Raw genomic sequence first — 72,089 nt, 5'->3', positions numbered from 1 at the left:
ATAACTTCATCTTTAGAAAGCAACACTCAACCTTTCCAGGATAAATCCCTCTGCAACCATTGGTTCAACTTCTTTTCATTTGTTTTCTTCAATAATAAGTACACACATTGAATGAGCATATTTTCTGTTGATCCTTAGACATGGTAATCCCAAGGTATGTTACATTTTCCTTAAGTGGAATATTGCAGATAGAGGGATTCACACAGTCTGTAACATATGTCTATCACACAGTCTGTAACATATGTCTATCACACAGTCTGTAACATATGTCTATCACACAGTCTGTAACATATGTCTATCACACAGTCTGTAACATATGTCTATCACACAGTCTGTAACATATGTCTATCACACAGTCTGTAACATATGTCTATCACACAGTCTGTAACATATGTCTATCACACAGTCTGTAACATCTGTCTATCACACAGTCTGTAACATATGTCTATCACACAGTCTGTAACATATGTCTATCTCACAGTCTGTAACATATGTCTGTTCCTCATGAAGACAGATTGGGTCTCCTCTATAATCTATCACACAGTCTGTAACATATGTCTATCACACAGTCTGTAACATATGTCTGTCACACAGTCTGTAACATATGTCTATCTCACAGTCTGTAACATATGTCTATTCCTCATGAAGACAGATTGGGTCTCCTCTGTAATTACGTCCAATATTGCTTTCATTCTTTTTGCAAATATAGAGGCTGATATTTGTAGTCGTTGAGCAGACAGACTGGACGCCAATTATCGAGGAGAAGCAAGTCTTTCTTAGGCTTATGGATGAATGTAATCAGAGCTTGAGTCAGACTGGTAGGGAGAGCATTATTTACAATGTAATCAGACCTGGAGTCAGACTGAGAGGGAGAGCATTATTTACAATGTAATCAGACCTGGAGTCAGACTGGGAGGGAGAGCATTATTTACAATGTAATCAGACCTGGAGTCAGACTGGGAGGGAGAGCATTATTTACAATGTAATCAGACCTGGAGTCAGACTGGGAGGGAGAGCATTATTTACAATGTAATCAGACCTGGAGTCAGACTGGGAGGGAGAGCATTATTTACAATGTAATCAGACCTGGAGTCAGACTGGGAGGGAGAGCATTATTTACAATGTAATCAGACCTGGAGTCAGACTGGGAGGGAGAGCATTATTTACAATGCTTCCAGAAAAGACCTCCAACAGAAAAGGGACTAACTGTTCTGTAAACAGTTGTGTAAAACTCAGCAGATATACCATCAGTCCCAGGAGACTTATTATTTTTAAGTTGTTCAATAGAATAAATGATGTGTTCAACTATAACAGGGTCATGACACTGTTCCCTGTCAGCCTCACCAACTGATTTCACATCCCCCAGACAATCAAAACAAAGAGTTGAGGACACCTCACAATACTGTAGAAGATGAGGACACCTCACAATACTGTAGAAGATGAGGACACCTCACAATACTGTAGAAGATGAGGACACCTCACAATACTGTAGAAGATGAGGACACCTCACAATACTGTAGAAGATGAGGACACCTCACAATACTGTAGAAGATGAGGACACCTCACAATACTGTAGAAGATGAGGACACCTCACAATACTGTAGAAGATGAGGACACCTCAAAATACTGTAGAAGATGAGGACACCTCACAATACTGTAGAAGATGAGGACACCTCACAATACTGTAGAAGATGAGGACACCTCACAATACTGTAGAAGATGAGGACACCTCACAATACTGTAGAAGATGAGGACACCTCACAATACTGTAGAAGATGAGGACACCTCACAATACAGTAGAATATGAGGACACCTCACAATACTGTAGAAGATGAGGACACCTCACAATACTGTAGAAGATGAGGACACCTCACGACACTGTAGAAGATGCAACTAAAGATGGAGATTAATGTGGGGTCATTTAATTGCTGAATTGTATTATTTTTAGAGTGGTATTTTTCTAACCTGAAATAAATCTGATATATTTTGTCCATCCTCCTCCATTTCTACCTACATCTGACTAAGGTTCTGTCTGCTTTCAGTTTATACATATCATCCAACTGGTGTTGTAGATCAAACAGAACAGATTTATCCTCCTCTGAAAGACTTTCAACAGGCTTTTGAACAAGACAGGTGATATTTGTAATTACACTTTCTTCTTCAGCTCTCCTGGTCTTGGCAACAATACTCTCATGTTTTCTTGCATATTTTCCAACCTTAAAAAGCTCCCAGTTATTACTGTATGAATTGTTATTCATAGCGTTGTTCCAGAAGTGTGTAATTACATTGTTTATCTCCATCTTTTTCTATTAAGCTTCCAATAGGATGCTCTGCCAGGGCCATTATCAGAGATAAACAGTGTAATGTCAGTATAAACAGCTCTATGATCAGTAAGGGCCATTATCAGAGATAAACAGTGTAATGTCAATATAAACAGCTATATGATCAGTAAGGGCCATTATCAGAGATAAACAGTGTAATGTCAGTATAAACAGCTCTATGGTCAGTAAGGGCCATTATGAGAGATAAACAGTGTAATGTCAATATAAACAGCTCTATGATCAGTAAGGGCCATTATCAGAGATAAACAGTGTAATGTCAATATAAACAGCTCTATGGTCAGTAAGGGCCATTATCAGAGATAAACAGTGTAATGTCAATATAAACAGCTCTATGATCAGTAAGGGCCATTATCAGAGATAAACAGTGTAATGTCAATATAAACAGCTCTATGATCAGTAAGGGCCATTATCAGAGATAAACAGTGTAATGTCAATATAAACAGCTCTATGATCAGTAAGGGCCATTATCAGAGATAAACAGTGTAATGTCAATATTAACAGCTCTATGATCAATAAGGGCCATTATCAGAGATAAACAGTGTAATGTCAATATAAACAGCTCTATGGTCAGTAAGGGCCATTATCAGAGATAAACAGTGTAATGTCAGTATAAACAGCTCTATGATCAGTAAGGGCCATTATCAGAGATAAACAGTGTAATGTCAGTATAAACAGCTCTATGGTCAGTAAGGGCCATTATCAGAGATAAACAGTGTAATGTCAATATAAACAGCTCTATGATCAGTAAGGGCCACTATCAGAGATAAACAGTGTAATGTCAATATAAACAGCTCTATGGTCAGTAAGGGCCATTATCAGAGATAAACAGTGTAATGTCAGTATAAAAAGCTCTATGGTCAGTAAGGGCCATTATCAGAGATAAACAGTGTAATGTCAATATAAACAGCTCTATGATCAGTAAGGGCCACTATCAGAGATAAACAGTGTAATGTCAATATAAACAGCTCTATGGTCAGTAAGGGCCATTATCAGAGATAAACAGTGTAATGTCAGTATAAACAGCTCTATGATCAGTAAGGGCCATTATCAGAGATAAACAGTGTAATGTCAATATAAACAGCTATATGATCAGTAAGGGCCATTATCAGAGATAAACAGTGTAATGTCAGTATAAACAGCTCTATGGTCAGTAAGGGCCATTATGAGAGATAAACAGTGTAATGTCAATATAAACAGCTCTATGATCAGTAAGGGCCATTATCAGAGATAAACAGTGTAATGTCAATATAAACAGCTCTATGGTCAGTAAGGGCCATTATCAGAGATAAACAGTGTAATGTCAATATAAACAGCTCTATGATCAGTAAGGGCCATTATCAGAGATAAACAGTGTAATGTCAATATAAACAGCTCTATGATCAGTAAGGGCCATTATCAGAGATAAACAGTGTAATGTCAATATAAACAGCTCTATGATCAGTAAGGGCCATTATCAGAGATAAACAGTGTAATGTCAATATTAACAGCTCTATGATCAATAAGGGCCATTATCAGAGATAAACAGTGTAATGTCAATATAAACAGCTCTATGGTCAGTAAGGGCCATTATCAGAGATAAACAGTGTAATGTCAGTATAAACAGCTCTATGATCAGTAAGGGCCATTATCAGAGATAAACAGTGTAATGTCAGTATAAACAGCTCTATGGTCAGTAAGGGCCATTATCAGAGATAAACAGTGTAATGTCAATATAAACAGCTCTATGATCAGTAAGGGCCACTATCAGAGATAAACAGTGTAATGTCAATATAAACAGCTCTATGGTCAGTAAGGGCCATTATCAGAGATAAACAGTGTAATGTCAGTATAAACAGCTCTATGGTCAGTAAGGGCCATTATCAGAGATAAACAGTGTAATGTCAATATAAACAGCTCTATGATCAGTAAGGGCCACTATCAGAGATAAACAGTGTAATGTCAATATAAACAGCTCTATGGTCAGTAAGGGCCATTATCAGAGATAAACAGTGTAATGTCAATATAAACAGCTCTATGGTCAGTAAGGGCCATTATCAGAGATAAACAGTGTAATGTCAATATAAACAGCTCTATGATCAGTAAGGGCCATTATCAGAGATAAACAGTGTAATGTCAATATAAACAGCTCTATGATCAGTAAGGGCCATTATCAGAGATAAACAGTGTAATGTCAATATAAACATCTCTATGATCAGTAAGGGCCATTATCAGAGATAAACAGTGTAATGTCAATATAAACAGCTCTATGATCAGTAAGGGCCATTATCAGAGATAAACAGTGTAATGTCAATATAAACAGCTCTATGGTCAGTAAGGGCCATTATCAGAGATAAACAGTGTAATGTCAGTATAAACAGCTCTATGGTCAGTAAGGGCCATTATCAGAGATAAACAGTGTAATGTCATGTCGTGGAAATTTCCTCTATTTACCAAATCATGAGAGCAAACCACACACAAGTCGGAGTTAGTTATCACAAAGTCCTTTTATAATATATGAGCTCTATCACAACCCTGTGACTCTCAGATCAATTCAGTGTCTATCAATGAATTCTCTGAGAGTCCCTTCCACATTGCAGCTGAGATCCTTTAATAGCAAAAAACACATAGCCAGACAGCCTAGACATAATAAATCATTCAGCTTTGTCTCCTAAACTATGTTATTTTCTCAAACTCAGAACCATAAACCAATCCTCCATATCAACAGGCATATATCAAATCCATCCTATCTTGACAAGATCACAGAGACACACTGACTGGCACACAGACATTGTGGAGCCAAGAGATACACCTTGACCTCTCCCCTCTCTCCGACCCAAACAACTTAGTCTTGACATAGAACAGATGCTGCAACCCCGCCACAGTATTATACAAAAATAACATTCTGATGAGAAGTAACTAACAAACATATGATGAATATAAAACATCTTACCTATGTTACCAACCAATTCTGATTATTCCCCAACATTCCCCTCTCAAGGGACATTGTCCCTTCTAAAGAATCAGAATATTAATTACTCAATATTTAATATTTAAAGGGAGATAAAAATTCAAATCCCCTCAATGTCAAATACCTTAGCTTATATGTAAGCTTTCTCCCTTCTGAAACTAAGTTTACAACCTTTATTCTACAAGACAACCTTGCACATGTTTAATAACACAGAATGATTCATTTGAGGAAAATAAAAACATAACATATTTATGCTCTTTAAATTACATGAGAACCAGTGTCTAAACACAGGCCTCCTCACAACATATAGGACAGACATCCCTCTAAGTACTCATGCTCAGAAATATACTCAGGAATAGAGAATAGGGCAGTGAAATCATTAATATTACAAATCATAAGTAACAACCCAACTATTTATCCAACCAATATTTAGAATAGCACTCCTCAGTGAATCAAATTTGTCTTATCACTCAAAGTAAAAACCTCAATTTAACACACATCAATATTAGCAGATTAACATACAGTATAACTTTTTTAATCATGATTTTAATACAGATCAGTATCTCAATGCATTCTTAATCTAAATTACTACAATTTACATGGTGTAGACCTCTTCAATCAATCTGATACCACAAAAGTATAAACAATTTTAATGGCACAGTTTGATTAAACCCCCCTTACACAGGCACGGCATCTTCTGGCATCTTCGTTTTTCTTCAGATAGCTTTACAGTTCAAAGTGGACAGCCCATGATAATGTCCCGATTTCAATGTCTCATCTTTACCACTCATGTCTTGTCCATTCGTCAACCAATATACCAGCATCATAAGACAATGTTAGGACAGATCTTTCTCCATGATCACTCCAAGTGGACTCATCACAGTATGAGAGAACCATGAAAGAAAAGCAGTTGATAGCTTAGATCTGAGACTGTACACCAATTCCTGGCTTGGTTCTTTTCTCTCGGTAGAAGTGGTTTGGAAAGCCTTCAACGCCTTTGTCACTCTTCTTCAGCCAGTTAGAGGGGGTTTTGAGGTACAAACACCATTCGGTCCAAATATCTCTTCCATGCATTAACCTCTTGAACCTCTGGGTGCAGTATTTCATTTTTGGATGAAAAACGTTCCCATTTTAAGCGCAATATTTTGTTACGAAAAGATGCTCGACTGCATATAATTTACAGCTTTGGAAAGAAAACACTCGTTTCCAAATCTGCTAAGATATTGTCTGTGAGCGCCCCAGAACTGATGCTACAGGCGAAACCAAGATGAAACTTCAAACAGGAAGTGAGCAAAATTTTTGAGGCGCTGTTTTCCATTGTCTCCTTATATGGCTGTGAATGCGCAAGGAATGAGCCTACACTTTCTGTCGTTTCCCCAAGGTGTTTGCAGCATTGTGATGTATTTGTAGGCATATCATTGGAAGATTGACCATAAGAGACTACATTTACCAGGTGTCCGCCTGGTGTCCTGCGTCGTAATTGGTGCGCAATCTCCAGCTGCAAGCATTCTTCCATGTGATTCAGAGGTGAAACCAGACTTCCACAAACGATATATTATCGAAGAGATATGTGAAAAACACCTTGAGGATTGATTCTAAACAACGTTTGCCATGTTTCTGTCGATATTATGGAGTTCATTTGGAAAAAAGTTCGGCGTTTTGATGACTGAATTTTCATTTCTTTTTGGTAGCCAAAATGTGATGAACAAAACGGAGCGATTTCTCCTACACAAAGAATCTTTTTGGAAAAACTGAACATTTGCTATCTAACTGAGAGTCTCCTCATTGAAAACATCCGAAGTTCTTCAAAGGTAAATGATTTTATTTGTTTTTGTGAAAATGTTGCCGACTGAATGCTACGCTAAATGCTACGCTAGCTATCAATACTGTTACACAAATGCTTGTTTTGTTATGGTTGAAAAGCATATTTTGAAAATCTGAGATGACAGTGTTGTTAACAAAAGGCTAAGCTTGAGAGCTAGCATATTTATTTCATTTCATTTGCGATTTTCATGAATAGTTAACGTTGCGTTATGGTAATGAGCTTGAGGCTGTATTCACGATCCCGGATCCGGGATGGCTAGTATCAAGAGGTATTAAGATACCGTCTGATGTCACTTTTCATGATAACCTCGAAAGAACAGATCAGAACAACAGTTTAGTTCAGTTCATTAACTACATGATAAATTATTACTTTTACCAATTATTCTTAATACACATACCTAAACATATTTCACAGAGAATATCAACACATTCTTTTGAAACTATTCTTTCAAATTGGTTTATACTCCCATCTCACTGTCAACTCCATCGTAGAGCCAAGGATCAAGAAATTAGACCTATACCTCGTGAATAGAACAAAACAAACACAACAAATACAATACACTCAACAATACAATACACTCCTTCACATATCACTTAAGTTGTATAACTTCAATTCAAACCCTCAAAAAACTGAATCCTCCCCCATGTTTTACACACATCTCTCCGTATGAGAGTAATGTAAAACAAAACAACAACAAAAAAATATATATGTAAAACAAAATTTCAGCTAACCTAATCAAATTAAAATCACCTAACTGAAAAAAACTCCACAAAGAAAAATGATTTAACCCCTCTGGTCATAGGAAAATAGACTTAAAGCAGCATACCCTTAGTTAAAAGCAATGCCATCTCCTTCTTCACAGTGGTCCAAATTACACATATGGCTAAGAAACATATTTACCAATTACACAAATTATTTTGAAAGCAGTATTACAAATGACCAAGCCACAACGGAAAGTCATCAGAAGGTCATAGGTCATACAAACCCTCCAAAGCAGTGTTTTATATGAAACAATTTGCAAACAATAATCAACTAGTTCCAAACATTTTCGTATTTCCATGTTCCCAGAACATTCCTTTATCAAAAGAATTTGCGTGTGTAATGAAAAGTCAGAAAGTAAAATAAAAGTGCCCCTATTATACCTTTGCACTACAACAAAAAACTTCCCGGCCCCCTCCAATGTGGTAGTTTATGGCCTCCCTTCACTCACTCTCCCCAAGAGTATCGTCCCTAGACACATTCCAGAGAGAGACAGTGAAATATCAATTTTCCCGGAGAAAACACAAAAACACGTATTATTCATTTACACTACATGACTCAGAAACTCAAACGTGAAACTATAAACCAAACCTAATGATAATTCCACTGTACCTCAAATCATTAATCATAAGTTTTAATCAAATCAAGGTATATGTATGATACAATGTTTAATTAAGTTAAATCAACTCCTAAAAGAAACTCTTAATCAGCAACCTAATAATTTCAATCTGTTGATATAAATTTAGTAAAAACCAATCCTGATTTTTTTTAACAAATCTAAAATCCTTCAAAAGTCGGTGCTGTCTCATCATCTAAAAATAAAAATAAACTTATTTTTTTCCCCCACTGATATCCACCAAGGTCAATACTGTTCAGCACATCCATTAATGATCTTCCTTTAGTATGTACAGGGTCTGAAGTTCCAATGTACGCAGATGATACAGTGATACATTCATGCAAATAACAAACTACACAAGAACTCACTACTATAATGGTTCAGATGACAAAATTGCTCAAAGACTCATGTTTACATCTCAATAAAATAAAACACAGTCTGCATATTCCTCAAAAAACAACTACTGAGGTAAAAAGCTCCTGGTGGTATCTGATTTGAAGTGCCAAGGCATCAGCTCCTGGTGGTATCTGATTTGAAGTGCCAAGGCATCAGCTCCTGGTGCTATCTGATTTGAAGTGCCAAGGCATCAGCTCCTGGTGGTATCTGATTTTAAGTGCCAAGGCATCAGCTCCTGGTGGTATCTGATTTTAAGTGCCAAGGCATCAGTTCCTGGTGGTATCTGATTTTAAGTGCCAAGGCATCAGCTCCTGGTGGTATCTGATTTTAAGTGCCAAGGCATCAGCTCCTGGTGGTATCTGATTTTAAGTGCCAAGGCATCAGCTCCTGGTGGTATCTGATTTTAAGTGCCAAGGCATCAGCTCCTGGTGGTATCTGATTTGAAGTGCCAAGGCATCAGCTCCTGGTGGTATCTGATTTGAAGTGCCAAGGCATCAGCTCCTGGTGGTATCTGATTTTAAGTGCCAAGGCATCAGCTCCTGGTGGTATCTGATTTTAAGTGCCAAGGCATCAGCTCCTGGTGGTATCTGATTTTAAGTGCCAAGGCATCAGCTCCTGGTGGTATCTGATTTTAAGTGCCAAGGCATCAGCTCCTGGTGGTATCTGATTTTAAGTGCCAAGGCATCAGCTCCTGGTGGTATCTGATTTGAAGTGCCAAGGCATCAGCTCCTGGTGGTATCTGATTTGAAGTGCCAAGGCATCAGTTCCTGGTGGTATCTGATTTTAAGTGCCAAGGCATCAGCTCCTGGTGGTATCTGATTTTAAGTGCCAAGGCATCAGCTCCTGGTGGTATCTGATTTTAAGTGCCAAGGCATCAGCTCCTGGTGGTATCTGATTTTAAGTGCCAAGGCATCAGCTCCTGGTGGTATCTGATTCATACTTGATTCCAACCTCTCTTTTAAAAAGCTAATTATAAAGGAACTCAAACACCAAACTCAACCAATTTCCCAAAACATATGAAATCGTTTTGACTACTGCGGTAACAACACTATAATTAAAATCTATGATACTCCCCCACTTAACATACTAGTTTAGTCTTTGGCCCAATCTTGCTTTTCAACATTCATATCCATTCAGTCTTCTGTCAACAGGTTCTCATACCATTCAATCCAGCAATCACCTTTTAATGACCTGACATTGTTCCACATAATGGAAACATACCATAACGTTAGACTACATGAACTTTCCTGCTCAAATTAACTGGTGTTACTTAAACAATCAAACCAAAAATCAATAACCATCAGAATCTATTCTCACAATGTTTCATGATTCAGACATCCAGTCTCCCACAAATCTATGATGCCCACCTAGCGAATCAGCTGCTAGAAATACAGAAAAAGATGTACCTGAACAACGGTCAAAACAATTAGAGTAAGGTTATTGTATATTCAAACTAATAACGCAAATGTACGTTATTCTACAACAATCTACCTGCCTCCAGCAACTTTCCCTGACAATTAGTAGCCAACATAACAACTAACTCTCTTCCATACTTTCAACTAAACTTTCCTACCTCTTTTTCCCCCAGTGGGCAAAAATATTACCCCTCTCATTTCAACGTTTTTCCCTTACCTCTATCGTAAGATTAAAACCCAACTTTATAACTTCCTCTTTGCTCTCCACACTTATGAAATGTATCCTATCTCTTTAAAAATAACACACGCAGCGCTAGAATTATAACATGCGTCAGTCAATCTATAAGAATGAAAATCATTTCGGTAATCACTTCCTATCGCCATTCTCTCCCCGCTATCATTCAGAGTGTCTTTAACTTAGGTAACTGTCTTCTCTATTGATACAGTAATTTAAATACGACCCAATTCTCAATACATTATTCCAGCAGATCATTTAGTGACCAGACATCGTCTTGCATCAGAATTCGCTTCGTTATTATTTTAAGTTGAATTAGTCATTTTAACCTAAACAATCTATTGAAAACGTTCAGTTTATCTCTTATACAAACACTAGCGACCAGAACTTTCTAGGCAAAACATACAAATAGATTATTTACAATCAAGAACTCAGAATTCAGTTAGCACATGGACTGGGAAAGGAACCCCGGCCTCCCGCGTTGCAGGCGAGAATTCTACCACTGAACCACTAATGCTATGTTGAAAAACTAAAATTCTCCGGATATAAACCCAATTTACAAAGTAAAATCAAAACACGTCACTATCGGTAATTCCCAGAAGAATAATAGCCCAATTTTAATAGTACAAACGTTACTCCAGCTATGATTCTCAAATTCCAAATGAATAAATTAGCAATCAAAGAATAAAATCGACACTAATGACTAGGAAACAGATCTTGCGCCTTTTAATAAAAGTAGATTATGTTTACTTATGTAACGTATTTCAATGACTTTACTACATCACATTAATCACACAATGATAATTAGTTTGATGGAAAACCTTAGGCTTTGTACAACATTATAAATTACATCGAGAATCCCTCGAATTCTCTTTAACTTTATGGAAAACAGTTTATTCAATAAACCCGCAACTTCTCTCATACTGGGAAGAAAAATATAACATGTTCAGACCTTAAGGGCAGTTTAATTTAACATGTTTCACCCAGACGGAGATAATCCAATATGCGTTTTATAGTTACATCGTTAGGGTAAGATAACCAAAAGTGGACACACTCTAATCAGCTTCTAGAGCTCAATTTCCCAGATTTTGTAGATTATTTTAATAGTGCTTAAAAACTTCATCTTTATCAAATTCTCCATTTAAGATATCAACTCAAAACCTACGTACGTCTACGAATGGGTGGTTTAAATTGTATCTAATCATTCTCCGCATTACTTTATACACACATACCATTTATCATCATTTCAAATCATTCACAGAATCCATATAAAACTTTAGAAATCTCAGGTCACACAGAGTCAACCCTACCCCGCTCACACAGAGTCAACCCTACCCCGCTCACACAGAGTCAACCCTACCCCGCTCACACAGAGTCAACCCTACCCCGCTCACACAGAGTCAACCCTACCCCGCTCACACAGAGTCAACCCTACCCCGCTCACACAGAGTCAACCCTACCCCGCTCACACAGAGTCAACCCTACCCCGCTCACACAGAGTCAACCCTACCCCGCTCACACAGAGTCAACCCTACCCCGCTCACACAGAGTCAACCCTACCCCGCTCACACAGAGTCAACCCTACCCCGCTCACACAGAGTCAACCCTACCCCGCTCACACAGAGTCAACCCTACCCCGCTCACACAGAGTCAACCCTACCCCGCTCACACAGAGTCAACCCTACCCCGCTCACACAGAGTCAACCCTACCCCGCTCACACAGAGTCAACCCTACCCCGCTCACACAGAGTCAACCCTACCCCGCTCACACAGAGTCAACCCTACCCCGCTCACACAGAGTCAACCCTACCCCGCTCACACAGAGTCAACCCTACCCCGCTCACACAGAGTCAACCCTACCCCGCTCACACAGAGTCAACCCTACCCCGCTCACACAGAGTCAACCCTACCCCGCTCACACAGAGTCAACCCTACCCCGCTCACACAGAGTCAACCCTACCCCGCTCACACAGAGTCAACCCTACCCCGCTCACACAGAGTCAACCCTACCCCGCTCACACAGAGTCAACCTACCCCGCTCACCAGGTCACCCTACCCGCTCACACAGAGTCAACCCTACCCCGCTCACACAGAGTCAACCCTACCCCGCTCACACAGAGTCAACCCTACCCCGCTCACACAGAGTCAACCCTACCCCGCTCACACAGAGTCAACCCTACCCCGCTCACACAGAGTCAACCCTACCCCGCTCACACAGAGTCAACCCTACCCCGCTCACACAGAGTCAACCCTACCCCGCTCACACAGAGTCAACCCTACCCCGCTCACACAGAGTCAACCCTACCCCGCTCACACAGAGTCAACCCTACCCCGCTCACACAGAGTCAACCCTACCCCGCTCACACAGAGTCAACCCTACCCCGCTCACACAGAGTCAACCCTACCCCGCTCACACAGAACTTTCAGGATCCTCCACACAGAGTCAACCCTACCCCGCTCACACAGAACTTTCAGGATCCTCCACAGAGTCAACCCTACCCCGCTCACACAGAACTTTCAGGATCCTCCACACAGAGTCAACCCTACCCCGCTCACACAGAACTGTCAGGATCCTCCACACAGAGTCAACCCTACCCCGCTCACACAGAACTTTCAGGATCCTCCACAGAGTCAACCCTACCCCGCTCACACAGAACTTTCAGGATCCTCCACACAGAGTCAACCCTACCCCGCTCACACAGAACTTTCAGGATCCTCCACACAGAGTCAACCCTACCCCGCTCACACAGAACTTTCAGGATCCTCCACACAGGATTGGTTCAGATTTTCACACAGAACTTTCAGGATCCTCCACACAGGATTGGTTCAGATTTTCACACAGAACTTTCAGGATCCTCCACACAGGATTGGTTCAGATTTTCACACAGAACTTTCAGGATCCTCCACACAGGATTGGTTCAGATTTTCACACAGAACTTTCAGGATCCTCCACACAGGATTGGTTCAGATTTTCACACAGAACTTTCAGGATCCTCCACACAGGATTGGTTCAGATTTTCACACAGAACTTTCAGGATCCTCCACACAGGATTGGTTCAGATGTTCACACAGAACTTTCAGGATCCTCCACACAGGATTGGTTCAGATGTTCACACAGAACTTTCAGGATCCTCCACACAGGATTGGTTCAGATTTTCACACAGAACTTTCAGGATCCTCCACACAGGATTGGTTCAGATTTTCACACAGAACTTTCAGGATCCTCCACACAGGATTGGTTCAGATTTTCACACAGAACTTTCAGGATCCTCCACACAGGATTGGTTCAGATTTTCACACAGAACTTTCAGGATCCTCCACACAGGATTGGTTCAGATTTTCACACAGACCTTTCAGGATCCTCCACACAGGATTGGTTCAGATTTTCACACAGAACTTTCAGGATCCTCCACACAGGATTGGTTCAGATTTTCACACAGAACTTTCAGGATCCTCCACACAGGATTGGTTCAGATTTTCACACAGAACTTTCAGGATCCTCCACACAGGATTGGTTCAGATTTTCACACAGAACTTTCAGGATCCTCCACACAGGATTGGTTCAGATTTTCACACAGAACTTTCAGGATCCTCCACACAGGATTGGTTCAGATTTTCACACAGAACTTTCAGGATCCTCCACACAGGATTGGTTCAGATTTTCACACAGAACTTTCAGGATCCTCCACACAGGATTGGTTCAGATTTTCACACAGAACTTTCAGGATCCTCCACACAGGATTGGTTCAGATTTTCACACAGAACTTTCAGGATCCTCCACACAGGATTGGTTCAGATTTTCACACAGAACTTTCAGGATCCTCCACACAGGATTGGTTCAGATTTTCACACAGAACTTTCAGGATCCTCCACACAGGATTGGTTCAGATTTTCACACAGAACTTTCAGGATCCTCCACACAGGATTGGTTCAGATTTTCACACAGAACTTTCAGGATCCTCCACACAGGATTGGTTCAGATTTTCACACAGAACTTTCAGGATCCTCCACACAGGATTGGTTCAGATTTTCACACAGAACTTTCAGGATCCTCCACACAGGATTGGTTCAGATTTTCACACAGAACTTTCAGGATCCTCCACACAGGATTGGTTCAGATTTTCACACAGAACTTTCAGGATCCTCCACACAGGATTGGTTCAGATTTTCACACAGAACTTTCAGGATCCTCCACACAGGATTGGTTCAGATTTTCACACAGAACTTTCAGGATCCTCCACACAGGATTGGTTCAGATTTTCACACAGAACTTTCAGGATCCTCCACACAGGATTGGTTCAGATTTTCACACAGAACTTTCAGGATCCTCCACACAGGATTGGTTCAGATTTTCACACAGAACTTTCAGGATCCTCCACACAGGATTGGTTCAGATTTTCACACAGAACTTTCAGGATCCTCCACACAGGATTGGTTCAGATTTTCACACAGAACTTTCAGGATCCTCCACACAGGATTGGTTCAGATTTTCACACAGAACTTTCAGGATCCTCCACACAGGATTGGTTCAGATTTTCACACAGAACTTTCAGGATCCTCCACACAGGATTGGTTCAGATTTTCACACAGAACTTTCAGGATCCTCCACACAGGATTGGTTCAGATTTTCACACGGAACTTTCAGGATCCTCCACACAGGATTGGTTCAGATGTTCACACAGAACTTTCAGGATCCTCCACACAGGATTGGTTCAGATGTTCACACAGAACTTTCAGGATCCTCCACACAGGATTGGTTCAGATGTTCACACAGAACTTTCAGGATCCTCCACACAGGATTGGTTCAGATGTTCACACAGAACTTTCAGGATCCTCCACACAGGATTGGTTCAGATTTTCACACAGAACTTTCAGGATCCTCCACACAGGATTGGTTCAGATTTTCACACAGAACTTTCAGGATCCTCCACACAGGATTGGTTCAGATTTTCACACAGAACTTTCAGGATCCTCCACACAGGATTGGTTCAGATTTTCACACAGAACTTTCAGGATCCTCCACACAGGATTGGTTCAGATTTTCACACAGACCTTTCAGGATCCTCCACACAGGATTGGTTCAGATTTTCACACAGAACTTTCAGGATCCTCCACACAGGATTGGTTCAGATTTTCACACAGAACTTTCAGGATCCTCCACACAGGATTGGTTCAGATTTTCACACAGAACTTTCAGGATCCTCCACACAGGATTGGTTCAGATTTTCACACAGAACTTTCAGGATCCTCCACACAGGATTGGTTCAGATTTTCACACAGAACTTTCAGGATCCTCCACACAGGATTGGTTCAGATTTTCACACAGAACTTTCAGGATCCTCCACACAGGATTGGTTCAGATTTTCACACAGAACTTTCAGGATCCTCCACACAGGATTGGTTCAGATTTTCACACAGAACTTTCAGGATCCTCCACACAGGATTGGTTCAGATTTTCACACAGAACTTTCAGGATCCTCCACACAGGATTGGTTCAGATTTTCACATAGAACTGGTCAGGCGTCCACACAGAACATCAAAATGTTTTCCCACACAGAGTCAACCCTACCCCGCTCACACAGAACGGTCCGACAACTATTACATACTCACACAGAGTAATCCCAGGGCATACCTGGCTAGCACATTTAAAATAATTGGAATTCACCACATCTGAGGGTCACTTAGACAAATCACACAGACACACAGAATGAGGTCCTTCTTCCAATAGGGCTTCACCAAGTACCGTGTTTCACCTAGAACACACAGTCACCCACAACAGGAGACCGAACAGGAACCTGAGACTGCCATGGATATCATCACAGCCATGTCTGGGTGTAATACATCAGAGGAACCTGAGACTGCCATGGATATCATCACAGCCATGTCTGGGTGTAATACATCAGAGGAACCTGAGACTGCCGTGGATATCATCACAGCCATGTCTGGGTGTAATACATCAGAGGAACCTGAGACTGCCGTGGATATCATCACAGCCATGTCTGGGTGTAATACATCAGAGGAACCTGAGACTGCCGTGGATATCATCACAGCCATGTCTGGGTGTAATACATCAGAGGAACCTGAGACTGCCGTGGATATCATCACAGCCATGTCTGGGTGTAATACATCAGAGGAACCTGAGACTGCCGTGGATATCATCACAGCCATGTCTGGGTGTAATACATCAGAGGAACCTGAGACTGCCGTGGATATCATCACAGCCATGTCTGGGTGTAATACATCAGAGGAACCTGAGACTGCCGTGGATATCATCACAGCCATGTCTGGGTGTAATACATCAGAGGAACCTGAGACTGCCGTGGATATCATCACAGCCATGTCTGGGTGTAATACATCAGAGGAACCTGAGACTGCCGTGGATATCATCACAGCCATGTCTGGGTGTAATACATCAGAGGAACCTGAGACTGCCGTGGATATCATCACAGCCATGTCTGGGTGTAATACATCAGAGGAACCTGAGACTGCCGTGGATATCATCACAGCCATGTCTGGGTGTAATACATCAGAGGAACCTGAGACTGCCGTGGATATCATCACAGCCATGTCTGGGTGTAATACATCAGAGGAACCTGAGACTGCCGTGGATATCATCACAGCCATGTCTGGGTGTAATACATCAGAGGAACCTGAGACTGCCGTGGATATCATCACAGCCATGTCTGGGTGTAATACATCAGAGGAACCTGAGACTGCCGTGGATATCATCACAGCCATGTCTGGGTGTAATACATCAGAGGAACCTGAGACTGCCATGGATATCATCACAGCCATGTCTGGGTGTAATACATCAGAGGAACCTGAGACCGCCATGGATATCATCACAGCCATGTCTGGGTGTAATACATCAGAGGAACCTGAGACCGCCATGGATATCATCACAGCCATGTCTGGGTGTAATACATCAGAGGAACCTGAGACCGCCATGGATATCATCACAGCCATGTCTGGGTGTAATACATCAGAGGAACCTGAGACCGCCATGGATATCATCACAGCCATGTCTGGGTGTAATACATCAGAGGAACCTGAGACCGCCATGGATATCATCACAGCCATGTCTGGGTGTAATACATCAGAGGAACCTGAGACCGCCATGGATATCATCACAGCCATGTCTGGGTGTAATGCATCAGAGGAACCTGAGACCGCCATGGATATCATCACAGCCATGTCTGGGTGTAATGCATCAGAGGAACCTGAGACCGCCGTGGATATCATCACAGTCTGTCTGTCTGTCTGTCTGTCTGTCTGTCTGTCTGTCTGTCTGTCTGTCTGTCTGTCTGTCTGTCTGTCTGTCTGTCTGTCTGTCTGTCTGTCTGTCTGTCTGTCTGTCTGTCTGTCTGTCTGTCTGTCTGTCCTGTCTGTCTGTCTGTCTGTCTGTCTGTCTGTCTGTCTGTCTGTCTGTCTGTCTGTCTGTCTGTCTGTCCTTCCTTTATCTTCCTCAGTGGGGAAAGAGAGAAATGAAGAAGTACATTTAAAGACGAACGTCGTCCTGAATCATTTCTGCTGACTAATCTCTCCCTCCTTCTCTCTCTCTCTCTTGCTCTCCTCAGCAGCTCATATCTCTCAGAGAGTCACTGATGTCACCCAGCCCATCAGGGCTCAAAGGCCCCCAATTACCAAACATAAAGCAAATTCCACACATCTACCCTCCCTCTCTCTCTCTTTCCCTCTGTTCTGACTCTCTACCCTCCCTCTGTTCTGACTCTCTACCCTCCCTCTCTCTCTTTCAATCTGTTCTGACTCTCTACCCTCCCTCTGTTCTGACTCTACCCTCCCTCTCTCTTTCAATCTGTTCTGACTCTCTACCCTCCCTCTGTTCTGACTCTCTACCCTCCCTCTCTCTTTCCCTCTGTTCTGACTCTCTACCCTCCCTCTCTCTCTTTCCCTCTGTTCTGACTCTCTACCCTCCCTCTGTTCTGACTCTCTACCCTCCCTCTGTTCTGACTCTCTACCCTCCCTCTCTCTTTCCCTCTGTTCTGACTCTCTACTCTCCCTCTGTTCTGACTCTCTACCCTCCCTCTCTCTTTCCCTCTGTTCTGACTCTCTACCCTCCCTCTCTCTCTCTCGTTCCCTCTGTTCTGACTCTCTACCCTCCCTCTCTCTCTCTCTTTCCCTCTGTTCTGACTCTCTACTCTCCCTCTCTCGTCTCTTTCCCTCTGTTCTGACTCTACCCTCCATCTCTCTCTTTCCCTCTGTTCTGACTCTCTACCCTCCCTCTCTCTCTTTCCCTCTGTTCTGAATCTCTACTCTCTCTCTCTCTCTTTCCCTCTGTTCTGACTCTCTACCCTCCCTCTGTTCTGACTCTCTCCCCTCCCTCTCTCTCTCTTTCCCTCTGTTCTGACTCTCTACCCTCCCTCTCTCTTTCCCTCTGTTCTGACTCTCTACCCTCCCTCTCTCTTTCCCTCTGTTCTGACTCTCTACCCTCCCTCTCTCTCTTTCCCTCTGTTCTGACTCTCTACCCTCCCTCTCTCTCTCTTTCCCTCTGTTCTGACTCTCTATCCTCCCTCTCTCTCTCCCTCTGTTCTGACTCTCTCCCCTCCCTCTCTCTCTTTCCCTCTGTTCTGACTCTCTACCCTCCCTCTGTTCTGACTCTCTACCCTCCCTCTCTCTCTCTTTCCCTCTGTTCTGACTCTCTACCCTCCCTCTCTCTCTTTCCCTCTGTTCTGACTCTCTACCCTCCCTCTCTCTCTTTCCCTCTGTTCTGACTCTCTACCCTCCCTCTCTCTCTTTCCCTCTGTTCTGACTCTCTACCCTCCCTCTGTTCTGACTCTCTACCCTCCCTCTCTCTCTCTTTCCCTCTGTTCTGACTCTCTACCCTCCCTCTCTCTCTTTCCCTCTGTTCTGACTCTCTCCCCTCCCCCTCTCTCTCTTTCCCTCTGTTCTGACTCTCTACCCTCCCTCTGTTCTGACTCTCTCCCCTCCCTCTCTCTCTCTCCCTCTGTTCTGACTCTCTCCCCTCCCTCTCTCTCTCTTTCCCTCTGTTCTGACTCTCTACCCTCCCTCTCTCTTTCCCTCTGTTCTGACTCTCTACCCTCCCTCTCTCTCTTTCCCTCTGTTCTGACTCTCTACCCTCCCTCTGTTCTGACTCTCTACCCTCCCTCTGTTCTGACTCTCTACCCTCCCTCTCTCTTTCCCTCTGTTCTGACTCTCTACTCTCCCTCTGTTCTGACTCTCTACCCTCCCTCTCTCTTTCCCTCTGTTCTGACTCTCTACCCTCCCTCTCTCTCTCTCGTTCCCTCTGTTCTGACTCTCTACCCTCCCTCTCTCTCTCTCTTTCCCTCTGTTCTGACTCTCTACTCTCCCTCTCTCGTCTCTTTCCCTCTGTTCTGACTCTACCCTCCATCTCTCTCTTTCCCTCTGTTCTGACTCTCTACCCTCCCTCTCTCTCTTTCCCTCTGTTCTGAATCTCTACTCTCTCTCTCTCTCTTTCCCTCTGTTCTGACTCTCTACCCTCCCTCTGTTCTGACTCTCTCCCCTCCCTCTCTCTCTCTTTCCCTCTGTTCTGACTCTCTACCCTCCCTCTCTCTTTCCCTCTGTTCTGAATCTCTACCCTCCCTCTCTCTTTCCCTCTGTTCTGACTCTCTACCCTCCCTCTCTCTCTCTTTCCCTCTGTTCTGACTCTCTATCCTCCCTCTCTCTCTCCCTCTGTTCTGACTCTCTCCCCTCCCTCTCTCTCTCTTTCCCTCTGTTCTGACTCTCTACCCTCCCTCTGTTCTGACTCTCTACCCTCCCTCTCTCTCTCTTTCCCTCTGTTCTGACTCTCTACCCTCCCTCTCTCTCTTTCCCTCTGTTCTGACTCTCTACCCTCCCTCTCTCTCTTTCCCTCTGTTCTGACTCTCTACCCTCCCTCTCTCTCTTTCCCTCTGTTCTGACTCTCTACCCTCCCTCTCTCTCTTTCCCTCTGTTCTGACTCTCTACCCTCCCTCTGTTCTGACTCTCTACCCTCCCTCTCTCTCTCTTTCCCTCTGTTCTGACTCTCTACCCTCCCTCTCTCTCTTTCCCTCTGTTCTGACTCTCTCCCCTCCCCCTCTCTCTCTTTCCCTCTGTTCTGACTCTCTACCCTCCCTCTGTTCTGACTCTCTCCCCTCCCTCTCTCTCTCTCCCTCTGTTCTGACTCTCTCCCCTCCCTCTCTCTCTCTTTCCCTCTGTTCTGACTCTCTACCCTCCCTCTCTCTTTCCCTCTGTTCTGACTCTCTACCCTCCCTCTCTCTCTTTCCCTCTGTTCTGACTCTCTACCATCCCTCTCTCTCTCTTTCCCTGTGTTCTGACTCTCCCCCCTCCCTCTCTCTCTCTTTCCCTCTGTTCTGACTCTCTACTCTCCCTCTCTCTCTTTCCCTCTGTTCTGACTCTCTACTCTCCCTCTGTGATATCTACGTTTTTTTTAAATAAAAATGTTCACACATAAAATAAACTGTTTTTGCTTTGTAATTCTGGGTTATTGTGTGTAGATTGATGAGGGGAAAAACACATTTAATCCATTTTAGAATAAGTCTGTAACGTGACAAAATGTGTAAAAAGTCAAGGGGTCTGAATACTTTCTGAATGCACTGTATATCAGTATATTAGACTCTCTCTCTCTCTCTGCAGTGATGTTGTTTTCATCACTTCTGGTTTAACACTGACATCAAGTGGTGATTGTCCAAACTGCACCACTGTTACGATAGAGAAAGTGAGAGATAGAGAGAGAAGAAAGTGTGGGAGAGAGAGAGAGCAGAGAGCAGAGTGTGGGAGAGAGAGAGCAGAGTGTGGGAGAGAGAGCAGAGAGAGAGCAGACTGTGGGAGAGAGAGAGAGCAGAAAGTGTGGGAGAGAGAGAGAGAGCAGAGAGAGAGAGCAGAGTGTGGGAGAGAGAACAGAGAGAGAGCAGAGAGTGTGGGAGAGAGAGAGAGAGAGCAGAGTGTGTGGGAGAGAGAGAGCAGAATGTGGGAGAGAGAGAGCAGAATGTGGGAGAGAGCAGAATGTGGGAGAGAGAGAGAGCAGACTGTGTGGGAGAGAGAGAGCAGAGAGTGTGAGAGAGAGAGAGAGAGAGCAGAGAAAAGAGAGAGAGCAGAGAACAGAGAGAGCAGAGAAAAGAGAGAGAGCAGAGAGTGTGAGAGAGAGAGAGAGAGAGAGAGAGCAGAGAAAAGAGAGAGAGCAGAGAACAGAGAGAGCAGAGAACAGAGAGAGCAGAGAGAGAGCAGGCTGAGAGAGCTGATAGAGCAGAGAGAGGAGAAGAGAGCAGAGAGTGAGAGAGAAGAGGGCAGAGAGAGAGCAGATCAGAAAGAGAGCAGAGAAGAGAGAGCAGATAGAGAGCAGAGAGCAGAGGGAGAGAGAGCAGAGAGAGCAGAGAACAGAGAGAGCAGAGAGAGCAGAGGGAGAGAGAGCAGAGAACAGAGAGAGAGCAGAGCAGAAAGAGAGAGCAGAGAGAGAGCAGAGAAGAGAGAGCAGAGAGAACTCTTTTGCTATAGTGACCCTGCATTACAACACTCTGTTGCTATAGTAACCCTGCATCACAACACTCTGTTGCTATAGTGACCCTGCATCACAACACTCTGTTGCTATAGTGACCCTGCAGTACAACACTCTGTTGCTATAGTAACCCTGCATCACAACACTCTGTTGCTATAGTAACCCCGCATTACAACACTGTTGCTATAGTGACCCTGCATTGCAACACTCTGTTGCTATAGTAACCCTGCATCACAACACTCTGTTGCTATAGTAACCCTGCATCACAACACTCTGTTGTACTAATTGTACAATTTGTTTAATTCTGTTCCACATATTTAATTGTTTTGTATTTCATTTCATATTTGTTTCATGTTTCAACCAGTCGCAGGTTAACATCAACCTGACAGAGGAAACGTTAAATCAATAAACAAACTGTTTTCACAATTAACAGCCTTTTCTTGTTTCAAGTATGTTTTATTATGAACAGTACAATATATCCTTGTTTACTTTTACAACTATGGAGCGTATGTCCATATATAATTATACAACTATGGAGCGTATGTCCATATATAATTATATATAATTGTATAATTAGTTTTTTCACATGATCACATTGTATTTTAACAGTGTTGTTGTAAGAGGTCCTCACAACTATAGAAAGACGCGCATGTGTGTGTGTGTGTCCAGAGTGTGTGTGTGTGTGTGTCCAGAGTGTGTGTGTGTCCAGAATGTGTGTGTTTCCAGAGTGTGTGTGTTTCCAGAGTGTGTGTGTGTCCAGTGTGTGTGTGTGTGTGTGTCCAGAGTGTGTGTGTGTCCAGTGTGTGTGTCCAGTGTGTGTGTGTGTCCAGTGTGTGTGTGTGTCCAGAGTGTGTGTGTGTCCAGTGTGTGTGTGTGTCCAGTGTGTGTGTGTCCAGTGTGTGTGTGTGTCCAGTGTGTGTGTCCAGTGTGTGTGTGTGTCCAGTGTGTATGAGTGTCCAGAGTGTGTGTGTGTCCAGTGTGTGTGTCCAGTGTGTGTGTGTGTCCAGTGTGTATGAGTGTCCAGAGTGTGTGTGAGTGTCCAGAGTGTGTGTGTGCCCAGAGTGTGTGTGTGCCCAGAGTGTGTGTTTGTCCAGAGTGTGTGTTTGTCCAGAGTGTGTGTTTGTCCAGAGTGTGTGTGTGCCCAGTGTGTGTGTGTGTCCAGTATGTGTGTGTGCAGAGTGTGTGTGTGTCCAGTGTGTGTGTGTGTCCAGAGTGTGTGTGTGCCCAGAGTGTGTGTGTCCAGTGTGCGTGTGTGTGTGTGTGTGTGTATCCAGAGTGTGTGTGTCCTGTGTGTGTGTCTGTGTGTATATTTGTCCAGTGTGTGTGTGTGTCCAGTGTGTGTGTGTATCCAGAGTGTGTGTGTCCTGTGTGTGTATATTTGTCCAGTGTGTATTTGTCCAGTGTGTGTTTGTCCAGTGTGTGTGTGTGTGTCCAGTGTGTGTGTGTGTCCAGAGTGCGTGTGTGTCCAGAGTGTGTGTGTGTGTGTCCAGTGTGTCCAGTGTGTGTGTGTGTGTCCAGAGTGTGTGTGTCCAGAGTGTGTGTGTGTGTGTGTGTCCAGTGTGTGTGTGTGTGTCCAGAGTGTGTGTGTGTCCAGAGTACATTTGTGTGTGTCCAGAGTATGTGTGTGTGTGTCCAGAGTGTGTGTGTGTGTCCAGAGTGTGTGTGTGTCCAGAGTCTGTGTGTGTCCAGAGTATGTGTGTGTCCAGAGTGTGTGTGTGTCCAGAGTGTGTGTGTCCAGAGTGTGTGTGTGTCCAGAGTGTGTGTGTGTCCAGAGTGTCTGTGTGTCCAGTGTGTGTGTGTGTCCAGAGTGTGTGTGTCCTGTCTGTGTGTGTGTGTCCTGTCTGTGTGTGTGTGTCCTGTCTGTGTGTGTGTGTCCAGTGTGTGTGTGTGTGTCCAGAGTGTGTGTGTGCGTGTCCACTGTGTGTGTGTGTCCAGAGTGTGTGTGTCCAGTGTGTGTGTGTCCTGTGTGTGTGTGTGTCCTGTGTGTGTGTGTTTGTGTGTGACCACTGTGTGTGTGTGTGTGTGTGTGTGTGTGTGTATATTTGTCCAGTGTGTGTTTGTCCAGTGTGTGTGTGTGTGTCCAGTGTGTGTGTGTGTGTGTCCAGAGTGCGTGTGTGTGTATTTGTCCAGTGTGTGTTTGTCCAGAGTGTGTGTGTGTCCAGAGTGTGTGTGTGTGTGTCCAGTGTGTGTGTGTGTGTGTGTCCAGTGTGTGTGTGTGTGTGTGTGTCCAGAGTGTGTGTGTGTCCAGTGTGTCCAGTGTGTGTGTGTGTGTCCAGAGTGTGTGTGTGTGTGTCCAGTGTGTGTGTGTGTGTGTCCAGAGTGTGTGTGTGTCCAGTGTGTCCAGTGTGTGTGTCCAGAGTGTGTGTGTGTCCAGAGTGCGTGTGTGTGTGTCCAGAGTATGTGTGTGTGTGTCCAGAGTATGTGTGTGTGTGTCCAGAGTATGTGTGTGTGTGTGTCCAGAGTATGTGTGTGTGTGTCCAGAGTGTGTGTGTGTGTGTCCAGAGTGTGTGTGTGTGTGTCCAGAGTCTGTGTGTGTCCAGAGTCTGTGTGTGTCCAGAGTGTGTGTGTGTGTCCAGAGTGTGTGTGTGTCCAGAGTGTGTGTGTGTCCAGAGTGTCTGTGTGTCCAGTGTGTGTGTGTCCAGAGTGTGTGTGTCCAGAGTGTGTGTGTCCAGTGTGTGTGTCCAGTGTGTGTGTCCTGTCTGTGTGTGTGTCCAGTGTGTGTGTGTGTGTGTCCAGTGTGTGTGTGTGTGTCCAGAGTGTGTGTGTGCGTGTCCACTGTGTGTGTGTGTCCAGAGTGTGTGTGTCCAGTGTGTGTGTGTCCTGTGTGTGTGTGTGTGTGTCCTGTGTGTGTGTGTTTGTGTGTGACCACTGTGTGTGTGTGTGTGTGTGTGTATTTGTCCAGTGTGTGTGTGTCCTGAGTGTGTGTCCTGTCTGTGTGTCCAGTGTGTGTCCAGTGTGTGTGTCTAGTGTGTGTGTGTGTGTGTCTAGTGTGTGTGTGTCTAGTGTGTGTGTGTGTCTAGTGTGTGTGTGTGTCTAGTGTGTGTGTGTCTAGTGTGTGTGTGTCTAGTGTGTGTGTGTCTAGTGTGTGTGTGTGTCTAGTGTGTGTGTGTCTAGTGTGTGTGTGTCTAGTGTGTGTGTGTCTAGTGTGTGTGTGTGTGTCTAGTGTGTGTGTGTCTAGTGTGTGTGTGTCTAGTGTGTGTGTGTGTCTAGTGTGTGTGTGTGTCTAGTGTGTGTGTGTCCAGTGTGTGTGTGTGTCCAGAGTGTGTGTGTGTGTGTGTGTGTATGTGTGTGTCTAGTGTGTGTGTGTCTAGTGTGTGTCCATTGTGTGTGTGTCTAGAGTGCGTGTGTGTGTGTATTTGTCCAGTGTGTGTGTGTCCAGTGTGTGTGTGTCCAGTGTGTGTGTGTGTCCAGTGTGTGTGTGTCCAGTGTGTGTGTGTCCATTGTGTGTGTGTCCAGTGTGTGTGTGTGTCCAGTGTGTGTGTGTGTCCAGTGTGTGTGTGTCCAGTGTGTGTGTGTCTAGTATGTGTCCATTGTGTGTGTGTCCAGTGTGTGTGTGGTGTGTGTCCAGGAGTGTGTGTGTGTCCAGAGTGCGTGTGTCCAGTGTGTGTATTTGTCCAGTGTGTGTTTGTCCAGTGTGTGTATTTGTCCAGTGTGTGTTTGTCCATTGTGTGTGTGTGTATTTGTCCAGTGTTTGTTTGTCCAGTGTGTGTGTGTGTGTGTGTGTGTGTGTGTGTGTGTGTGTGTGTGTGTGTGTTTGTGTGTGACCACTGTGTGTGTGTGTGTGTGTGTGTGTATTTGTCCAGTGTGTGTGTGTCCTGAGTGTGTGTCCTGTCTGTGTGTCCAGTGTGTGTGTCCAGTGTGTGTCTAGTGTGTGTGTGTGTGTGTCTATGTGTGTGGTTGTGTGTCTATGTGTGTGTCTAGTGTTGTGTGTGTGTCTAGTGTGTGTGTCTAGTGTGGTGTGTCTAGTGTGTGTGTGTGTTAGTGTGTGTGTGTGTCTAGTGTGTGTGTGTGTCTAGTGTGTGTGTGTGTCTAGTGTGTGTGTGTGTCTAGTTGTGTGTGTGTCTAGTGTGTGTGTGTCTAGTGTGTGTGTGTCTAGTGTGTGTGTGTCTAGTGTGGTGTGTCTAGTGTGTGTGTGTGTGTCCGAGTGTGTGTGTGTCCAGTGTTGTGTGTGTCCAGAGTGTGTGTGTGTGTGTGTGTATGTGTGCTTCTAGTGTGTGTGTGTGTCTAGTGTGGTGTCCATTGTGTGTGTGTCTAGTGTGTGTCTAGAGTGTGTGTCTAGTGTGTGTCCATTGTGTGTGTGTCTAGAGTGCGTGTGTGTGTGTATTTGTCCAGTGTGTGTGTGTCCAGTGTGTGTGTGTCCAGTGTGTGTGTGTGTCCAGTGTGTGTGTGTCCAGTGTGTGTGTGTCCATTGTGTGGTGTCCAGTGTGTGTGTGTGTCCAGTGTGTGTGTGTGTCCAGTGTGTGTGTGTCCAGTGTGTGTGTGTCTAGTATGTGTCCATTGTGTGTGTGTCCAGTGTGTGTGTGTGTGTGTCCAGAGTGCGTGTGTCCAGTGTGTGTATTTGTCCAGTGTGTGTTTGTCCAGTGTGTGTATTTGTCCAGTGTGTGTTTGTCCATTGTGTGTGTGTGTATTTGTCCAGTGTTTGTTTGTCCAGTGTGTGTGTGTGTGTGTGTGTGTGTGTGTGTGTGTGTGTGTGTGTGTGTGTGTGTGTCCAGAGTGTGTGTGTGTCCAGTGTGTCCAGTGTGTGTGTGTGTGTGTCCAGAGTGTGTGTGTGTCCAGTGTGTCCAGTGTGTGTGTCCAGAGTGTGTGTGTGTCCAGAGTGCGTGTGTGTGTGTATTTGTCCAGTGTGTGCTTGTCCAGTGTGTGTGTGTCCAGAGTATATTTGTGTGTGTCCAGAGTGTGTGTGTGTGTGTGTCCAGAGTATGTGTGTGTGTGTCCAGAGTATGTGTGTGTGTGTCCAGAGTGTGTGTGTGTGTGTCCAGAGTGTGTGTGTGTGTGTCCAGAGTGTGTTGTGTGTGTCCAGAGTCTGTGTGTGTCCAGAGTGTGTGTGTGTCCAGAGTGTGTGTGTGTGTCCAGAGTGTCTGTGTGTCCAGTGTGTGTGTGTCCAGAGTGTGTGTGTCCAGAGTGTGTGTGTCCAGTCTGTGTGTGTGTGTGTCCTGTCTGTGTGTGTGTGTCCAGTGTGTGTGTGTGTGTCCAGAGTGTGTGTGTGCGTGTCCACTGTGTGTGTGTGTCCAGAGTGTGTGTGTCCTGTGTGTGTGTGTGTGTGTGTGTTTGTGTGTGACCACTGTGTGTGTGTGTATATTTGTCCAGTGTGTGTTTGTCCAGTGTGTGTGTGTGTGTCCAGTGTGTGTGTGTCCAGAGTGCGTGTGTGTGTATTTGTCCAGTGTGTGTTTGTCCAGAGTGTGTGTGTGTCCAGAGTGTGTGTGTGTCCAGTGTGTCCAGTGTGTGTGTGTGTGTCCAGAGTGTGTGTGTGTGTGTCCAGTGTGTGTGTGTGTCCAGTGTGTCCAGTGTGTGTCCAGTGTGTCCAGTGTGTGTGTCCAGAGTGTGTGTGTGTCCAGAGTGCGTGTGTGTGTGTCCAGAGTGTGTGTGTCCAGTGTGTGTGTGTGTGTGTCCAGTGTGTCCAGTGTGTGTGTCCAGAGTGTGTGTGTGTCCAGAGTGCGTGTGTGTGTATTTGTCCAGTGTGTGCTTGTCCAGTGTGTGTGTCCAGAGTGTGTGTGTGTCCAGAGTATATTTGTGTGTGTCCAGAGTATGTGTGTGTGTGTCCAGAGTGTGTGTGTGTGTGTCCAGAGTCTGTGTGTGTGTGTCCAGAGTCTGTGTGTGTGTGTCCAGAGTATGTGTGTGTGTGTCCAGAGTCTGTGTGTGTCCAGAGTCTGTGTGTGTCCAGAGTGTGTGTGTGTCCAGAGTGTCTGTGTGTCCCGTGTGTGTGTGTCCAGAGTGTGTGTGTCCTGTCTGTGTGTGTGTCCAGTGTGTGTGTGTGTGTCCAGAGTGTGTGTGTGCGTGTCCACTGTGTGTGTGTGTCCAGAGTGTGTGTGTCCAGTGTGTGTGTGTCCTGTGTGTGTGTGTGTGTGTGTGTGTCCTGTGTGTGTGTGTCCTGTGTGTGTGTGTGTGTGTGTGTGTCCTGTGTGTGTGTGTTTGTGTGTGACCACTGTGTGTGTGTGTGTGTGTATTTGTCCAGTGTGTGTGTGTCCTGAGTGTGTGTGTCCAGTGTGTGTGTGTCCAGTGTGTGTGTGTGTCCAGAGTGTGCGTGTGTCCAGAGTGTGTGTGTGTCCAGTGTGTGTGTCCTGTCTGTGTGTCCAGTGTGTGTGTGTCTAGTGTGTGTGTGTGTCTAGTGTGTGTGTGTGTGTCTAGTGTGTGTGTGTGTCTAGTGTGTGTGTGTCTAGTGTGTGTGTGTGTCTAGTGTGTGTGTGTGTCTAGTGTGTGTGTGTGTGTCTAGTGTGTGTGTCTAGTGTGTGTGTGTGTCTAGTGTGTGTCTAGTGTGTGTGTGTCCAGAGTGTGTGTGTGTGTGTGTGTATTTGTCCAGTGTGTGTGTGTCTAGTGTGTGTGTGTCTAGTGTGTGTCCATTGTGTGTGTGTCTAGTGTGTGTCTAGTGTGTGTGTCTAGTGTGTGTCTAGTGTGTGTGTCTAGTGTGTGTGTGTCTAGAGTGCGTGTGTGTGTGTATTTGTCCAGTGTGTGTGTGTCCATTGTGTGTGTGTCCAGTGGGTGTGTGTCCAGTGTGTGTGTGTGTCCAGTGTGTGTGTGTCCAGTGTGTGTGTGTCCAGTGTGTGTGTCCAGAGTGCGTGTGTGTCCAGAGTGCGTGTGTGTGTGTATTTGTCCAGTGTGTGTGTGTCCATTGTGTGTGTGTCCAGTGTGTGTGTGTGTCCAGTGTGTGTGTGTCCAGTGTGTGTGTGTCTAGTATGTGTCCAGTGTGTGTGTGTCTAGTGTGTGTCCAGTGTGTGTGTGTGTGTGTCCAGAGTGCGTGTGTCCAGTGTGTGTATTTGTCCAGTGTGTGTTTGTCCATTGTGTGTGTGTGTATTTGTCCAGTGTGTGTTTGTCCAGTGTGTGTGTGTCAGTGTGTGTGTGTGTTATTATTTTAGGGACACTGAGTAACAAACCCTAAACCCTGGATAGAGGGGCTCAGTGAATGTGGAGGTGAATGTGATCAGGTGGGTCAGTGTGTCAGAGGAGGCTCTATAGAAGGACAGAGTGCCGGCTGGCCAGTCCAGATACACTCCTACTCTGTGGGAGCTGGAGGGGGGGACGTCTATGGTAGTGGGTTTATTATTGTGCCTGGCAGAGTAACTGTTGTCGGAGCAGAACAGACTCCAGGACTTGTCATTGTATCCAAGCCAACAGTCAATACCCCCTCCTCTCCTGTTGATTCCTTTATATGTCACTCCTATATCAGCCCCCATTATCCCACTCCACTCTACCTCCCAGTAACAGCGCCCAGTCAGACCCTCTCTACACAGCACCTGTCCACAGTCCTCAAATCTCTCTGGGTGATCAGGATACGGCTGCTCCTCTCTCCTCCATGTCACCTTTCTGTTCTCCTCAGACAGAGAGAGGCGTCTGTTTACTGTGTTTGGGTCCAGTGTGAGATCACAGACATCTGATGGATGAAACCAGACACAATATTAGAAATCATCATCATTCACATTAGAATGTTAACTCACTTTTCACTAATTCATTTAATGTAGATGTTTCTAGGTATCAAAAGGAGAAGTGAAGGTAACTTGAGACTTGTTGAATGATCATATGTTATACTGTATGGTAATATAAAACACACTGATTCACATTAATTACACACACACACACACACACACACACACACACACACACACTGGACACACACACACACACACACACACACACACACAGGACACACACACACACACACACACACACACACACACACACACACACACACACATTGTCAAAGCAACTCTTTGTAAACATTGGTGTCCCTGATTTCTGCTTCTGTAGAACTACAGCTGATATTTAATATGACCAAGTCAGTAATGATGTTGGTCTTTGACTTAACTTGAATTAAGACTTATTCTTAGTCATATTCTTCACAGCAGTCAACACTCACATTTTCTAAGTCCAGGTTTCATTCTGTTCTCTCCACCATGTTTCACACTGTAGCGGTAAGCAGAAGAACAGACAGTCATTGAGGGACACACACACACACACACACACACACACACACACACACACACACACACACACACACTAGACACACACACACACGACACACACACACCGGACACACTGGACACACTAGACACACACACTGGACACACTAGACACACACACACACACACACACTGTACACACACACACACACACACACACACACACAGGACACACACGCACACACACAGGACACACACAGGACACACTGGACACACACACACACACAGAGGACAGACTGGACACACACACACACACAGAGGACAGACTGGACACACACACACAGGTCACACTGGACACACACACACACATAGGACACACACACACACACACACTGTACACACACACACACACACACACACACACACACAGGACACACACGCACACACACAGGACACACACACATAGGTCACACTGGACACACACACTGGACACACACACACACACACACAGGACACACTGGACACACACACACAGACACACACACAGGACACACTGGACACACACACACAGACACACACACACAGGACACACTGGACACACACACACAGGACACACACAGGACACACTGGACACACACACACAGGACACACACACACACACACACAGGACAAACTGGACACACACTAGACACACACACACACACACAGGACACACACACACCGGACACACTGGACACACTAGACACACACACTGGACACACTGGACACACTAGACACACACACTGGACACACTAGACACACACACAGGACACACTGTACACACACACACACACACACACACAGGACACACACGCACACACACAGGACACACACAGGACACACACAGAGGACACACTGGACACACACACACAGGTCACACTGGACACACACACACACATAGGACACACTGGACACACACACACACACATAGGTCACACTGGACACACACACACACAGGACACACTGGACACACACAGGACACACTGGACACACACACACAGGACACACACACACACAGGACACACTGGACACACACAGGACACACTGGACACACAGGACACACACACACACACACAGGACACACACACACACACTGGAGACACACACACACACTGGAGACACTAACACACACACACACTGGAGACACACACACACACACACACACACTGGACACACACACACACACACACACACACAGGACACACTGGACACACACAGGACACACTGGACACACACACACAGGACACACTGGACACACACACACACACACACACAGGACACACTGGACACACACACACAGGACACACTGGACACACACACACACACACACACACAGGACACACTGGACACAAACACACACTCACACACACTGGAGACACACACAATGGACACACTCACACACACTGGTGACACACACACATACACACAGGAGACACACACACTGGTGACACACACACACACACACAGGAGACACACACACACACACACAAACTGGACACACACACACACACACTGGGGACACAAACACACTGGACACAAACACACACTCACACACACTGGAGACACACACACACAATGGACACACACTCACACACACTGGAGACACACACACAATGGACACACACTCACACACACTGGAGACACACACACACACAGGACACACTGGACACACACACACACACACTGGGGACACAAACACACACACACTGGAGACACACACACAATGGACACTCACTCACACACACTGGAGACACACACACACACACTGGTAACACACACACACACACACAGGAGACACACACACACACACAGGAGACACACACACACAAACTGGTGACACACACACTGGTGACACACACACACACACAGGACACACTGGACACACACACACTGGACACACACACACTGGACACACACACACACACTGGACACAAACACACACTCACACACACTGGAGACACACACACAATGGACACACACTCACACACACTGGAGACACACACACACACTGGTGACACACACACACACACACACACACACACAGGAGACACACACACACACACACACACAGGAGACACACACACACAGGAGACACACACACACACACTGGTGACACACACACACACACAAACACACACACAGACACTGGAGACACACACACACACACACACACTGGTGACACACACACACACACACACACACACTGGAGACACACACACACACACTGGAGACACACACACACACACACTGGTGACACACACACACACTGGAGACACTAACACACACACACACACACTGGAGACACACACACACACACACACACACTGGAGACACTAACACACACACACACACTGGTGACACACACTCACAAACACACACACACACAGACACTGGAGACACACACACACACACACACACTGGTGACACACACACACACTGGAGACACACACATACACACTGGAGACACACACACACACACTGGTGACACACACACACACTGGAGACACTAACACACACACACACACACTGGAGACACACACACACACACACACACTGGAGACACACACACACACTGGAGACACACACACACACTGGAGACACTAACACACTCACACACACACACACTGGTGACACACACACACACACTGGTGACACACACTCACAAACACACACACACACTGGTGACACACACACACACACACACACTGGAAACACACACACACACTGGAGACACACACACACACACACTGGTGACACACACACACACACACTGGTGACACACACACACACTGGAGACACTAACACACACACACACACACACACACTGGAGACACACACACACACACTGGAGACACACACACACACACACACTGGAGACACACACACACACACACTGGAGACACTAACACACACACTGGTGACACACACTGGTGACACACACTCACACACACACACTGGTGACACACACACACACTGGAGACACACACACACACACACTGGAGACACACACACACACACACACACTGGAGACACACACACACACTGGAGACACACACACACACACACACACTGGAGACATATAACTTTGTCTAAGTAAGTAATGGTAAGAATGTTTATCATACTTGAGTTTCTCCAGTCTGCAGTGTGGATCCTCCAGTCCAGCAGAGAGCAGTCTGACTCCTGAGTCTCCTGGGTGATTGTAGCTCAGGTCCAGCTCTCTCAGGTGTGAGGGGTTTGACCTCAGAGCTGAGACCAGAGAAGCACAGCCTTCCTCTGTGACTAGACAGCCTGACAGCCTGCAAAGAGTCAAATCATATTCAAATTAAAATTTAGACAGTGAGGAATCAGATTTAGATTGTATTGAGTATACAGTCCACACCATATCTATTTAGACAGTGAGGTATCAGATTTAGATTGTATTGAGTATACAGTCCACACCATATCTATTTAGACAGTGAGGTATCAGATTTAGATTGTATTGAGTATACAGTCCACAATATATATTATACTGACCTCAGAGTCTCCAGTTTACAAATTTAAAACCGTAAGCTTCACTGTCCAAACACATATGGTGTGGACTATGTGTGTCTGGTAAACACATGTGGATCTGGTGAACAGTTTTCACTTGTTGACCAACTACAGGAATACTGACCTCAGAGTCTCCAGTTTACAGTGGGGATTCCCCAGTCCAGCAGAGAGCAGCTTCACTCCTGAATCCTTCAGGTCATTGTTACTCAGGTCCAGCTCTCTCAGGTGTGAGGGGTTTGACCTCAGAGCTGAGACCAGAGAAGCACAGCCTTCCTCTGTGACTAGACAGCCTGACAGCCTGCAAAGAGTCAAATCATATTAAAATCACACTGATATTCTTTGGTGGTGAAAATAGTGGCAGTATATTTTTTCAACATATTCAGATATATCAGTGTCCTGAAACCTTCCATATCTATTCGTAAAATAGTGTATCATTATTATAAATTATCAAAGTATCAGATTTAGATTGTATTGAGTATACAGTCCACACCATATCTATTTAGACAGTGAGGTATCAGATTTAGATTGTATTGAGTATACAGTCCACACCATATCTATTTAGACAGTGAGGTATCAGATTTAGATTGTATTGAGTATACAGTCCACAATATATATTATACTGACCTCAGAGTCTCCAGTTTACAGTGGGGATTCCCCAGTCCAGCAGAGAGCAGCTCCACTCCTGAATCCTTCAGGTCATTGTTACTCAGATCCAGCTCTCTCAGGTGTGAGGGGTTTGAACTGAGAACTGAGGCCAACACTTTACAGGATGTGTCTGTGAGTTTACAGACAGTGAGTCTGAAACACAGAAGAAATACAATGACAGACAGGTTATATTAAAATATTCCGCTTAGCTTTCCCTGCTTACACTGTTAGCATTTTGGATTTCAGATCAAATGTTTCATATGAGGTGACAGTTTATAATGTCACCTTTTATTTGAGGATATTTTAATACATATCTGTTTCACCGTTTAGAAAAATTAAAAGCATTTTATGTATCTAGTCCCCCTTTTGAAGAAGTCATAACTATTCTGACACTTAAAGTGTATTACATTAGACAAAAGTTTATCTGGTCCCATATTCCTCGAACACAATGACAACATCAAGCCTTGACTGAGAAAGATCGTGAATGAATAATAATGAGTGAGAAAGTTACAGAGGATACAACAAAACATGCTAACCTCTCACCATTACCAATAAGAGACTACAACAAAACATGCTAACCTCTCACCATTACCAATAACAGACTACAACAAAACATGCTAACCTCTCACCATTACCAATAACAGAGACTACAACAAAACATGCTAACCTCTCACCATTACCAATAACAGAGGCTACAACAAAACATGCTAACCTCTCACCATTACCAATAACAGAGGCTAAAACAAAACATGCTAACCTCTCACCATTACCAACAACAGAGACTTCAAATTCATTCATGATTAGTCATAATCATGGTAACATCCAGCTCTCTCAGGTATGAGGGGTTTGACCTCAGAGCTGAGACCAGAGAAGCACAGCCTTCCTCTGTGACTCCACAGTCTGACAGCCTGCAAAGAGATCATCATGACTTCACAAACACACTGTTGATTAACACCAGTAGTGTAGAAGGACAATAGCAGATGCATTTGGATTATTCTCTCAAACAACATATAGATTCATCGTCCGTCTCCTAGAATTGTATGGTCATATTGTTATACTGATGTGAAAATCAATGAATTTATTGAATATGTTGTTCAATATAATATTATACACATATTATAATTAATATTTTTCTCTAAACTGAATTTTTCTTCCTGATGATTAGTTCATAAATGTCATTTTATTTACTCACAGAACAGCTCTGGAGGCTTTGACCACTGGCAGCAGCCTCAGAAGACCTTCCTCTGATCTGGAGTATTTCTTCAGGTCAAACACATCCAGCTCCTGTTCTGAAGTCAGCAACACAAAGACCAGAGCTGACCACTGTGCAGGTGACAGGTTGGGTTTTGAGAGACTTCCTGATCTCAGGTATCTTTGGATCTCCTTCACTAGAGAATGGTCATTCAGTTCATTCAGACAGTGGAACAGATTGATGCTCCTCTCTGGAGAGAGATCCTCCCCGATCTTCTCCTTGATGTAAATGACTGTTTCTTCATGGCTCTGTGAGCTGCTTCTTGTCTTTGTCAGTAGACCTCGTAAGTGCTTCTGATTGGACTCCAGTGAGAGGCCCAGAAGGAAGCGGAGGAAAAGGTCCAGGTTTCCCGTCTCACTTTGTAAGGCTTTATCCACAGCACTCTTGTAGAAAGTAACTTCAGGCTCGTCTTTTGTTTGCAGTTCATCCATTAGATTCTCATTGTTGTTGATGAATGAGAGGAACACATATACAGCAGCCAGAAACTCCTGAATGCTCAGATGAACAAAGCAGTACACCTTGTCCTGGTACAGCCCACATTCCTCTTTAAAGAGCTGTGTGCACAATCCTGAGTACACTGAGGCTTCATTGACATCAATGCCAGCCTCTTTCAGGTCTTCTTCATAGAAAATCAGATTGCCTTTCACAAGCTGTTGAAAAGCCAGTTTTCCCAGTGACAGAATGCTCTCTTTATTCCAGTGTGGACCTGTCTCTTCTTTCCCAAGATACTTTTCATTCTTCTGTTTGCTATGAAACTCCACAAGGTGTGTGTACATCTCAGTCAGAGTCTTGGGCATCTCTTCTCTCTTATGTTTAAGTATGTCTTCAAGGACTGTTGCAGAAATCCAACAGAAGACTGGAATGTGGCACATGATGTGGAGGCTCCTTGATGTCTTTATGTGTGAGATGATTCTGTTGGCCAGGTCCTCATCACTGAATCTCTTCCTGAAGTACTCCTCCTTCTGCGGGTCATTGAACCCTCGTACCTCTGTCACCTGGTCAACACACTCAGGGGGGATCTTATTGGCTGCTGCAGGTCGGGTAGTTATCCAGAGGAGAGCAGAGGGAAGCAGATTTCCCTTGATGAGATTTGTCAGCAGAACATCCACTGAGGTTGACTCTGTGACGTCCCAACAGATCTTGTTCTTCTGGAAGTCTAGGGGCAGTCGGCACTCATCCAGACCATCAAAGATGAACAGAACTTTGTACTTGTTGTAGATGGAGATTCCTGATTGTTTGGTTTCCATTGAGAAGTGATTGAGAAGTTCAATGAAAGTGTGTTTGTCCTCTTTCATCAAATTCAGCTCCCGGAAAGGGAATGAAAATACAAATTGGACATCCTGATTTGCTTTTCCTTCAGCCCAGTCCAGAATGAACTTCTGCACAGAGACTGTTTTTCCAATGCCAGCGACTCCCTTTGTCAGCACAGTTCTGATAGGTTTGTCTTGTCCAGTTAAGGGTTTGAAGATGTCGTTATATTTGATTGCAGTCTCTGGTCTTGCTTGTTTCCTGGTTGTGGTCTCAATCTGTCTCAGCTCATGTTCATTATTGACCTCTCCTGTTCCACCCTCTGTGATGTAGAGCTCTGTGTAGATCTTATTGAGAAGTGTTGGGTTTCCTTGTTTAGCGATCCCCTCAAATACACATTGAAACTTCTTCTTTAGATTAGATTTGAGTTCACGTTGGCAAATCACAGCGAGATCATCTGAATCTAGAAATAACACAGAGGATATTAATATTACGTCTGTTTTAATGTCTACAGTATTGTAGGACTGTTATAAAGTTGTACATTATAATAATTTATTCTCTTAAACGACTGTATAAATGTGTAAATGTTTTCATAATGCATTACAGACTGGTGTGACTGATTATATTATTATTATAATTATGTGTTAGTAATTGTATAGTAGCTACTATCTTGTCTCATCGCTACAACTCCCGTACGGGCTCGGGAGAGACGAAGGTTGAAAGTCATGCGTCCGCCGATATACAACCCAACCCAAGCTTCTTAACACAGCGCACATCCAACCCGGAAGCCAGCCGCACCAATGTGCCAGAGGAAACACCGTGCACCTAGCAACCTTGGTTAGCGCGCACTGTGCCCGGCCCGCCACAGGAGTCACTGGTGCGCGATGAGACAACGACCTCCCGGTCGCGGCCGGTTACGACAGAGCCTGGGCGCGAACCCAGAGTCTCTGATGGCACAGCTGGCGCTGCAGTACAGCACCCTTAACCACTGCGCCACCCGGGAGGCCTCATTGATGGTATTATTAATGTTGTCTCTCTCTCTAAATGAATCAACACAATGTTATAAAACAGCATTCAACATGACGCAGACAGATCTTACATTTCTCCAGTGTGTCAGCAAGCTCCTTCTGGTTCATTTTCCTCAGGATGTGCAGTGTGATCTTCAGAGCCCCCTCTCTGGCACTGCTCTCCTGCTGCTCATCTTCAGGGTCCACCACTTCCTTATCCTGCTTCTGACTCTCAAAGCCTTCTGGGAGTTCTGGACTAAGAATCCTCTTGAACATCTTCAGCTCGTTATTCACAAATGTCATCATATTCTCTTCAAGCAACTGAAATAAATCAAGTAAATAAGTTAAGCAAGAGAATAAATGCTTTCTCATTAACACATTAATGAATGATTGACAGATCAACTTTACTTGAGGTAAACAAAAGTACACAACAGGACCACATACACTGAATATGGAGGCCAGGTCTGTTTGATGACTCTGGGAAGACTGACCACTGAGAATCTCTGACTCTGATCTCTCCTGTTGGTTTCTGTGGACAAAACATGAGATTACATCTCCTCATCCAGGGAGTTCACACACACACACACGCACACGCACACGCACACGCACACGGAGGGAACGTTAAAGAAATTATGTTTATAAGTTATGTTTTTTTCAGAGACAAATAATCATGTTTTTTCTAAATTATTTCTATCTGTCTCACTCTCAAAGAAATCAGTAGTACTGCTAGGTTTTACACAGTAATAATATATATCTGCCTCACTCAGTGAAATCAGTAGTACTGCTAGGTTTTACACAGTAATACACTATATCTGCTAGGTTTTACACAGTAATAATATATATCTGCTAGGTTTTACACAGTAATAATATATATCTGCTACACAGACAAATGTAACAAATAAATACATGTTTAATAAGGAATGTTTAACGTTTAATGTTTAACATAACTATATAAATGATACACTTTTAACATCAATATTTAAATATTTTAATATAATAATTCAATACAGTAATATGAGATCTGTATGTAAAACACTTATATTTTACATTTTATTCATAGGGGATAATAGAAGCTGATCCGTGGTCAGTATTGTGAAATAATTCTAATGTAAAGAACATATTTGAATGGAGAAAGCTGATCTGAGAGCAGAGCTCCCTTTCTTTCCATCCTATCAGTATTGATACAGGCTCCACCAGACGTGATACCTTGTAGTGCTGCTGATCCAGTTTCTGCTGGTCTGCCTGAGGATATGAACTCTGACCTGTTCACCAGACGTGATACCTTGTTGTGCTGCTGATCTAGTTTCTACTGGTCTGACTGAGGATATGAACTCTGACCTGTTCACCAGACGTGATACCTTGTTGCGCTGCTGATCCAGTTTCTGCTGGTCTGCCTGAGGATATGAACTCTGACCTGTTCACCAGGTGTGATACCTTGTAGTGCTGCTGATCCAGTTTCTACTGGTCTGCCTGAGGATATGAACTCTGACCTGTTCACCAGACGTGATACCTTGTAGTGCTGCTGATCCAGTTTCTACTGGTCTGCCTGAGGATATGAACTCTGACCTGTTCACCAGACGTGATACCTTGTAGTGCTGCTGATCCAGTTTCTACTGGTCTGCCTGAGGATATGAACTCTGACCTGTTCACCAGACGTGATACCTTGTTGTGCTGCTGATCCAGTTTCTACTGGTCTGACTGAGGACATGAACTCTGACCTGTTCACCAGACGTGATACCTTGTAGTTCTGCTGATCCAGTTTCTACTGGTCTGCCTGAGGATATGAACTCTGACCTGTTCACCAGACGTGTTACCTTGTTGTGCTGCTGATCCAGTTTCTACTGGTCTGCCTCCGGCTATGGAACCCTGACGTGTTCACCAGACGTGATACCTTGTTGTGCTGCTGATCCAGTTTCTACTGGTCTGCCTGAGGATATGAACTCTGACCTGTTCACCAGACGTGTTACCTTGTTGTGCTGCTGGTCCAGTTTCTGCTGGTCTGCCTGAGGATATGAACTCTGACCTGTTCACCAGACGTGTTACCTTGTAGTGCTGCTGATCCAGTTTCTACTGGTCTACCTGAGGATATGAACTCTGACCTGTTCACCAGACGTGTTACCTTGTTGTGCTGCTGGTCCAGTTTCTGCTGGTCTGCCTGAGGATATGAACTCTGACCTGTTCACCAGACGTGTTACCTTGTTGTGCTGCTGATCCAGTTTCTGCTGGTCTGCCTCCGGCTATGGAACCCTGACGTGTTCACAGGACGTGCTACGTTGTCCTTGTGCCTTGTAAATAAAAATAAGGAAATAGCAACACAAAATAACAATAATGAGGCTATAAGGAGTACCAGTACTGTGTCAATGTGCAGGCTACCAGGTAGTTGAGGTAATAATGAGACTATAAGGAGTACCAGTACTGTGTCAATGTGCAGGGTACCAGGTAGTTGAGGTAATAATGAGACTATAAGGAGTATCAGTACTGAGTCAATGTGCAGGGTACCAGGTAGTTGAGGTAATAATGAGACTATAAGGAGTACCAGTACTGAGTCAATGTGCAGGGTACCAGGTAGTTGAGGTAATAATGAGACTATAAGGAGAACCAGTACTGAGTCAATGTGCAGGGTACCAGGTAGTTGAGGTAATAATGAGACTATAAGGAGAACCAGTACTGAGTCAATGTGCAGGGTACCAGTTAGTTGAGGTAATAATGAGACTATAAGGAGTTACCAGTACTGAGTCAATGTGCAGGGTACCAGGTAGTGGAGGTAATAATGAGACTATAAGGAGAACCAGTACTGAGTCAGTATGCAGGGTACCAGGTAGTTGAGGTAATAATGAGGCTATAATTGAGATAATATGTACATGTAGGTAGAGGTAAAAGTGACTAGAAAATCAGGATAGAGATTACCACTCCTCATCCAGGGAGTGCATACACACACACACACACACACACACACACACACACACACACACACACACACACACACACACACACACACACACACACACACACACACAAAGGGAGGGAATGTTGTGTTTGTTTAATATTGTTTTAGGACTATGAAAATGGACAAAAGGATGAGCCTATGGATTATGAAAACAACAACAATAAATGGGAAAATGGGAGAGGAGAAATGACTAGAGACTGTGTTGTTTAACTCACTGACCAGGACCCATGAGTTCTTCTTACCTTTGTTCAGTAGAAAAGTCTCCCTCTCTAAACACTATAGGACGATCCATAGACCAGTCACTCTTCATGGACACACAGCTGGGAACAGGGGAGGCTGGTCTCTCCTGCTTGATTGGTCTTCAACACAACAGAGACAAACATTACATCTCTCATCTACTCTGAGCTCAGATGGGGAAACATAAGAAGAGTTTCACAAATAGAACTGACTTCCAGACGCTAGCAGTGTGTCATTTTTAATGACTAAATTAATTTGGCGTCGCGAGCGTTGTAGTCAGTCTGTCAGCCCCGCTAAAAGGCTGGTGTCGTTACTCTGCCTTCTCCGGGGGATGTTGAGGTACATTTACTAACCGGGAGGGTTGAATTATGTAATTTATTGGAGGGCTGGAAGACGCACTCTCGAGGTTGTTTACTCACAATATCAGATATTAAGATGATTTTTATAATGAATGTTTACTGAGGTTGAGGTTCTGACTAGTGATTATTTACCCGGTGTTCAATACCTGCTATTGAGGCGTCCTGAAAATAATATTCAAAAGTTCGGTCCTTGGACACAGAGGGTTAAACACTAAAGTTACCGTCCATCTAGTGAAGAGAGGAGAACCGGACAGAGGTAGCCAGCATCCGTCAACGAGAGAGGGAGAAGCCTCACCGGGATTTAACAGGTGGAAGAAACAACCGGGGAGCTCCATCGGTCCACAAGAAATGCAGACAGCCGGTGATGATGTAGTGGTAGCTATGGTAACTAGGATGCTGCTGGTAGAGTAGTTAGCTAGCTTACCGAGCTGTACCGACTGGCTAGGATAACTAGCAGGTCGTTTCTGTCCCTCATCTCGATGATGATGACGATCCGGTGAACAACAAAATGAAACAAGGATAGAAAGTGAAAAGGATCTGGCTACACTCACACTGTCCCTGACCGTAAAGAAAAAAGCAAATTGAACAATAAACTTCGGTGTCTCAACACTGTAACAAACTCCGTCGTTATTCCCCAAGATCACCTCAGTCCACTCTGCGGGTAACCGGCTTGGCGCCACACCGAACGTGGACGAGGACTGTTCTGTACGGGGACGCGGACTGTTCTGTACGGGGACGCGGACTGTTCTGTACGGGGACGCGGACAGTTCTGTACGGGGACGAGGACAGTTCTGTACGGGGACACGGACAGTTCCAGAACGCGGACATGAGCAGTGCAACACAATCAACTAAACCCAGTCTTTACAGTGGGTTACATTAGTAATATTCATTTTTTATTATTATGTTAAACAAACATTCAATATGTTGAGATCTGGGATCATATCGCCAAAGTGTCTCAGAGTAGAACATTGGTCTTATAAGTGATGAGAATAAAGAATTTTTACACTTATGGGTATACGTGGGTGGTTAATAACTATGCATGAAGTCTCTAGTCCCATCTAGTCGGCAGATATTTAGGAAACCTCGTGAGCTGTCCTAAGTAGTTTTTATAATGCATTTATATAAACTAAGGTTGAGGTATTTACCTGGGATTCAATACCTGCTATTCAATACCTCACTTTTTTTCTCTCCTAAAAAGTTATTAATTCACGGACAGACGTTGGTGGGGCAGCTGATAAATAAAGTATATTTTTCTCATTAATTCCTTAGAGCTCAAACCTGCCCCATCTTTTCCAAGCCAATTTCTGGACTTTCACATAGAGGTCACTAGGTCACCCAGTTCAAATCACATATGAAAAATAAAACAGGTGTCTTGTTGATCAAGTGTTCTGCCTTGAAATAATAAATATAATAAAATAACAAAACAAAAACAGCAAAATGCTGAGACAGGTTTTGATTAACAAAATAATCAGTGCTATTTAGTACCATAATGGTATTTACTAACATAATATTATTACTATAACAGTTTCTAAAATAATTAGGGTTTAGGCTAAAATAGGTAATACGTAGGGTTAGATGCTGATGTAAAAAGGGCTTTATAAATACATTTGATTGATTGATAGGTTTAGGGATTTAAAGGTAAAAAAACAGTATGGGTTTATAGCTCTCTTGCTCCTCCCTGTGGCCTTCTGTGGGTACTACATAACTCATTCACAACACCTGCTAGGCTCATAATCTGAGGTAGCAACTGCGTCAGATCTACAAATCAATGAGCTAGACCTGTCCATTTGTTTTCTAACTCAGTGAAACTGCGCAGCATTCACTCAATCCGATGTCTACGAACGAACATTTCGATGCATATCAAATTACCCAGCAGCCATTTAGAAACAAGTCATCAAAAAAAAGTGTTGTTTCTTAATTTAAAAAATGTCTTCTGGCTGTTTAAATCGGCCACGTCTTGAAAAAGAGGACAGGGACATATGTTTTAGTTAGGTGGTATATCGTTTTCTGAAAACAAATATGGTAACCATGACCAGAAAAGGTTTAAGGTTTAGCACTGTGGGTCACCACAACGTGTATCCAGGCGAACAGTGATCACGCTCGCCAAGTAGCTGTATCCCTGTTAATAATAAGTAACCTGGGAAGATTGGCCAAGATGGCTGCTTGAACAGACGCTCTTTTACCGAGCTCCGTACCAAACTTCAGAAAGATTGTGAAAAAAAAAAAAAATCTTTAAAGTTTAGTCATTATTATTTTTATTTGTTCAAGATATAAGACCTCTCCTGTGACTGGAATGATAATTGGATAATTTATTTCAGCATGTCCATGCAAAGTCGTGACAAAAAAAGAAAGGAAAAAGTTAGCCGTTCTATTGCTAATCAACAAGAGAGAAACGTGCTTATAGACAACTGCCATAACTACACTTGGCCTATGGATAATATCATGCTTTCGAATGCTGAAGATGACGAATTCCCCTCTTTACCGGTTACTCCGTGCAAACCTCCACCCTCCAAAAAACCCAACATGAACTCTGACATCGTGGCTACCCTCTCCTTACTCATCAACTCCAGGTGTGACGCCATTGAGAAAATGGTAGGCGCGAACACCATGGTTATCGAAGGCTTGAAAAAGACTGTGGAGTTTGCATGTGGTGAAATTAATGATGTAAAAACGAGAGTGGCAAAAGTTGAAAAAAATGTGGAAAGGGTGGAAAAGAATAACAATGTCTACCATAGACGTCTCACTGATCTGGAACAATACACAAGAAAATGGAACCTGAGACTCTACGGCTTGCCAGAGGTGGAGAATGAAGATGTGCGAGGAGAGGCTATCCGTATCTGCCAAGAAGTTTTGCCTGCAGAGAAGAACAAAGTTGGTGATACCATCGACGTTGTACATCGCCTCGGCAAGAAGCAACAGCAAAGCGATTCAAGACCCAGGGGTATCATCATCCTATTCACTACCAGATTCTACAGGGATGCTGTCTGGAAAGCTGCTAGGAAGAACGCCTTCCTTCAGAGCCATGGTATGCGTTTCGCCGAGCATCTCAGCCCGGAAGACATAGAAAGAAGGAACAAGTTGTGGCCAACGATCAAGATAGCACGAAGTGAGGGGAAGGCTGCTTACTTCGTCGGAGGACGAGGTTTCATCAACGGTTCAGAAATCCATATTCCTCCCTAAAATCTCACCAGAAGGAACAGGTTGATGGTTTCAGCCATGGTATTCTCATTTTCCTTATGTGGTTTACCTAACAAGCATCAGGTGACTATTTTAAAGGAATACTCAGGTATTTCAATTCATTAATTTGTTCTTGTATGACCAGAAGTCCTATTTTGTTTATAAACTTAGGAAGAAGATTGAAAGCTGTATGTATTTATGTATACAGTAACTAAGATACTGTCCTAAATGGCATACAGGTCTGCTCTGACTTTACACGGTTATTGTTCTATTTAGTTATTAATACTTATTTCCAAAAAAGGTCTTAGGAACGTTTATATGTAAAACATTTTGTTATACAATTATTTTATGATCAGTTTTCATATGTACTTAAAATAGTAGGTACCCTTTTATTTAAATTATTATTAGTTTTATTTCTCAGAATAGTTCCTGATTACACTAAAGAGGGTTTTTAGTCTCTCTTACTACAAGAACCCTTGGTTTGGTCTTGAACATAATTTCCAGTTGAGTTGAATTTCAAAGGTTATGGAATAAGCTATTTTCACTTTAAATTGACTTAAATGGTGCAGATCTCGGTTCCTTATCGTTTACGTTCACTGCTCCTACGTCTTTGACTCATCCTACTACAGTTTATACTTTTATATAATCTTTGTTGTTTTGTCTTTGTCTATATTATCTCTTAATGCTAGGGGATTACGAAACAGTGTGAAGCGCAAGGCCTTATTTCTATTTGCTAAATAATTTCGAACAGATTTTTGCTTTTTTCAAGAGTCTCACTCAATTTCTGCTGATGCCAACTTCTGGAGGTTACAGTGGGGCAACGATATTTGGCTTTCCCATGGATCTGAACGCTCTGCTGGTGTCACTACAATGAAAAATACCTTTGGTGGTAATATTCTACACTCGGAATGTGACCCCTTTGGTCACTTTATTTGTCTTGTGATCAGTTACAATGACATTACACTCATTACTGTAAACTTCTACGGGTACAACACCAAACATGAGAATGATGAGTTGCTTGAATCTATAGAGAAACATATACTTCATTGGTTATCTAAATTTCCCAATTCGTTATTATTGATAGGAGGGGACTTTAACATTACTATAGATAATTCAACTGATAGATGGCCCCCAGGTAGACCAACCAATCAGAATTTGGGTTTAATACTTTTTATGGAAAAGTTTGATCTTACTGATATATGGAGAGAGAGGTTTCCGGCTGAAAGATCATTCACTTGGAGTAACAAAACAGGCTCCAGACAATCCAGAATAGATTTTAGGCTTATATCCAAATGTATTGATAGTGAGGGTGTTACTACAAATATTTGTACAACTCCCCTCACAGACCATAAGGCTATTTACATTGATATCAACATATTTACCCCTGATACGAACCTTGGTAGAACATCCTACTGGAAGCTAAATGGCTCATTATTAAATAATGATATCGTTACATTTGAGGTTAAAGATCTGCTCTCACACTTTTGGGAGGGGTTAAACACTAAAGTTACCGTCCATCTAGTGTAGAGAGGAGGGGTTAAACACTAAAGTTACCGTCCATCTAGTGAAGAGAGGAGGGGTTAAACACTAAAGTTACCGTCCATCTAGTGAAGAGAGGAGGGGTTAAACACTAAAGTTACCGTCCATCTAGTGAAGAGAGGAGGAGTTAAACACTAAAGTTACCGTCCATCTAGTGAAGAGAGGAGGGGTTAAACACTAAAGTTACCGTCCATCTAGTGTAGAGAGGAGGGGTTAAACACTAAAGTTACCGTCCATCTAGTGAAGAGAGGAGGGGTTAAACACTAAAGTTACCGTCCATCTAGTGAAGAGAGGAGGGGTTAAACACTAAAGTTACCGTCCATCTAGTGTAGAGAGGAGGGGTTAAACACTAAAGTTACCGTCCATCTAGTGAAGAGAGGAGGGGTTAAACACTAAAGTTACCGTCCATCTAGTGAAGAGAGGAGGGGTTAAACACTAAAGTTACCGTCCATCTAGTGAAGAGAGGAGGAGTTAAACACTAAAGTTACCGTCCATCTAGTGAAGAGAGGAGGAGTTAAACACTAAAGTTACCGTCCATCTAGTGAAGAGAGGAGGGGTTAAGAACGGAGCAGAAGAGACATGTTTGTTGTTTGCTGTAACTAATGGTCAACGTTGTATTGTAATGTATGTATTGTAATGCCAGAGTTGACGTGGACCATCGTTCAAACAAAGAGATGCCTCCCTGACCACCAGTGTGTTTAGATATAATGAAGATCAATTCAGTGAAGAAGAACCTCTAGAGTTCTGACCAAAGAGCCCTATAAAGGGTTAAATATATACTGTATACTCAGACAGGCTAACCTCCTATAAAGGGTTAAATATATACTGTATACTCAGACAGGCTAACCTCCTATAAAGGGTTCTATATATATTCTATATATACTGTATACTCAGACAGGCTAACCTCCTATAAAGGGTTCTATATATATAATGTATACTCAGACAGGCTAACCTCCTATAAAGGGTTAAATATATACTGTATACTCAGACAGGCTAACCTCCTATAAAGGGTTCTATATATATATTCTATATATACTGTATACTCAGACACTTCCTAACCTCCTATAAAGGGTTCTATATATATTCTATATATACTGTATACTCAGACACTTCCTAACCTCCTATAAAGGGTTCTATATATATTCTATATATACTGTATACTCAGACACTTCCTAACCTCCTATAAAGGGTTCTATATATATTCTATATATACTGTATACTCAGACACTTCCTAACCTCCTATAACGGGTTCTATATATACTGTATACTCAGACACTTCCTAACCTCCTATAACGGGTTCTATATATACTGTATATTCGGACACTTCCTAACCTCCTATAAAGGGTTCTATATATACTGTATACTCAGACACTTCCTAACCTCCTATAAAGGGTTCTATATATACTGTATACTCAGACACTTCCTGACCTCCTATAAAGGGTTCTATACAGAACTTTAGCTGTTCTGTATATTTTAGGAAGATAGAAGTGTGTGTGTGTGTGTGTGTGTGTGTGTGTGCTGGTGAGACAACCACATACCACAGTCTAATATACAGGATACAAACATTCCATTCCAGCTATATAGCGTTTTGAAAAACCAAAATTCATCCACAAAAAAACGATTAATTAAAATGTTAGAACAACAATAATTTACAGACAAGGTTCCCCTGAGCAATACTGTCTGATAAATAACAGATGTGAACAAATTGTCGAAACACGTTTTAGAAACTAACAACATTGTAATCTCACCTCTTAGCTTTGGTGTCATGTTCCCCAGAGAGTCTCATTTTGGAGGCAGGGCCCCCCTTCTTTCTTGCTCCAGAGAGACTCATTTTAGAGAACTGACCCCTAAACAGAGATCCAACATGTTGGTTGTGGTTAACACAGTGACAACTAAACAGAGATCCAACATGTTGGTTGTGGTTAACACAGTGACAACTAAACAGAGATCCAACATGTTGGTTGTGGTTAACACAGTGACAACTAAACAGAGATCCAACATGTTGGTTGTGGTTAACACAGTGACAACTAAACAGAGATCCAACATGGTGGTTGTGGTTAACACAGTGACAACTAAACAGAGATCCAACATGTTGGTTGTGGTTAACACAGTGACAACTAAACAGAGATCCAACATGTTGGTTGTGGTTAACACAGTGACAACTAAACAGAGATCCAACATGTTGGTTGTGGTTAACACAGTGACAACTTATTTGATTGATTATTTGATTGATTGTCAATTATAATTATTGAAGGTCAATTGTTCTCATTTATTCATTATCTCTTTGAGAAATTAATCATTTACTAACAGACACATCCAAACAGTCAGGTGATTTAATGCATCAAATGAACATGTCGTTGTGACTGATATTTTTCACCTTTTCTCCATGTAGTGGAACTAGTAATAATAATATTAATAATAATAATAATAATAATAATAACAATAATAATAATAATAACAATAATAACAATAATAATAATAATAACAATAATTATAATATTAATAATAATAATAATAATAATAATAATAACAATAATAATAACAATATAATACATGTAATAATTATAACGTGTCACTTTCTCTTTTAATAATTTCTCTCATTCTAGTGTGTTGTTTTGTTAAACAGGTATGATATTATGATGCTGTTACTGAATTCAGTTCATAATAACAATGTAATGAAAAGTCTGTTCAGTGGTTTCATACCAAATTAGGAGCAGGAGCTCATTGGAATTTAGAAAACAACAAATGTTCTGATATTCTGAAAGACGACTTACAATTTATACATAAAACATATACAAATTGTAAAATAACCGCGATATACGAATATATGAACAACATGTTATAATGTGACTTGCCTACACCCAGTTAGCTATATGAACAACATGTTATAATGTGACTTGACTACACCCAGTTAGCTATATGAACAACATGTTATAATGTGACTTGACTACACCCAGTTAGCTATATGAACAACATGTTATAATGTGACTTGACTACACCCAGTTAGCTATATGAACAACATGTTATAATGTGACTTGACTACACCCAGTTAGCTATATGAACAACATGTTATAATGTGACTTGACTACACCCAGTTAGCTATATGAACAACATGTTATAATGTGACTTGACTACACCCAGTTAGCTATATGAACAACATGTTATAATGTGACTTGACTACACCCTGTTAGCTATATGAACAACATGTTATAATGTGACTTGACTACACCCAGTTAGCTATATGAACAACATGTTATAATGTGACTTGACTACACCCAGTTAGCTATATGAACAACATGTTATAATGTGACTTGACTACACCCTGTTAGCTATATGAACAACATGTTATAATGTGACTTGACTACACCCAGTTAGCTATATGAACAACATGTTATAATGTGACTTGACTACACCCAGTTAGCTATATGAACAACATGTTATAATGTGACTTGACTACACCCAGTTAGCTATATGAACAACATGTTATAATGTGACTTGACTACACCCAGTTAGCTATATGAACAACATGTTATAATGTGACTTGACTACACCCAGTTAGCTATATGAACAACATGTTATAATGTGACTTGACTACACCCAGTTAGCTATATGAACAACATGTTATAATGTGACTTGACTACACCCAGTTAGCTATATGAACAACATGTTATAATGTGACTTGACTACACCCAGTTAGCTATATGAACAACATGTTATAATGTGACTTGACTACACCCAGTTAGCTATATGAACAACATGTTATAATGTGACTTGACTACACCCAGTTAGCTATATGAACAACATGTTATAATGTGACTTGCCTACACCCAGTTAGCTATATGAACAACATGTTATAATGTGACTTGACTCCACCCAGTTAGCTATATGAACAACATGTTATAATGTGACTTGACTACACCCAGTTAGCTATATGAACAACATGTTATAATGTGACTTGACTACACCCAGTTAGCTATATGAACAACATGTTATAATGTGACTTGACTACACCCAGTTAGCTATATGAACAACATGTTATAATGTGACTTGACTACACCCAGTTAGCTATATGAACAACATGTTATAATGTGACTTGACTACACCCAGTTAGCTATATGAACAACATGTTATAATGTGACTTGACTACACCCAGTTAGCTATATGAACAACATGTTATAATGTGACTTGACTACACCCAGTTAGCTATATGAACAACATGTTATAATGTGACTTGACTACACCCTGTTAGCTATATGAACAACATGTTATAATGTGACTTGACTACACCCAGTTAGCTATATGAACAACATGTTATAATGTGACTTGACTACACCCAGTTAGCTATATGAACAACATGTTATAATGTGACTTGACTACACCCTGTTAGCTATATGAACAACATGTTATAATGTGACTTGACTACACCCAGTTAGCTATATGAACAACATGTTATAATGTGACTTGACTACACCCAGTTAGCTATATGAACAACATGTTATAATGTGACTTGACTACACCCAGTTAGCTATATGAACAACATGTTATAATGTGACTTGACTACACCCAGTTAGCTATATGAACAACATGTTATAATGTGACTTGACTACACCCAGTTAGCTATATGAACAACATGTTATAATGTGACTTGACTACACCCAGTTAGCTATATGAACAACATGTTATAATGTGACTTGACTACACCCAGTTAGCTATATGAACAACATGTTATAATGTGACTTGACTACACCCAGTTAGCTATATGAACAACATGTTATAATGTGACTTGACTACACCCAGTTAGCTATATGATATGAACAACATGTTATAATGTGACTTGACTACACCCAGTTAGCTATATGAACAACATGTTATAATGTGACTTGACTACACCCAGTTAGCTATATGAACAACATGTTATAATGTGACTTGACTACACCCAGTTAGCTATATGAACAACATGTTATAATGTGACTTGACTACACCCAGTTAGCTATATGAACAACATGTTATAATGTGACTTGCCTACACCCAGTTAGCTATATGAACAACATGTTATAATGTGACTTGACTACACCCAGTTAGCTATATGAACAACATGTTATAATGTGACTTGACTCCACCCAGTTAGCTGTATGAACAACATGTTATAATGTGACTTGCCTACACCCAGTTAGCTATATGAACAACATGTTATAATGTGACTTGCCTACACCCAGTTAGCTATATGAACAACATGTTATAATGTGACTTGCCTACACCCTGTTAGCTATATGAACAACATGTTATAATGTGACTTGACTACACCCAGTTAGCTATATGAACAACATGTTATAATGTGACTTGACTACACCCAGTTAGCTATATGAACAACATGTTATAATGTGACTTGACTACACCCTGTTAGCTATATGAACAACATGTTATAATGTGACTTGACTACACCCAGTTAGCTATATGAACAACATGTTATAATGTGACTTGACTACACCCAGTTAGCTATATGAACAACATGTTATAATGTGACTTGACTACACCCAGTTAGCTATATGAACAACATGTTATAATGTGACTTGACTACACCCAGTTAGCTATATGAACAACATGTTATAATGTGACTTGACTACACCCAGTTAGCTATATGAACAACATGTTATAATGTGACTTGACTCCACCCAGTTAGCTATATGAACAACATGTTATAATGTGACTTGACTACACCCAGTTAGCTATATGAACAACATGTTATAATGTGACTTGACTACACCCAGTTAGCTATATGAACAACATGTTATAATGTGACTTGCCTACACCCAGTTAGCTATATGAACAACATGTTATTGAATGTGACTTGCCTACACCCAGTTAGCTATATGAACAACATGTTATTGAATGTGACTTGCCTACACCCAGTTAGCTATATGAACAACATGTTATAATGTGACTTGACTACACCCAGTTAGCTATATGAACAACATGTTATAATGTGACTTGACTACGCCCAGTTAGCTATATGAACAACATGTTATAATGTGACTTGACTACACCCAGTTAGCTGTATGAACAACATGTTATAATGTGACTTGACTACACCCAGTTAGCTATATGAACAACATGTTATAATGTGACTTGACTACACCCAGTTAGCTATATGAACAACATGTTATAATGTGACTTGACTACACCCAGTTAGCTATATGAACAACATGTTATAATGTGACTTGACTACACCCAGTTAGCTATATGAACAACATGTTATAATGTGACTTGACTACACCCAGTTAGCTATATGAACAACATGTTATAATGTGACTTGACTACACCCAGTTAGCTATATGAACAACATGTTATAATGTGACTTGACTACACCCAGTTAGCTATATGAACAACATGTTATAATGTGACTTGCCTACACCCAGTTAGCTATATGAACAACATGTTATAATGTGACTTGACTCCACCCAGTTAGCTATATGAACAACATGTTATAATGTGACTTGACTACACCCAGTTAGCTATATGAACAATATGTTTTTGAATGTGACTTGACTACACCCAGTTAGCGCCATTTTGTATGATTGAACTGTCACGTAGCTGTCCCAGGTGAAATGGACTGTTAGATCTGAGTGTTTTACTGTCATTCACTATACTAAAATAACACCAGACATTGAATTTCTCTACACACTTTACAATAATCACTGGGAAGATTCTTACCTTGTAGCCTGAATTCACAACCAGAACATGTCAAGTCATTGAGATATTTTCCGTTGTGCTGAGAGATCACCTTCCTGATGACAAGTGTCTCTGTATCTATATTCTAGGTTCAGTTGATCTTTGGATGTAATAATATCTGGTCAAAGTCTAGTGACACAACACCATAGTATATCATAACCATAACAGCAGTTGGCCAGTAAAGGCCATGGAATACTATAACATGTAGAATCATTATGATGATCCCGGTTCATATTATAACATGTAGAATCATTATGATGATCCCGGTTCATATTATAGCATGTAGAATCATTATGATGATCCAGGTTCATATTATAGCATGTAGAATCATTATGATGATCCAGGTTCATATTATAACATGTAGAATCATTATGATGATCCAGGTTCATACTATAACATGTAGAATCATTATGATGATCCAGGTTCATACTATAACATGTAGAATCATTATGATGATCCCGGTTCATACTATAACATGTAGAATCATTATGATGATCCAGGTTCATATTATAACATGTAGAATCATTATGATGATCCAGGTTCATACTATAACATGTAGAATCATTATGATGATCCAGGTTCATACTATAACATGTAGAATCATTATGATGATCCAGGTTCATACTATAACATGTAGAATCATTATGATGATCCAGGTTCATATTATAGCATGTAGAATCATTATGATGATCCAGGTTCATACTATAACATGTAGAATCATTATGATGATCCAGGTTCATACTATAACATGTAGAATCATTATGATGATCCAGGTTCATACTATAACATGTAGAATCATTATGATGATCCAGGTTCATACTATAACATGTAGAATCATTATGATGATCCAGGTTCATACTATAACATGTAGAATCATTATGATGATCCCGGTTCATACTATAACATGTAGAATCATTATGATGATCCAGGTTCATATTATAACATGTAGAATCATTATGATGATCCAGGTTCATACTACAACATGTAGAATCATTATGATCCCGAGTGGCGCAGTGATCTAAGGCACTGCATCTCAGTGGTTGAGGTCTCACTACAGACACCCTGGTTTGAATCCAGGCTGTTTCACAACCGGCTGTGATTGGGAGTCCCCATAGGGTGGTGCACAATTGGCCCAGCGTCGCCCGGGAATGGCCGTCATTGTAAATAAGAATTTATTCTTAACCGACTTGCCTAGTTAAATAAAGGTTAAACAAATGATAACAATAAATAAATTATGGCTCCAGGTTCAACATACAATATGTTCAATAGTATCTCTAACGTTGAAGTATACAGTTGGGTCCAAAATAGACACCCTTGATAAAGATGACTGTATAAAATACATCATTCAAATACTGAGCTATATTATATGGTAAACAAATGGGAAATGAAATTATTTTATACTAATACAATTTCTCAGAGAAAGAGATTTTGTTTACCAGATCATACTTTTTTTCTCAAAAAGGCAAGGGTAAAATTTGCCACCCCTGTTTCCAAACCTTTCAGCACCTCTCCTTGTGAGGATAATAACGGCACTGAGCCTTTTTCTAAAATGTTTTATGAGTTGCAAAACACATTGTGATCTTAGACCATTCCTCCATTCAGAATCCTTCCAAATGGACAACTACAGGAAGGTAAAGACAGTGGTGGAATAAGTACTCAATTGTCATACCTGAGTAAAAGTAAACGTACCTTAACAGAAAATGACTCTAGTAAAAGTGAAAGTTACTCAGTAAAATACTACTTGAGTAAAAGTCTAAAAGTATCTGGCATTAAATGTACTTAAGTACAGTGGTAGAAAAAGTTGAGTAAAAGTAAATGCTATTCATCAAGTTCCTTCTATTAAGCCAACCAGACGGTAGGATTTTCCTATTATTTGTAATTACGGACAGACAACATTCTACCAACATCCTACATAAATAATCCCTGGTAGGATCCTTACTATCCCAACTACAACATCCTACCAACATCCTACATAAATAATCCCTGGTAGGATCCTTACTATCCCAACTACAACATCCTACATTAATAATCCCTGGTAAGATCCTTACTATCCCAACTACAACATAATCCCTGGTAAGATCCTTACTATCCCAACTACAACATCCTACATTAATAATCCCTGGTAGGATCCTTACTATCCCAACTTCAACATTCTACCAACATCCTACATTAATAATCCCTGGTAGGATCCTTACTATCCCAACTACAACATCCTACATAAATAATCCCTGGTAGGATCCTTACTATCCCAACTACAACATCCTACATTAATAATCCCTGGTAAGATCCTTACTATCCCAACTACAACATCCTACCAACATCCTACATAAATAATCCCTGGTAGGATCCTTACTATCCCAACTACAACATCCTACATTAATAATCCCTGCTAGGATCCTTACTATCCCAACTTCAAAATTCTACCAACATCCTACATTAATAATCCCTGGTAGGATCCTTACTATCCCAACTACAACATCCTACATAAATAATCCCTGGTAGGATCCTTACTATCCCAACTACAACATCCTACATTAATAATCCCTGGTAAGATCCTTACTATCCCAACTACAACATCCTACCAACATCCTACATAAATAATCCCTGGTAGGATCCTTACTATCCCAACTACAACATCCTACATTAATAATCCCTGGTAAGATCCTTACTATCCCAACTACAACATCCTACCAACATCCTACATAAATAATCCCTGGTAGGATCCTTACTATCCCAACTACAACATCCTACATTAATAATCCCTGGTAAGATCCTTACTATCCCAACTACAACATCCTACCAACATCCTACATAAATAATCCCTGGTAGGATCCTTACTATCCCAACTACAACATCCTACATTAATAATCCCTGCTAGGATCCTTACTATCCCAACTACAACATCCTACCAACATCCTACATGAATAATCCCTGGTAGGATCCTTACTATCCCAACTACAACATCCTACATAAATAATCCCTGGTAGGATCCTTACTATCCCAACTACAACATCCTACATTAATAATCCCTGGTAAGATCCTTACTATCCCAACTACAACATCCTACCAACATCCTACATAAATAATCCCTGGTAGGATCCTTACTATCCCAACTACAACATCCTACATTAATAATCCCTGCTAGGATCCTTACTATCCCAACTTCAAAATTCTACCAACATCCTACATTAATAATCCCTGGTAGGATCCTTACTATCCCAACTACAACATCCTACATAAATAATCCCTGGTAGGATCCTTACTATCCCAACTACAACATCCTACATTAATAATCCCTGGTAAGATCCTTACTATCCCAACTACAACATCCTACCAACATCCTACATAAATAATCCCTGGTAGGATCCTTACTATCCCAACTACAACATCCTACATTAATAATCCCTGGTAAGATCCTTACTATCCCAACTACAACATCCTACCAACATCCTACATAAATAATCCCTGGTAGGATCCTTACTATCCCAACTACAACATCCTACATTAATAATCCCTGGTAAGATCCTTACTATCCCAACTACAACATCCTACCAACATCCTACATAAATAATCCCTGGTAGGATCCTTACTATCCCAACTACAACATCCTACATTAATAATCCCTGCTAGGATCCTTACTATCCCAACTACAACATCCTACCAACATCCTACATGAATAATCCCTGGTAGGATCCTTACTATCCCAACTACAACATTCTACCAACATCCTACATAAATACTCCCTGGTAGGATCCTTTCTACTATTCTAACTACAACATTCACCAACATCCTACATGAATAATGCCTGGTAGGATCCTTACTATCCTAATATCAACATTCTACCAATCCTACATGAATAATGCCTGGTAGGATCCTTACTATCCGAATATCAACATTCTACCAATCCTACATGAATAATGCCTGGTAGGATCCTTACTTTCCTAATATCAACATTCTACCAATCCTACATGAATAATCCCTGGTAGGATCCTTACTATCCTAATATCAACATTCTACCAATCCTACATGAATAATGCCTGGTAGGATCCTTACTATCCTAATATCAACATTCTACCAATCCTACATGAATAATCCCTGGTAGGATCCTTACTATCCTAATAATCAACATTCTACCAACATCCTACATGAATAATCCCTGGTAGGATCCTTACATTGCAGCATGAATTCAAAACCAGAATCTTTGTGCTGAGAAAGAAAAGTTTATTCACCTCCCCAAAGTCAAGAGAATTGGTATCATTTGTGTTACTGATTAACTTAGGACAGCATCATTTCTGGCAAAGTCTTGTGACAGTGACCCCATGTCAGCATCATCAGAAAACTAGTTAAAGCTGTTTATGAGAAAAGCCAAGGGTTTACATGTCACGAATCCCGCTTCCTGAGTCTGTGTTTGCCTGTGTTTCTGTCCTGGAGTGTGTTTCCGGTGTCCTGGAACCGGGCGAATTAGCTTGTTGGGAGATCATGTTCACCCGCACCTGTATCCCATCAGTAATCTGCACACCTGTCCTGATCATCACCTCTCCCCTTCAAAAGCTCTGACCTGACATCCATTCCCTGCCGGATCGTTAGCCATGAACAGTATGTTGTGCCCACGAACCAGCCTCCAGTTTATAGAGTTTGTTTTGTTTGATTGTTTTGTACGTCTTGCTTGCCTTTAACTTACCGCCGTTTGTTTTGTCTACAGCCATTCACCCGGAACCCATACCCCATCCATGTCTGCTCGTCGCCAGTGTGTTGTTATCCATTGGATCTGCCTATCCACTCCCATCAACCCACCTCCGCTGCCCGCTCCTCCACCCGGAACTATCTACCTCCACGTTCTCATTAATTAATAAATACTCACCATCTTTATACTCACCTTATCTTGGTCTGCTTCTGGGTCCAATTCTGGTAAACCCTGACATTACAATCTGTCATAATCGTGTGTATAGGTGGCAGGGAAGTCAGGCAGTCCACTAAACCTACTCCAAACACTATATGTGCATAAATAACAAATGGGTACGAGGACCTGTCGCGAACCTATACAACTCTGACTTAAAACAATCTCTGACAAAGACAAGAGGGGAAACAGAGGGTTAAATACACACGGATGATGAATGAGATTGAAAACAGGTGTGTAAGAAGACAAGACAAAACCAATGGAAAATGAAAAATGGATCAATGATGGCTAGAAGACCGGTGACGTCGACCACCGAACAAGGAGAGGAAACGACTTTGGTAAAAGTCGTGACAACAATCAAATCGCTGTGTAGCTGCTTTCCTGCAGTCAAATTACCTAGTGACCTCATGGTGGAATGTTATTCATATTGTATCATTATTACCTAGTGACCTCATGGTGGAATGTTATTCATATTGTATCATTATTACCTAGTGACCTCATGGTGGAATGTTATTCATATTGTATCATTATTACCTAGTGACCTCATGGTGGAATGTTATTCATATTGTATCATTATTACCTAGTGACCTCATGGTGGAATGTTATTCATATTGTATCATTATTACCTAGTGACCTCATGGTGGAATGTTATTCATATTGTATCATTATTACCTAGTGACCTCATGGTGGAATGTTATTCATATTGTATCATTATTACCTAGTGACCTCATGGTGGAATGTTATTCATATTGTATCATTATTACCTAGTGACCTCATGATGGAATGTTATTCATATTGTATCATTATGACCTAGTGACCTCATGGTGGAATGTTATTCATATTGTATCATTATTACCTAGTGACCTCATGGTGGAATGTTATTCATATTGTATCATTATTACCTAGTGACCTCATGGTGGAATGTTATTCATATTGTATCATTATTACCTAGTGACCTCATGGTGGAATGTTATTCATATTGTATCATTATTACCTAGTGACCTCATGGTGGAATGTTATTCATATTGTATCATTATTACCTAGTGACCTCATGGTGGAATGTTATTCATATTGTATCATTATTACCTAGTGACCTCATGGTGGAATGTTATTCATATTGTATCATTATTACCTAGTGACCTCATGGTGGAATGTTATTCATATTGTATCATTATTACCTAGTGACCTCATGGTGGAATGTTATTCATATTGTATCATTATTACCTAGTGACCTCATGGTGGAATGTTATTCATATTGTATCATTATTACCTAGTGACCTCATGGTGGAATGTTATTCATATTGTATCATTATTACCTAGTGACCTCATGGTGGAATGTTATTCATATTGTATCATTATTACCTAGTGACCTCATGGTGGAATGTTATTCATATTGTATCATTATTACCTAGTGACCTCATGGAGAGCAGAGAACAGAGAGAGTGGGTAGAGAGAGCAGAGAGAACAGAGGGAAGAGAGAGAGCAGAGAACAGAGAGAAGAGAGAGAGAGCAGACAGAGTAGAGGGAGAGAGAGAGCAGAGAGAGAGAGCAGAGAATAGAGAGCTGAGAACATAAAGAAGAGAGAGCAGAGAGAGAGACAGCAGATAACAAGAGCAGAAAGAGAGAGAGCAGAGAAAAGCGAGAAAGCAGAGAGAGCAAATAGAGAAGGCAGAGGGAGAGAGAAGAGAGAGAGAGCAGAGAGGGCAGAAAGAGAGCGCAGAGAGAGAGAGCAGAAAGAGAGGCAGAGAGAGAGAGCAGAGTGAGAGAGATAGCAGAGAGAGAGCGAGCAGAGAGCAGGCTGAGAGAGCAGAGAGAGAGCGGAGAGCAGAGAGAGCAGAGAGCGAGCAGAGAGAGAGAGAGAGCAGAGAGAAGAGAGAGAGCAGAGAGGGCAGAGAGCGCAGAGATAGCAGATAAAATAGAGAGCAGCAGAGCAGAGAGTACAGAGAGCAGAGGGAGAGAGAGAGCAGAGAGAGCAAAGGTAGAAAGAGAGAGAGAGAGCAGAGAACAGAGAGAGAGCAGAGGGAGTGAGAGAGCAGAGAACAGAGAAAGCAGAGGCAGAGAGAGAGCAGAAAACAGAGACGAGAGAGCAGAGGGCAGAGAGAGTAAGAGCAGATAATGAGAGCAGAAAGAGAGCAGAGAAAAGAGAGAGAGTAGAGAGAGAGCAGAGGCTGAGAAAGCAGAGAGAAGAGAGAGAGCAGAGTGAGCAGAAAGAGCAGAGAGAGCAGAGAAAAGAGAGAGCAGAGCAGAGAGAGCAGAGAGAGCAGAGAACAGAGAGAAAAGAGTGAGAGAACAGAGAGGGAGAGAGAGCAGAGAAAAGAGAGACAGATCAGGGAGAGCAGAGGGCAGAGAGAGCAGAGGGAGAGAGAGAAAGCAGAGAGATCAGAGGAAGTGAGAGAGAAGAGAACAGAGAACAGAGAGAAGTCTGTTGCTATAGTGACCCTGCATCACAACACTACATTGCCATAGTGACCCTGCATCACAACACTACGTTGCTATAGTGACCCTGCCTCACAACACTATGTTGCTATAGTGACCCTGCATCACAACACTATGTTGCTATAGTGACCCTGCATCACAACACTACGTTGCTATAGTGACCCTGCATCACAACACTGTTGCTATAGTAACCCTGCATCACAACACTGTTTCTATAGTGACCCTGCATCACAACACTCTGTTGCTATAGTAACCCTGCATCACAACACTCTGTTGTACTAATTGTACAATTTGTTTAATTCTGTTCCACATATTTAATTGTTTTGTATTTCATTTCATATTTGTTCCATGTTTCAACCAGTCGCAGGTTAACATCAACCTGACAGAGGAAACGTTAAATCAATAAACAAACTGTTTTCACAATTAACAGCCTTTTCTTGTTTCAAGTATGTTTTATTATGAACAGTACAATATATCCTTGTTTACTAGTACAACTATGGAGCGTATGTCCATATATAATTATACAACTATGGAGCGTATGTCCATATATAATTATATATAATTATACAACTATGGAGCGTATGTCCATATATAATTATACAACTATGGAGCGTATGTCCATATATAATTATACAACTATGGAGCGTATGTCCATATATAATTATATATAATTATACAACTATGGAGCGTATGTCCATATATAATTATACAACTATGGAGCGTATGTCCATATATAATTATACAACTATGGAGCGTATGTCCATATATAATTATATATAATTGTACAACTATGGAGCGTATGTCCATATATAATTATACAACTATGGAGCGTATGTCCATATATAATTATATATAATTATACAACTATGGAGCGTATGTCCATATATAATTATACAACTATGGAGCGTATGTCCATATATAATTATACAACTATGGAGCGTATGTCCATATATAATTATACAACTATGGAGCGTATGTCCATATATAATTATACAACTATGGAGCGTATGTCCATATATAATTATACAACTATGGAGCGTATGTCCATATATAATTATACAACTATGGAGCGTATGTCCATATATAATTATACAACTATGGAGCGTATGTCCATATATAATTATACAATTTGTTATTCAACATAAAAGACAACAAATTATTATTATCACATTGGTATTTTAACAGTGTTATTTTAAGAGGTCCAAGGTCAAGGTCACAATTATAGGAAGACGCGCATGTGTGTGTCCAGTGTGTGTGTGTCCAGTATGAGTATGTGTACTGTGTGTGTGTGTGTGTGTTTGTCCAGTGAGTGTGTGTGTGTCCAGCAGGTGTGTGTGTGTGTTTGTCCAGTGAGTGTGTGTTTGTCCAGTGTGTGTGTGTCCAGCAGGTGTGTGTGTTTGTTTGTCCAGTGTGTGTTTGTGTGTGTTTGTTTGTCCAGTGTGTGTTTGTGTGTGTTTGTTTGTCCAGTGTGTGTTTGTGTGTGTGTATTTGTTTGTCCAGTGTGTGTGTGTGTGTGTGTGTATCCAGTGTGTGTGTGTCCAGCAGGTGTGTGTGTCCAGTGTTTGCGTGTGTGTGTTTGTTTGTACAGTGTGTGTGTGTGTTTGTCCAGTGTGTGTGAGTGTGTTTGTCCAGTATGTGTGTGTGCATTTTTGAGTCCAGTGTGTGTGTGTGTTTTTCCAGTGTGTGTGTGTGTGTGTCCAATTGTGTGTGTGTGTGTGTGTTTGTCCAGTGTGTGTGTCCTCTATGTGTGTGTGTGTGTGTGTGTGTGTGTGTGTGTGTGTGTGTGTGTGTGTGTGTGTGTGTGTGTGTGTGTGTGTGTGTGTGTGCGTGTGTGTGTGTGTGCGTTTGTCCAGTGTGTGTGTGTGTGTGTGTGTTCAGTGTGTGTTCAGTGTGTGTGTGTCCAGTGTGTGTGTGTGTTTGTGAGTCCAGTGTGTGTGTTTGTCCAGTGTGTGTGTGTGTGTGTGTTCAGTGTGTGTTCAGTGTGCTTGTCCAGTGTGTGTGTGTGTGTGTGTGTGTGTGTGTTTGTTGTGTGTTTTTGTCCAGTATGTGTGTGAGTCCAGTGTGTGTGTGTGTGTGTTTGTCCAGTGTGTGTGTTCAGTGTGTGTGTTTTTGTCCAGTGTGTGTGTCCAGAGTGTGTGTGTATTTTTGTTTGTCCAGTGTGTTTGTGTGTTTTTGTCCAGTGTGTTTGTGAGTCCAGTGTGTGTGTGTGTGTCTAGCGTGTGTGTGTGTGTTCAGTGTGTGTGTGTGTCTGTGTCCAATGTGTGTGTGTGTGTGTGTTTGTCCAGTGTGTGTGTCCAGAGTGTGTGTCTGTGTCCAGTGTGTGTGTGTTTGTCCAGTGTGTGTGTCCAGAGTGTGTGTGTGTCTAGTGTGTGTGTCTAGTGTGTTTGTGTGTTTTTGTCCAGTGTGTGTGTGTGTGTGTTTGTGAGTCCAGTGTGTGTGTGTGTGTCTAGCGTGTGTGTGTGTGTGTTCAGTGTGTGTGTGTGTCTGTGTCTGTGTCCAATGTGTGTGTGTGTGTGTGTTTGTCCAGTGTGTTTGTGTGTTTTTTGTCCAGTGTGTGTGTGTGTGTGTGTGTGTCTAGCGTGTGTGTGTGTGTCTAGCGTGTGTGTGTGTGTCTAGCGTGTGTGTGTGTTCAGTGGTATTTTTTTTATTTTTCATTGGTATTTTAACAGTCAGAGGTCCTGGGTCAAGGTCCTCACAATTATAGGAAGACGCGTGTGTGTGTGTGTGTGTGTGTGTGCGTGTGTGTGTCCTGTGTGTGTGTGTGTGTGTTTGTGTGTTTGTCCAGTGAGTGTGTGTTTGTCCAGTGTGTGTGTGTGTGTGTCCTGTATGAGTATGTGTCCTGTGTGTGTGTGTGTGTGTGTCCAGTGTGTGTGTGAGTCCAGTGTGTGTGTCCAGTGTGTGTGTATCCAGTGTGTGTGCCCAGCAGGTGTGTGTGTCCAGTGTGTGTGTGTGTGTGTGTGTCCAGAGTCTGTGCGTGTGTGTGTGTTCAGTGTTTGTGTCAAGCAGGTGTGTGTGTCCAGTGTGTGTGTGTGTGTTTGTCCAGTGTGTGTGTGTGTGTGTGTGTATGTGTGTGTGTGTGTGTGTTCAGTGTGTTTGTCCAGTGTGTGTGTGTGTGTGTGTGTGTGTGTGTGTGTGTGTGTGTCCAGTGTGTGTGTGTTTTTCCAGTGTGTTTGTCCAGTGTGTGTGTGTGTCCAGTGTGTGTGTTTGTGAGTCAAGTGTGTGTGTGTGTGTCCAGTGTGTGTGTGTAAGTGTGTGTGTGTGTGTGTCTGTGTCCAGTGTGTGTGTGTGTCCAGTGTTTGTGTGTGTGTGTATCACTGACAGAGGGACACTGAGTCGCCTTCCCACCAAAGCCTAAACACTGAGGAGTTGTAATCAACCCAAAACCCTGGATAGAGGGGCTCAGTGAATGTGGAGGTGAATGTGATCAGGTGGGTCAGTGTGTCAGAGGAGGCTCTATAGAAGGACAGAGTGCCGGCTGGCCAGTCCAGATACACTCCTACTCTGTGGGAGCTGGAGGAGCGGACGTCTATGGTAGTGGGATTATTATTGTGCCAGGCAGTGTAACTGTTGTCATAGCAGAACAGACTCCAGGACTTGTCATTGTCTCCAAGACAACAGTCCTCACCCCCTCCTCCCCTGCTGATTCCTTTATATGTCACTCCTATACCAGCCCCTCTCCCACTCCACTCTACCTCCCAGTAACAGCACCCAGTCAGACCCTCTCTACACAGCACCTGTCTACAGCCCTCAAATCTCTCTGGGTGATCAGGATACGGCTGATTCTCTCTCCTACATGTCACCTTTCTGTTCTCCTCAGACAGAGAGAGGAGTCTGTCTACTGTGTTTGGGTCCAGTGTGAGATCACAGACATCTGATGGATGAAACCAGACACAATATTAGAAATCATCATCATTCACATTAGAATGTTAACTCACTTTTCACTAATTCATTTAATGTAGATGTTTCTAGGTATCAAAAGGAGAAGTTAAGGTAACTTGAGACTTGTTGAATGATCATATGTTATACTGTATGGTAATATAAAACACACTTATTACGCTTTTATTACACACACACACACACACACACACACACACACACACACACACCACACACACCACACACACACACACAAAGCAACTCTTTGTAAACGTTGGTGTCCCTGATTTCTGCTTCTGTAGAACTACAGCTGATATTTAATATGACCAAGTCAGTAATGATGTTGGTCTTTGACTTAACTTGAATTAAGACTTATTCTTAGTCATATTCTTCACAGCAGTCAACACTCACATTTTCTAGGTCCAGGTTTCATTCTGTTCTCTCCACCATGTTCCACACTGTAGCGGTAAGCAGAAGAACAGACAGTCATTGAGGGATACACCTGAACTCACACACACACACACACACACACACACACACACACACACACACACACACACACATACACACACACACGCGAATGTTTGTCTGTGTGTGTGTGTGTGTGTGTGTGTATGTTTGTGAGTCCAGCGTGTGTGTAAGTGTGTGTCCAGTGTGTGAGTGTGTGTCCAGTGTGTGTCTGTGTGTGTGTGTGTATCCAGTGTGTGTGTGTCCAGTGTGTGTGTGTATCCAGTGTGTGTGTCCAGTGTGTGTCTGTGTGTGTGTGTCCAGTGTGTGTCTGTGTGTGTGTGTATCCAGTGTGTGTGTGTCCAGTGTGTGTTTGTCCAGTGTGTGTGTGTGTGAGTTCAGTGTTCAGTGTGTGTGTGTGTCCAGTGTGTGTCCAGTGTGTGTGTGTGTGTGTTTGTGTGTACTGTGTGTGTGTGTGAGTCCAGCGTTTGTGTGTGTGTCCTGTGTGTGTGTATCCAGTGTGTGTTTGTCCAGTGTGTGTGTGTGTGTCCTGTGTGTGTCCAGTGTGTGTGTGTGTGAGTTCAGTGTTCAGTGTGTGTGTCCAGTGTGTGTCCAGTGTGTGTGTGTGTGTGTGTCCAGTGTGTGAGTCCAGTGTGTGTCTGTGTGTGTGTATCCAGTGTGTATCCAGTGTGTCCAGTGTGTGTGTGTGCGAGTCCAGCGTGTGTTTAAGTCCTGTGTGTGTGTGTGTGTGTGTTTCCAGTGTGTGTCCAGTGTGTGTTTGTCCAGTGTGTGTGTGTGTGTGTCCAGTGTGTGTCCAGTGTCATTGAGCACACTGGACACACACACTGGACACACACACACACACTGGAGACACACACACACACACTGGAGACACACACACACACACTGGAGACACACACACACACACACACACAGGAGACACACACACACACACAGGAGACACACTCACACACAGGAGACACACACACACACTGGAGACACACACACACACACACACAGGAGACACACACACACACACACACACACACTGGTGACACACACACACACTGGAGACACTAACACACACACACACTGGAGACACACACACACACACACACTGGAGACACACACACACACACACACTGGAGACACACACACACACACACACTGGAGACACACACACACACACAGGAGACACACTCACACACAGGAGACACACACACACACTGGAGACACACACACACACACACACTGGAGACACACACACACACACACACACACTGGTGACACACACACACACTGGAGACACTAACACACACACACACACACTGGAGACACACACACACACACACACACACACACACTGGAGACACACACACACACACACACACACACACACACTGGAGACATATAACTTTGTCTAAGTAAGTAATGGTAAGAATGTTTATCATACTTGAGTTTCTCCAGTCTGCAGTGTGGATCCTCCAGTCCAGCAGAGAGCAGTCTGACTCCTGAGTCTCCTGGGTGATTGTAGCTCAGGTCCAGCTCTCTCAGGTGTGAGGGGTTTGACCTCAGAGCTGAGACCAGAGAAGCACAGCCTTCCTCTGTGACTAGACAGCCTGACAGTCTGCAAAGAGTCAAATCATATTAAAATCACACTGATATTCATTTTTTCAGCATATTCAGTCCTGCAACCTTCCATTTCTATTCATAAAATAGTGTATCATCAGAAAAAATGACAAATGATCAAAGTATTGCCTGCAGATAGAAACATGTCTAGTACAAATATTATAGTAGACTGACCAGACCAGTTTAAAACGCAGTATCAGTCAGAAGACAGACAGTGAGGTATCAGATTTAGATTGTATTGAGTATACAGTCCACACCATATCTATTTAGACAGTGAGGTATCAGATTTAGATTGTATTGAGTATACAGTCCACACCATATCTATTTAGACAGTGAGGTATCAGATTTAGATTGTATTGAGTATACAGTCCACACCATATCTATTTAGACAGTGAGGTATCAGATTTAGACTGTATTGAGTATAAAGTCCACACCATATCTATTTAGACAGTGAGGTATCAGATTTAGATTGTATTGAGTATACAGTCCACAATATATATTATACTGACCTCAGAGTCTCCAGTTTACAGTGGGGATTCTCCAGTCCAGCAGAGAGCAGCTCCACTCCTGAATCCTTCAGGTCATTGTTACTCAGGTCCAGCTCTCTCAGGTGTGAGGGGTTTGAACTGAGAACTGAGGCCAACACTTCACAGGATGTGTCTGTGAGTTTACAGACAGTGAGTCTGAAACACAGAAGAAATACAATGACAGACAGGTTATATTAAAATATTTCGCTTAGCTTTCCCTGCTTACACTGTTAGCATTTTGGATTTCAGATCAAATGTTTCATATGAGGTGACAGTTTATAATGTCACCTTTTATTTGAGGATATTTTCATACATATCTGTTTCAACGTTTAGAAAAATTAAAAGCATTTTATGTATCTAGTCCCCCTTTTGAAGAAGTCATAACTATTCTGACACTTAAAGTGTATTACATTAGACAAAAGTTTATCTGGTCCCATATTCCTCGAACACAATGAGACATCAAGCCTTGACTGAGAAAGATCGTGAATGAATCATAATGAGTGAGAAAGTTACAGAGGATACAACAAAACATGCTGACCTCTCACCATTACCAATAACAGAGACTACAACAAAACATGCTAACCTCTCACCATTACCAATAACAGAGGCTACAACAAAACATGCTAACCTCTCACCATTACCAATAACAGAGGCTACAACAAAACATGCTAACCTCTCACCATTACCAATAACAGAGACTACAACAAAACATACTAACCTCTCACCATTACCAATAACAGAGGCTAAAACAAAACATGCTAACCTCTCACCATTACCAATAACAGAGGCTACAACAAAACATGCTAACCTCTCACCATTACCAATAACAGAGGCTACAACAAAACATACTAACCTCTCACCATTACCAATAACAGACTACAACAAAACATACTAACCTCTCACCATTACCAATAACAGACTACAACAAAACATACTAACCTCTCACCATCAACCTCATATGGTGTGGACTATGTGTGTCTGGTAAACACATGTGGATCTGGTGAACAGTTATCACTTGTTGACCAACTACAGGAATACTGACCTCAGAGTCTCCAGTTTACAGTGGGGATTCCCCAGTCCATTAGAGAGCAGCTCCACTCCTGAATCCTTCAGGTCATTGTTACTCAGGTCCAGCTCTCTCAGGTGTGAGGGGTTTGAACTGAGAGCTGAGACCAGAGAAGCACAGCCTTCCTCTGTGACTCCACAGCCTGACAGCCTGCAAAGAGATCATCATGACTTCACAAACACACTGTTAATTTAACACCAGTAGTGTAGAAGGACAATGGTAGATGCATTTGGTTGATTCTCTCAAACAACATATAGATTCATCTTCTGTCTCCTAGAATTGTATGGTCATATTGTTATACTGATGTGAAAATCAATGAATTTATTGAATATGTTATTCAATATAATATTATACACATATTATAATTAATATTTTTCTCTAAACTGAATATTTCTTCCTGATGATTAGTTCTTATATGTCATTTTATTTACTCACAGAGCAGCTCTGGAGGCTTTGACCACTGGCAGCAGCCTCAGAAGACCTTCCTCTGATCTGGAGTATTTCTTCAGGTCAAACACATTCAGCTCCTGTTCTGAAGTCAGCAACACAAAGACCAGAGCTGACCACTGTGCAGGGGACAGGTTGGGTTCTGAGAGACTTCCTGATCTCAGGAAGCTTTGGATCTCCTCCACTAGAGAATGGTCATTCAGTTCATTCAGACAGTGGAACAGATTGATGCTCCTCTCTGGAGAGAGATCCTCCCCGATCTTCTCCTTGATGTAAATGACTGTTTCTTCTTGGCTCTGTGAGCGGCTTCTTGTCTTTGTCAGTAGACCTCGTAAGTGCTTCTGATTGGACTCCAGTGAGAGGCCCAGAAGGAAGCGGAGGAAAAGGTCCAGGTTTCCCGTCTCACTTTGTAAGGCTTTATCCACAGCACTCTTGTAGACAGTAACTTCAGGCTCGTCTTTTGTTTGCAGTTTGTCCATTAGATTCTCATTGTTGTTGATGAATGAGAGGAACACATATACAGCAGCCAGAAACTCCTGAATGCTCAGATGAACAAAGCAGTACACCTTGTCCTGGTACAGCCCACGTTCCTCTTTAAAGAGCTGTGTGCACAATCCTGAGTACACTGAGGCTTCATTGACATCAATGCCAGCCTCTTTCAGGTCTTCTTCATAGAAAATCAGATTGCCATTCACAAGCTGTTGAAAAGCCAGTTTTCCCAGGGACAGAATGCTCTCTTTATTCCAGTGTGGACCTGTCTCTTCTTTCCCAAGATACTTTTCATTCTTCTGTTTGGTATGAAACACCACAAGGTGTGTGTACATCTCAGTCAGAGTCTTGGGCATCTCTTCTCTCTTATGTTTCAGCATGTGTTCAAGGACTGTTGCAGAAATCCAACAGAAGACTGGAATGTGGCACATGATGTGGAGGCTCCTTGATGTCTTTATGTGTGAGATGATTCTGCTGGACAGGTCCTCATCACTGAATCTCTTCCTGAAGTATTCCTCCTTCTGCGGGTCATTGAACCCTCGTACCTCTGTCACCTGGTCAACACACTCAGGGGGGATCTTATTGGCTGCTGCAGGTCGGGTAGTTATCCAGAGGAGAGCAGAGGGAAGCAGATTTCCCTTGATGAGATTTGTCAGCAGAACATCCACTGAGGTTGACTCTGTGACGTCCCAACAGATCTTGTTCTTCTGGAAGTCTAGGGGCAGTCGACACTCATCCAGACCATCAAAGATGAACAGAACTTTGTACTTGTTGTAGATGGAGATTCTTGATTCTTTGGTTTCCATTGAGAAGTGATTAAGAAGTTCAATGAAAGTGTGTTTGTCCTCTTTCATCAAATTCAGCTCCCGAAAAGGGAATGAAAATACAAATTGGACATCCTGATTTGCTTTTCCTTCAGCCCAGTCCAGAATGAACTTCTGCACAGAGACTGTTTTTCCAATGCCAGCGACTCCCTTTGTCATCACAGTTCTGATAAGTTTGTCTTGTCCAGTTAAGGGTTTGAAGATGTCGTTACATTTGATTGCAGTCTCTGGTCTTGCTTGTTTCCTGGTTGTTGTCTCAATCTGTCTCAGCTCATGTTCATTATTGACCTCTCCTGTTCCACCCTCTGTGATGTAGAGCTCTGTGTAGATCTTATTGAGAAGTGTTGGGTTTCCTTGTTTAGCGATCCCCTCAAATACACATTGAAACTTCTTCTTTAGATTAGATTTGAGTTCACGTTGGCAAATCACAGCAAGATCATCTGAATCTAGAAATAACACAGAGGATATTAATATTACGTCTGTTTTAATGCCTAGAGTGTTGTAGGACTGTTATAAAGTTTTACATTATAATAATTTATTCTCTTAACTGACTGTCTAAATGTGTAAATGTTTTCATAATGCATTACAGACTGGTGTGACTGATTATATTATTATTGGTATTTTTTAATTACTCCTTTTTCTCCCCAATTCCAATTGTATAGTAGCTACTATCTTGTCTCATCGCTACAACTCCCGTACGGGCTCGGGAGAGACGAAGGTTGAAAGTCATGCGTCCGCCGATATACAACCCAACCCAAGCTTCTTAACACAGCGCACATCCAACCCGGAAGCCAGCCGCACCAATGTGCCAGAGGAAACACCGTGCACCTGGCAACCTTGGTTAGCGCGCACTGTGCCCGGCCCGCCACAGGAGTCACTGGTGCGCGATGAGACAACGACCTCCCGGTCGCGGCCGGTTACGACAGAGCCTGGGCGCGAACCCAGAGTCTCTGATGGCACTGCAGTACAGCACCCTTAACCACTGCGCCACCCGGGAGGCCTCATTGATGGTATTATTAATGTTGTCTCTCTCTCTAAATGAATCAACACAATGTTATAAAACAGCATTCAACATGACGCAGACAGATCTTACATTTCTCCAGTGTGTCAGCAAGCTCCTTCTGGTTCATTTTCCTCAGGATGTGCAGTGTGATCTTCAGAGCCCCCTCTCTGGCACTGCTCTCCTGCTTCTCATCTTCAGGATCCACCACTTTCTTACCCTGCTTCTGACTCTCAAAGCCTTCTGGGAGTTCTGGACTAAGAATCCTCTTGAACATCTTCAGCTCGTTCTTCACAAATGTCATCATTTTCTCTTCAAGCAACTGAAATAAATAAAGTAAATAAGTTAAGCAAGAGAATAAATGCTTTCTCATTAACACATTAATGAATGATTGACAGATCAACTTTACTTGAGGTAAACAAAAACAAATGTACATAACAGGACCACATACACTGAATATGGAGGCCAGGTCTGTTTGATGACTCTGGGAAGACTGACCACTGAGAATCTCTGACTCTGATCTCTCCTGTTGGTTTCTGTGGACAAAACATGAGATTACATCTCCTCATCCAGGGAGTACACACACACACACACACACACACACACACACACACACACACACACACACACAGGGAGGGAATGTTGTGTTTGTTTAATATTGTTTTAGGACTATGAAAATGGACAAAATGATGAGCCTATGGATTATGAAAACAACAACAATAAATGGGAAAATGGGAGAGGAGAAATGACTAGAGACAGTGTTGTTTAACTCACTGACCAGGACCCATGAGTTCTTCTTACCTTTGTTCAGTAGAAAAGTCTCCTTCTCTAAACTCTATAGGACGATCCATAGACTGGTCACTCTTCATGGACACACAGCTGGGAACAGGGGAGGCTGGTCTCTCCTGCTTGATTGGACTTCAACACAACAGAGACAAACATTACATCTCTCATCTACTCTGAGCTCAGATGGGGAAACATAAGAAGAGTTTCACAAATAGAACTGACTTCCAGACGTTAGTTAATGGCGCGAGCAGTGTGTCATTTTTAATAACGAAATTCATTTAGCGTCGCGAGCGTTGTAGTCAGTCTGTCAGCCCCGCTAAAAGGCTGGTGTCGTTACTCTGCCTTCTCCGGGGGATGTTGAGGTAAATTTACTAACCGGGAGGGTTGAATTATGTAATTTATTGGAGGGCTGGAAGACGCACTCTCGAGGTTGTTTACTCACAATTTCAGATATTAAGATGATTTTTTATAATGAATGTCTACTGAGGTTGAGGTTCTGACTAGTGATTATTTACCCGGGGTTCAATACCTGCTATTGAGGCGCCCTGAAAATAATATTCAAAAGTTCGGTCCTTGGACACAGAGGGGTTAAAAACTAAAGTTACCGTCCATCTAGTGAAGAGAGGAGAACCGGACAGAGGTAGCCAGCATCCGTCAACGAGAGAGGGAGAAGCCTCACCGGGATTTAACAGGTGGAAGAAACAACCGGGGAGCTCCATCGGTCCACAAGAAATGCAGACAGCCGGTGATGATGTAGTGGTAGCTATGGTAACTAGGATGCTGCTGGTAGAGTAGCTAGCTAGCTTACCGAGCTGTACCGACTAGCTAGGATAACTAGG

The 72,089-nt window shown here is 42.6% G+C and overlaps 2 protein-coding genes across 2 annotated transcripts in view; both read right to left on the bottom strand.

Annotated features, from left to right (window-relative positions):
* Positions 1–28,974: 28,974 nt before the first annotated feature.
* LOC116371867 (NLR family CARD domain-containing protein 3-like) lies at positions 28,975–52,939 on the bottom strand. The gene is made up of 12 exons (XM_031820959.1): positions 52,809–52,939; positions 47,846–47,944; positions 41,028–41,144; positions 40,034–40,123; positions 38,283–38,367; positions 37,931–38,159; positions 35,524–37,294; positions 34,311–34,484; positions 33,811–33,984; positions 33,281–33,454; positions 30,077–30,123; positions 28,975–29,593 (listed from the first exon to the last, which is right to left on the bottom strand). Exons 2-12 carry the CDS (start codon positions 47,926–47,928, stop codon positions 29,070–29,072), a joined length of 3,468 nt encoding a protein of 1,155 aa, XP_031676819.1. The 5' UTR covers positions 47,929–47,944; positions 52,809–52,939; the 3' UTR covers positions 28,975–29,069.
* A 10,442-nt stretch (positions 52,940–63,381) lies between these two features.
* LOC109885820 (NLR family CARD domain-containing protein 3-like) overlaps positions 63,382–72,089 on the bottom strand; it is a 122,397-nt gene continuing 113,689 nt past the window's right edge. The window contains exons 9-14 of the mRNA XM_031820958.1: positions 68,140–69,910; positions 67,681–67,854; positions 66,621–66,794; positions 65,936–66,109; positions 64,447–64,493; positions 63,382–64,030 (exon numbers count right to left, since the gene is read on the bottom strand). Of these exons, the coding sequence (XP_031676818.1) occupies positions 63,471–64,030; positions 64,447–64,493; positions 65,936–66,109; positions 66,621–66,794; positions 67,681–67,854; positions 68,140–69,910 (2,900 nt within the window). The 3' untranslated portion in view covers positions 63,382–63,470. The remainder of the gene's footprint in view (positions 64,031–64,446; positions 64,494–65,935; positions 66,110–66,620; positions 66,795–67,680; positions 67,855–68,139; positions 69,911–72,089) is intronic.

The sequence above is a fragment of the Oncorhynchus kisutch genome, unplaced genomic scaffold (assembly GCF_002021735.2).
Source record: "Oncorhynchus kisutch isolate 150728-3 unplaced genomic scaffold, Okis_V2 scaffold3796, whole genome shotgun sequence".
Taxonomy (NCBI): domain Eukaryota; kingdom Metazoa; phylum Chordata; class Actinopteri; order Salmoniformes; family Salmonidae; genus Oncorhynchus; species Oncorhynchus kisutch.
Note: the sequence above shows the minus strand (reverse complement) of the source record. Positions and strands in the feature narration are given on the sequence as shown.

Coding starts and splice junctions, on each gene's coding strand:
- LOC116371867 (XM_031820959.1), bottom strand. CDS start 47,928: ATGAGTCTCTCTGGAGCAAGAAAGAAGGGGGGCCCTGCCTCCAAAATG. Junction 40,124..41,027: donor GACTTTTCTACTGAACAAAG/GTAAGAAGAACT, acceptor TTTATTTACAAG/GCACAAGGACAACGTAGCAC. Junction 38,160..38,282: donor ACCTGGCCTCCATATTCAGT/GTATGTGGTCCT, acceptor GATTTATTTCAG/TTGCTTGAAGAGAATATGAT.